The sequence below is a fragment of the Pangasianodon hypophthalmus genome, chromosome 5 (assembly GCF_027358585.1).
Source record: "Pangasianodon hypophthalmus isolate fPanHyp1 chromosome 5, fPanHyp1.pri, whole genome shotgun sequence".
NCBI classification, from domain to species: Eukaryota; Metazoa; Chordata; class Actinopteri; order Siluriformes; family Pangasiidae; genus Pangasianodon; species Pangasianodon hypophthalmus.
Window position 1 is genome coordinate 1,174,895 of NC_069714.1, and position 66,107 is coordinate 1,241,001.

The 66,107-nt window shown below is 39.3% G+C and overlaps 2 protein-coding genes and 1 non-coding gene across 4 annotated transcripts; all 3 read right to left on the reverse strand.

Annotated features, from left to right (window-relative positions):
- Positions 1-21,472: 21,472 nt before the first annotated feature.
- On the reverse strand, positions 21,473-39,319 carry LOC113524338 (PR domain zinc finger protein 15). 2 transcript variants are annotated; one of them, XM_034304281.2, is made up of 10 exons: positions 39,102-39,319; positions 38,473-38,557; positions 37,515-37,626; positions 37,290-37,409; positions 35,818-36,089; positions 33,650-33,717; positions 33,278-33,468; positions 25,968-26,108; positions 25,453-25,689; positions 21,473-23,794 (listed from the first exon to the last, which is right to left on the reverse strand). In XM_034304281.2, exons 2-10 carry the CDS (start codon positions 38,545-38,547, stop codon positions 23,469-23,471), a joined length of 1,542 nt encoding a protein of 513 aa, XP_034160172.2. In that variant the 5' UTR covers positions 38,548-38,557; positions 39,102-39,319; the 3' UTR covers positions 21,473-23,468. The 2 variants fall into 2 exon arrangements, with proteins under 2 accessions (XP_034160172.2, XP_026766349.3); XM_026910548.3 differs by having other exon boundaries at positions 21,475-23,794; positions 37,290-37,412; positions 39,102-39,313.
- Positions 39,320-40,309: 990 nt separating this feature from the next.
- On the reverse strand, positions 40,310-40,501 carry LOC113524372 (U2 spliceosomal RNA). Its single transcript, XR_003402538.3, has one exon. It is a non-coding gene; the product is annotated as a U2 spliceosomal RNA (small nuclear RNA).
- Positions 40,502-46,573: 6,072 nt separating this feature from the next.
- On the reverse strand, positions 46,574-60,000 carry LOC113524324 (histone-lysine N-methyltransferase PRDM9). Its single transcript, XM_026910528.3, has 7 exons — positions 59,799-60,000; positions 59,309-59,390; positions 58,269-58,434; positions 57,336-57,607; positions 55,936-56,003; positions 55,580-55,770; positions 46,574-48,449 (listed from the first exon to the last, which is right to left on the reverse strand). Exons 2-7 carry the CDS (start codon positions 59,381-59,383, stop codon positions 47,365-47,367), a joined length of 1,857 nt encoding a protein of 618 aa, XP_026766329.3. The 5' UTR covers positions 59,384-59,390; positions 59,799-60,000; the 3' UTR covers positions 46,574-47,364.
- Between the last annotated feature and the right edge of the window lie 6,107 nt (positions 60,001-66,107).

Consider the following 66,107-nt stretch of genomic DNA (forward strand, 5'->3'; position numbering starts at 1 on the left):
TTGGATCATGAGCCCTTCCTTTCTTTCTCCATACTTTTCTCTTCCCATCATTCTGGTACAAGTTAATCTTAGTTTCACCTGTCCAAGGAATTTTTTTTCCAGAACTGGGCAGGCTTTTTTTTTTTAGAATTTTTTTTTTAAGATTTAGTTTTTAGCAAAGTCTAACCTAGCCTTTCTGTTCTTGAGTGTTATCAGTGGTTTGCATCTTGAGGTAAACCCTCTGTATTTACATTTATGAAGACATCTCTTGATTGTAGACTTTGGCAATAATACACCTACCTCCTCGAGAGCGCTCTTGACTTGGTTAGATGTTATGAAGGAGTTTTTCTTCACCAAGGAAAGAAAAACTTTAGTTGTCTTCGATGGTCTTCCAGGCCTTTTGGTGTTGCTGAGCTCGCCAGTGCATTCCTTCTTTTTAAGAACGTACCAAATTGTTGATATGGCCACTCCTAAAGATTCTGCTATCTCTCTGATAGGTCTGTTTTGCTTTTTCAGCTTAATGATGGCCTCCTTCACTTCCATCAACACCTCTTTGGACCACATATTAAGAGTTCCCATGAACAGCTACCAAATGCAAATTCAACACTTGCCAGACTTTTTATCTCCCTAATTTGTCAAGAAATAATGAGGAAACAGGCCACACCTGGCCACGAAACTGCTTATCAGTCAATTGTCTAATTACTTTTGAGCCTGTGAAAAAGGAGGTTAATGCAATATTTTTGTTAAACCCCTTGAATTAAAGCTGAAAGTGTACACTTCAATCACATCTTGATTGCTTCATTTCAAATTCATAAAATGATACATAAAGCTTGAGCTTATCAGGAGCCACAACTTGAAAAACACTGTTCCAATCAGTCGACTCTGTAGATCAGAGTTTAAAGGCGGCATGGTGGGTAGAGTTGCCACCACGCAGCTCCAGGGTCTCTGATACATGTGGGTTTCTCTGGGTTCTCCAGTTTCCTCCCACTTTCCAAAAACATACAGGTAGGTGGATTGGCTATGCTAAAATGGTGTGAATGATTGGCTATGCCCTAGGTGTGAATGAGTGTGTGAATGAGTGTGTGAATGTGTGTACATGGTGCCCTGGGATGGACTGGTGTCTGGCTTCCGATCCACCCCGACCAGGATAAAGTGCTTACGGAACATGAATGAATGAAAGAATATAAACATACAAAAAGTGTCATTCTTTAATAAATTAAAAAATTTATTAGTTATCAAGTTGCTGTCATTTAAGAGGAATAAAACACGTAAGGATCTGTTGTTATAGGAAAATAATCAACTTCGGGTGAAAACAGTAATGTTTCATCATACCATCACGTTGCTGATTTTCATTATTTTTATATAATAAATAAATGACCGCAAGTGTTTATTTCTTACTTAGTAACATGCTGTGATATTTTTTCCTAATTTATCTGGACGTATTTTATTTTATTTGGACCCAAAACTATCTAATCCTAATTTATAACCTTTAGCACTTGATCAAAAACCAGTCAGGGTCTTTTCTCACATACATACACACATACACACGTTGCAGCATAATTACATCATCTGTATTCCATGAATGCTAAGTGATATTTGATAAATTATTTTTCTACTGTGGGGGATCAGGAGCTAAAATGCTAATATTAAATAAATAATGGATTTTTGGACGCAGTGTCACACTGAAAATAACAATGTCACAACAACGCACGTATTGATTCAAGTCAGAGGTTATAAAGAATATCAAAAACACATTATTTCTCTGAACCTATTGGCAGTGTGTTTTTTAATGATTATGTATGGTTTTTAATCTTTTTTCACATTTATAATGTGACAACTGTGAAAACTCATTATTCACAGCTTAAAATGTTGCTCATTAGTCACAGCTTAAAATGTTACTTATTATAACTCCAAATTTGAAGGGAAAATGTTTAGCTGCAGGGATTTTAAGCAAAACTGCACTTTCACCTCTTAATTATAGAGAAATAAAGCTCACGTTATTAGCATTTATTCTGCTTCAAAAGCTATTTTTTTTATTCATTGTGAATGACCATTGACCTTTGATCTTTATGCTAATTACCAACACCTTTTTCCACAATAGTTCTTTGCATCCCCCATTTTGTCTGACCTCCAAGAAACCACAGAACAAAACCACAGGAAGTAGCTTATACATATGGCAAAAAAAGATTGTGAAGGTCCCTTGTAATTTTTTCTACTCTCTTTTGCCCCTCTCTTATCCTCCCCATTGTATTGGTTTTCTGTCTTTGTATTTTTTTTTCTTCTTTTCAAATGTTTTTCTCCCTTGCATTCATTCCTGTGCATATCAAAACATACAGTATGTATTGGGTTTAATTAGTTGATATGGACTTGTACATTAGTTACATAAATTAGATATGTATAAATTTATAGATATGTATAAATTATATATATATCGTATTTTTGACAGAGTTTTTGTGATTTTGCCTTTATACACCACCACAATGGATTTGAAATAAAACAATCAAGATGTGATCGAAGTGTAGACTTTCAGCTTTATTTTAAGAGGTTCCACAAAAATATGGCATTTACCATTTAGGAATTACAGCCATAAAGGAGGCCATCATTAGGCTGAAAAAAAACAACATAAATCTATAAGAGAGATAGCAAAAACCTTAGGTGTGGCCAAATCAACAGTTGGGTACATTTTTAAGAAGAAAGAAAGCACTGGTAAGCTCAACAACATCGAAAGGCCTGGAAGACCACGGAAGACAACTAAAGTGGATGATCACAGAATCCTTTCCTTGGTGAAGAAAAACCCCTTCACAACATCAACAGAAGTCGAGAATACTCTGGAGAAGGTAGGCGTATCATTGTCAAAATCTACAATCAAGAGACACCTTCATGAATGTAAATACAGAGGGTTTACAACAAGGTGCAAACCACTGGTAACATTCAAGAACAGGAAAGCCAGATTAGACTTTGCCAGAAAACATCTAAAAAAGCCTCCCATGTTCTGGAATAAGATTCTTTGGACTGATGAAACCAAGATTAACTTGTACCAGAATGATGGGAAGAGAAAAGTATGGCAAAAGAAAGGAACAGCTCATGATCCAAAGTATACCACATCATGTGTCAAAAATGGTGGAGGCAGTGTTATGGCATGGGCATGTATGGCTGCCAATGGAACGGGCTCACTGGTGTTTATTGATGATGTGACTGCTGACAGAAGTAGCAAGATGAATTCTGAGGTGTATAGGGCTATACTCTCTGCTCACATTCAGCCAAATGCTACAAAACTGATAGGAAGCTGCTTCACAGTGCAGGTGGATAATGACAATAAACATACTGCGAAAGCAACTCAAGACTTTTTGAAGGCAAAGAAATGGATTATTCTTCAATGGCCAAGTCAGTTGCCTGATCTCAACCCAATAGAGCTGCTTTTCACTTACTGAAGACAAGACTGAAGGCAGAAAGACCCACAAACAAGCAGCAACTGAAGCTGGCTGCAGTGGAGGCCTGGCAAAGCATCTCCAGGGTGGAAACTCAGAATTTGAGTTTTGAGAACATGGGCTCCAGACTTCAGGCAGTCATTGACTGCAAAGGATTTTCATCCAAGTATTAAAATTATGGTTATATTTACAATTATGTCACTTTGTCCAAATACCTTTGAGCCCCTGAAAACGGAGGCCATTTTTCATTGGTAAATGCCATATTTTTGTGGAACCTCTTAAAATGAACTAAAAAGAGATTATTGAGAGGTGTAAAGCTGAAAATTAAATCTCACTGTATCACAGTGAACCTGATTTAGTGCTGTTTTGGAAACCAGTTTCTCTCCTGGAAATCTGCTTTTCACCCTCAGCTCTGATTACACACACACACACACATGTGTTGTGTAATAATATTCATTCTTTTTAAAGTTTTTAATGAAAATGTTTACATTGTTGTATGTGCAGGAAACACCGTGGTGCAAGTGGTGCACTGATATTCACTACAACAGCACTCTTGCTTGTGCGATATTGCTTAAATATGACATCATCAACTGGCAGCTGGAATTCAAATTGTCCAACATTCAGCCGGTGTGGTCTGATTGTAAAGATTCACACGTACATCTGAAACATTTTAAATGTGTTTTACATTTTGAAAAGCTGAAATACGCACAGTATCCGACTACAGTTGTTTAAACAATGGCAGTAAATTAATCAGCAACATGTGGTAAAATAATAACGTGGGCTTTTGATGCTAATCTCATAATAAAGTCCTCATTCACAACTCCATATATTTTAAATTCCTCTTTTGAGTAAAAATGTTGCTCTTTGACACATATACGCTGATGTTCCATTGATTTTCTCGATGGTGCGGTATGCTTACTGTCCCATTTAGATCCACAGCGTTATTATTGTAGCTATTGATCAAAAATGAGAACTGCGACAAGCACTAATAGAGACCCACTGGGGAAGGAATCATGCTGAGTCATGGTTTTTATGCCAAATCGGCCACCGAGATTTTATTTTATAGCAAATAATCTGAACTATATCTGATAAATTTCCGCAAAAACAAAGGTAAAGGTATAACAGCAGACAGTGTGCGTATGACATACAGAAACATTTATATTGTAAAATATATTGCAAAGATTGAAAGGGGGGTTATGGTTAGGGGTTATGGTTAGCATAAGTCAAGCGGGTTGGCCTCGAATGAATGCATATGATGATGAAAAACACATAATATTCATTCAAGTTTAATAATATTAAAGGTGAATATCTAAAGCTAATGCGAGTGTTAATTCAGATGCAGTGAATGTTATTGTCTGACTTATCCAGGTTCACTTGAGGAGACACTTTTCTTTCTTCGGCTTCTTGTCATTTATTTCACTCCGCTCTGTTTGATCTTCTGTGTGTTTTTATCTTTGAAGAATCAGGGCGCAACGTGGCCTCCACCCAGAACACACACACACACACTCACACACACACACTCACAGCAGGATGAAACATAGGCGATTAAAGTCTTTTGTATATAAACAGTTTAAATAAAGCTTTATCAGTAGCTTTAACTCAATAAGAAAATGCGATGCAAAGCTATCTAGGGAAAGATGACTTTATTTCATAATAAATGATAATGATCGCCACTTTGAGGTTCAAATGAACACAGCAAAATGACGCTAATTACCATATTTGTGCACAAAAGCAAACATGCATACCTTTAAATGTCCCAGTGGAGGTCAGACAAAAAAACAAATAATACTGAGGACAAAGAAAGAAAGTAAATGAGAGCAGAAAGAAATACACTGCACAATTCACACTTGAGAGTAGGCCGGTATGTACAACTCCTCATGTGAGGACGTCATATTTTCTCCTTTTGTGAACTACTTTGTGTATAAATCTTTATGAGGTCCTCATCTTCTTTTGCCAAAATTCTTCCTGTTTGAAGAAGTTGATCAAGTACATAAAATCAGCATGTGGTTCATTTGGGGAAATCCAACAATCATTGTCATAGTACCAGGTAGGCATCAGAGAACAGGCAGACAACAAACTAGAAAAATCCATAATCATCAACACAGGCATGCGTCCAAACATGGAACTGCAATCAACAAAACAGGGAACGCAGGAAACAAAGGGTCAGAAACACACATACTATGGACGAGAGTTTGTGACAAGACAAAGGAGCATGAGGATGATGAGAATGATGGGACACAGCCAGAGACAGAACCAATAGGCACATGGCAATGTACACAAAAGCACAGCAAATCAACTTAAAACAAAACAGTTTAGAGCTTTGCTAAGAGGTGGAATTTGTGACAGAACCCCCTCAGTGCACAAGATCAGAGTCAAAACGGGTGCTGGACCCGTGGGCAGAATGTCCTTAAGCTGTTAGAGGTCTCCAGCAGGGCATGTCTATTAGAGGGCATTGCTTGGGAGGGGCAATGACATTCTCAGCAGAATCAGGAAGAGGCAGAGTCACAACGTCCTCAGGTGAGACAGGAGGAGGCAGAGCGATGAAGATGTCCTCAGCAGAATCAGGGTGAGGCGATGTGACAACATTGACCCCAGTGGAGTCAAGGCAGGGCAGAGCGGCAACGACGATCCAAGCCGAGTCAGAGTGGTGTCCTTGGTGAAGCCATGAGGTGGAGCAACTACTTCCCGACAAGTCCAGAGGAAGTAGATCCACATCCTAAGTGAAGCCAGGGATCAAAGTGACTACCTCGTCAAAGCCAGAAAGTCTGCGGAGTGTCCAGGAGATAGAGTGACATATTTGGCGAAGTCAGGAGGTTGAACAATGTCATTGGTGAGGCCCAGAGGTGGACCCATGTCCTCGGCAAAGCCAGGAGTTGGATCAACATCCTCTGTTAAGTTAGGAGTGATGTCCTCTGAGAAGCCAGTAGGTGGACACAGGTAGGCCAGGCAGGATGGCTCAGGAAACCAGCAAGCCGTCTGGGCAGGATAGGAGTCAGGCAACTCAGAAAACCAGCATGCTGATTGGTCAGGGAAGGCCTCTGGGAAGTCAACAAAAATAATCCACTCTGGCGTGATTCCACCCCGAAGTGGGTTATTTTTGTATAACAGCATGGTCGGTTGTGTGTTATTCTGCTTATACCACAGAAATTTGCCAGTGATTAATTTTTATTTATTTATTAATGAACAACATTAATAAATAAATGCTTTTAACTATTTATAGTTACATTTAATGTTGTGAAACTTCCATGAGACAAATATGTTCTTACCTTATAGCATCACTGTGAATGAGTGGTCAGAGCTGCTGTTATAGAAAATGAATCAACACCTTCTGATTCAGGAATTCAACACGCTGTGATATAAGAACTCAGAGATAAATTTCAAAGGTTTGATTTGTGATTTACGCCACTTTGAGAGCCACTGCACTAGAGGACGGACTGCCATGGAAGGAGCAGGAGGCATCAATCAAAGTTTAGTTCAGCACCTACTTCAGCCTCCATCATGAACTGCACGTGATACCAACTTTTCTTTTTCATTCACATCTTTGCTCAGTTTTTTTTTAAATCTCTGTTTGTTGATGTCAAACGTCTCTTGTGAAGTTTACTTTCTAAATTCTTTGACTATTTCATTTCTGAAATTTGTTTATTTCTCTCCTCACAGTCATGTCATTTCATATGTATGTATGATATTTGTACACACACACACACACACACACACACCATTACTCATTTTCAAATAAGCAGAAAAGCTTCTGTATTTATAATAAGTGTGTGTGTGTGGTGTGTGGTGTGTCTGCTTTTTTTCTTTTCCTTAAAGGAGACAACATTGAATGGCACATAATACTGTGGTAGTGTTGCTTTTTTTTTTTTTTTTTTTTTTTTTTTTTTAAGATAAATAAAGTGCAAGAACATTGTTTAAAGTGGATTTCTTAAGGGGAATGTTGTTATCCTGCATTCTGTTTTTTTTTAATGTATATCTATGAAATATAAATTTCCCTCAGAGGTGTGAGCCTCCAAATTCCCCCCTTTCCTCCGAGTGATAAACCCATTATACTCATGTTGTCCATGAGGTTTCACTTTATTACCTCTGACAACCATTTAAACAAAGACTAAAAGGCGCAAAAGCGGCGATGGGATTTTTTTCCCCCATCCACCTCTAATACATTCAGCAAAACAGAGAGGGGAGTGAATGAGTGACCGAGTGTGGCTCTTACTTCCTGAAAAAGTGAAAAGAGCACTGGATGAAAAGGTGAAAGGGCGACTGAACAAAAGCACTTTGTCCCAATGACGGCGCTTTTTTTTTATTGTGGCTTAAAGAGCTCAGTGTGTGTGTGTTAACAATGCGGCACCATACACCGAATTACAGCTTTTATTGTGACACTCGTTTTTCACCCGTCGCTTCACATCAGTGAATGACAAACTGTAGCGATCTCTCCTCACCCCTCTTTATCCTTACTTATCATTTAATAAAAATATTAGCATGTGGGTCATAGTTCAGTGTATGTGTGTGTGTGTGTGTGTGTGTGTGTGTGTGTGTGAGAGAGAGAGAGAGAGGCTCAAAATAACTATGAAATATCCTATAATGAGTTTGTGTTTGCAAAATGCTGATGTGAGAGGATTTGCATTATTTTAACCATGCCACAATTAAAACATTGAATAAAAGGCTTTTGTACATACGATCTGTGGTGTGTTTGTGTCTTTTGTCAGGAATCACTTTTCTAAAAAACATCGCTAATGTAGTTTATAAAGAAAAGGTCATATTGATGTATCGTTTGAGAATGAATCGACTCTTTGGGTCGGCTCTTTTAGGTGAATGCCTGGAGTCTACTCGTTTTTTTTAAAAAGAGACTTTTTTTTTTTTTTTTTTTAATTTTCATGCTCTACCTTCAAATGTGTCAGTATTCTATATTCATGATTATTCAGCACTTTGAGCGCATTTCCATATGCTATTGTTTTGGTTCTAGTCCTCTCTCCACCCCTGTCCTGTCACTGGTTGTTGTTGCCCTATTGTGTGCACCTGTCTTGTGTTTAGTGCTTGATTAATTTGTCTGTTTAGAAGAAAAAGCTTATGAGGCATGTTTTGTAAATCCAATCCTGGTTCTGAATTTTGTATGTTGTGGTTTTGACCTTCACCTTTTTTTTCCTCCATCGTATGATTATGGATTATTGTGATCTGAATCCCTAGATGGAGATAATTGATAATATTACACTTCAATCTTGGAGTAATGCATAAAGACGGTAGAATCATCTCCTTAAGCGAATTCTCAAGGGGAATACACTTTTTGGCTCATTTCCGCCAAATAATTTACAATGTATTAAGTATAATGTTCCACAACATATTAAGTTGTGAGCTCAAGTTATGCATTTCAAGGCCATAAATTTGATATCTTGTGGCCATAACATAATATATAAATAATAATTCATGGCCATGAGATATTTAGTTCGTAGCCTCATGAGATTCAGTGAGCCATTTGGGAGCCAAACGAGTCGACTCTTATTGGTGAGATGAGCCAATTGATCTGATTCACTGAAAAGAGCTGGAACCTATTCAGTAATATTTCACCTTCCATCCTTGTTGTTTTATTATTCATTCATTCTCGAGTATTAATTTGAGCAAGTTGGTTTTTTTTAAAGAAAACAAACCTATTGATTCAATTAATTGCTTCATTGTTTTCCATCTTTACAGGCTACAGTAATGATACATTGCGATTATACACAATTCACTATTTACTTATTTTGGTTACTTGTGCAATGCTTTTATTATTAGCTCTTAATGTAGCATTCTCTTCATAATGACTGCATTTTAGTTAAATAAGTGTAATAATCCGTGCTAGCTACTAGAAGCTGTGTCCTATCTCATCTAAATTTAGCCTATTAGCTAGCAAGTGTTAATGTACTAGAGAACAAGTGAAAAGTTAAGATATGTTCTCTTCTAGCAGCTCGTCTTTGCGACACTCAAACCATGCGTTCTTTCACTGCAATTTTTTTTTTCTTCTCTCACTTCTGTCTCCACTGCAGGACTTTTCTATCTCTCCGCAGTGGATGTTTCTTCTCTTTCTTCTCGTTTTTTCTTGCTCCGTCCTTCGTTCCACTTGTGCTTAATCTGTTCAGGCTGCGTAATCCGTAATCCGTCAGGAAATTGTTTCCAGATTAAAGAAACTCGGAGCATGACGCAGTTTTATTCAGGCATGAAATTACGTCCCGAAATACGAGAAAATATGAAAAACACACACCTGGACGAGTTTTCATACTCACACGCACCAGAATGGACTGTTAGATATTACTTTTGGAATAATTTAAAAAAATTTTGTACCATTCAGGAAAATTCTACAGATATAAAGTGAAAAAAAAAACAAAACAAAACAAAATAAAAACAGTTCTTCAAAAATTAATCGAGAGATTTAGCACCTGTTTATATTAGGATTTGTCTTCTGTTGACAGTAATTCATAAAAAGTGATAATGAACTTCCACATTAGCTTACTGCCAGTTAAAGCTAGTCATGATTAACACTTCTGAAGAAAAGAAAATCAGTTAAATGCTCGGAAACACACACACACACACACACACACACACACACACACACACACACACACACACACACAGAGTTTTCAGCTTTTGTTCCCACACAGAAAGGTTTTCCTGCTGAAGTCAAGCCAATCTAAATAGTGATTCAGTGTTTAAGTGTAGATACTGCCCACTGTGTGTGTGAGTTATATTTGTTCAGTCATCAATATAAGAGTGTATTGCTTAAATAAAACTGTAGTGGAGATTAAAAGCTGCTGCCTGTTCCTCTGTGCTTTATGAGCTGTGACTTTGTTCAGTGTGATCGTGTTAATATTTGAAGAAAACACGTTCGGTAAGGGTTTAATATGACATATTGTGCATTTGATAAATTTGATAAGGTGAAAGCTAATGTGTGTTCAGCAGGAGCTGTCTCGCAAATATTAGCATTGACAGACATTGTTTCAAAAGGGAAATGATATGAAAAATACATGTAGATACATTTTTCTTCATAATAAAATGAATGTCAGAATGTGGGACATATAAGAATGTGTGTGGCAGCCTGGCAAAACCCTTCATGTGGTGAAATTTTGATATTTTTATTATATATATATTATACCTTTATCTCAATCAGATTACCTCCAAAAGTTAAAAAAAAAAGTCACATGTAAAGAATTCATTCCAATTCCACTTAAAGACAACACACTGACTGTCATAAAGCAAACTATTATACGCAAGGAACGAAACACTAATTTTTTTTATCCATTTATAGTTACGTTTAATGTTGTGGAACGTTCGGTTCTTGTTTACATTACAGCGGCTCTAAACTGTTCCCTCTCCAGCCTTTCTTCAGCCGCGTTAAGGATGCTGAACTAATTAATGACTCTGCAAACGGATGTCGAAGCCGATTGACACTCTTTATATATACATGTCATCTACTGTGTGTTGTGTTTAATATTGTGTTATGATTATGCATCTCTAAATAAATATGTAAACTACCACATGCTATGAGTCTGTACACGGATGTGTGAGCACGGATGAATGTGTAGAGTTGTCTTTGGGTCAAGTCAAGCAGGCTTTTTAGTCGTTCTTCTCATCACATCACATCACATACTGATGTAACGTGAGGAACGAAATATAGCTCTCCAGAACAGTGGTACAGTTAACATGGGACAACATTACACGAGGATAAGTAACACAGTGACAATCAGTAAATACATTAAATACATTAAATACAGATGATGGACTATACAAAAGACTCAAAATTCTACAATAGACAATACGGAAAACATGCTACGCAGTAAACATGAAGCACTACGGAAAACCAAAACTGTACTGCACCAGAGTGGCGATAATGTAAACACTGTCCTGAGCATGTTAAATATTGTCTCTTGTAAGTGACTAAGTGCAGTGATCGTGGAAATGAAATGAGGTGTGGTGTCCATCAGACAGATCCGTTGAGCAGTCGAATGGCCTGTGGGAAATAGCCTGGATGGGAGGAGTGTAAACAGTCCATGGGAGGGGTCAGAGAAATCCTTCCTGATGCTGCAGGTCTCCCTTATACACTGTTCAGTGTAGATGTCTTCGATGGCAGGAAAACATGACTGAGCAGCCTTCGTGCCTGCTGCAGTGCTTTCCTGTGTGAGATGGACCAGCTTCTGTACCAGGCAGTGATGCTGCAGGTCATGAGGTTACACCTGTAGAAACAGTTCACGATGGGTGTGTGCATGCAGGTTCTTTTCAGTCTTCTTAGGAAATAGAGACGCTGTTGTGCATTTTTCACAAGGTGCTGAGGGACAATGTCAAGTTGTCTAGGATGTGCATAGCTCACAGTTTCCACTGCTACACCGCCTGTGTGTAGAGGGGGGTGAGAGACGCTCAGGTCTTCCTGAAGTCCACAATCATCTCTTAAGTTTTGCTGACATTCAGCCTCATTTATCAATTTCTTTAGTAAAGATGTGTGAAAGCAATTCCACTGGATTTAAAAAGTTTCAGAAATGCAGATTTTCTTCGTACTCGCATGCTCACGTTGATGAATGCTAGTCACCCATAAATTATCAGGCACGTGCACGGGACAGCTGATTCCATTTGGTGACGCCCACGAAACTCCATAAAAGGCGAACTCACGCAGCTAAAATGACAAGTAAAAGGCAAAAAAGACTTCTTCAGAAGTCGAAGTGAAAGTTATTTTGAGCCATGTCTATAATAAAAATATATTATTTAACAGCGTAACAGCACCCAAAAGACCAAAATCAGGAGCCAAGTTACAGAAAAGGTGAATTAGAAGTGAATTAAGTGAGGTGAAAAGAAAATGGTTTAACCTGAAAATAGAGAAACAAAAATGATCTACTGTACTGCAAACCTTTGTAAATGTGTTCACCAGCATAACATTTTACTTTGCCATTACTAAATCCATGTAAAGGGTATTAAATCAGGGACGTTATGATGTCACTAAATCAGCTCTTGGGCTTCGGCCCAATCATATCTCAGGTTATAGTGTGACATCAAACTTTTAGCTGCAGAAGTTCTTGATGGAAAAAAAATGAGTAATAATAATTTGCAAATGTAGATGATCCTGAAAGTTCACTGTCACCGTCGACCCGTGACATACGCAAGCTAGTCTCTAGGGGAATGTTTCCTAATTTGCATATTCATGCATATTCATTTCTTATATAGTTAGTTGGATAGTTAGTTAAAAAGGAGTAAAATTAATGAACTAGAGTTAGTTTCCTGTTCATATACTGTAAATAAGGACATTTAAAAGTGCTCATTTAATGGAAAAAATGGAAGACACAGTATGGAATGGAAGTGGTAGGTGTGTGTGTGTGTGTGTGTGTGTGTGTGTGGGGACAGAACTCCAGTGGTGATTTGTGCCATTTTTTCCTGCCATTTGAGGAGCACATGCTAACTGCTGGCACGTTCGTGTGGCGAATCATACTTTCCTGTTCACATCCAGATAAAGAGGACACTTTGTAGAGCTCAGTGTGTGTTTGTGTGTGTGTGTGTTTGTGTGTGTGTGAACTCCAGGTGTGTTTTTTCTTCAGAGTTAGGGGAGCACATGGTAACGCTAGGGTTCGTGTAGCGAATCATACTTTCCTGTTCACATCCTGATAAACTGGGGCTCAGTGTGTGTGTGCTTGTGTGTGTGTAGACGTGTGTGCGCTCAACTGGACGCTAATAAACTCTTAAATCCATTCTCTCCACCCAGGCGTAGCCTTTCACACATTTAAACTGAAGAAATGTGTGTGTAAGGAACGTATTAGCAGCTCACACACACACACACACGCACACACACACCATATCATTGCAATATTCCAATCAGAAAACTGTGATTTTTCTATTACAGATGTCTTTTGATATTCAAGGGTGTTTTCTATTAGAGATGCTTCTTAAAGAGCCAGAGGTCAAAGGTCAAAGGTCAGAGAATGGAAATCGCGACTTTTACGAATTTGTTCACTTGCTGAATGGTGAAGAAAGAAGAGCTCTCATCCTTCTTCTCGTCTTTTTTCCAAAGCGTTTCCAAACCCGTTCTCTCTTTACACACGCTTTGTTCTGCAACAGAACAAAAATAAACAGCCATCAGTCAGAATTAACCCACTGAGATGGTGTGTGTGTGTGTGTGTGTGTGTGTTTGTGTGTGTGTTTCGCCTCAGGTGAACAACTGACATGCCATTTTTATTTCCATTAACGACTTTCTCTTGTTGCGGCTGTGTGTTTGTGAGGCTGATTTAAGGTACTTACGAATAAAATTTATTGAAATAAATGTAATACAATTTAAAACTGAAAAAATAGATCAAATGTTTGATAATAATAATAATAATGCAAATGTTCACTTTCCCGAACAGAGTGTACACTTTTTAGGAACACACACACACACAAACACAGCGTTTGTCTAAATGTCAGATCGGATTAAATCCAGTGTGTAAACATTAAAGCAGTGACAGAAACTTAAAACACAATGCCACATTACACACAGGTAGTGTTTGCTTTCAAACGGCTGTGACACACTCTGACATTAGAACACTCTGTCACACACACACACACACACACCCACACCCACCCATACACACACACACCTCTTTAATCCATATGTGTACCAAGTCAACATTAATCATGTTGGTATTTATTAACACAGAAATCAAATGAATGACGTTTATCAGAAACTTTATGGGAGCCATTGAACAATTCACCAACGGTGTAAAAGTCAACATTTACACACGATGGCAGAAGCAATAGTCAAATCAAAATAAGACACGTTTACCTCTCAGTGTTCCATTGTTCACACACACGACTCATACATAGCCCTTTAACACCCAACCACACAATATAATGAACTCTGTGTGCAATTGACATATCTATGTTAAACACACTTAAGCACACTGTGTACACACTGATTTTAACCCCTGATAACAATAATGATACAGTATAAAATAGTAATGCAACATTTATTATTATTATTATTATTATTATTATTATTATTATTATTATTATTAGAAATAGCAATTACGACTAATAATGGAACAATGTGAAATTTTGTAACACTAGAACCCTGTATCAGTTCTGACCGAAGTTCAGCTGCGAATCACAGGTTTATATTAATGTGTTCGTTCTAATGCCTTATCGCTAACTCACACGAGGACTTATCGCAAGGCGGACATTCCACACGCAAAAATTCTAAATCTGTGTAATCGTTGATATGGTGAAGTTTTCTGCAAAGAGATGTTTATTTCAGATTTATGGAAGGAGTCTCCAGTGTCAGTGCTTTGTACCAGTCAGAAGTAAAACTGTAATTTTAAGTTTTCTAACATCTTCGGAACGACTGTAAGTAACAACAAGAACTACACCATATGGCCAAAAGTATGTGCCCATTCCAAAACCATGGGCATTTACACGGATTTATTCCCCCTGTGTTTGCTGTTATAATAAGCTCCACTCTTCTGCAAAGTCTTTCCACTAGATGTTGGAGCGTGGCTGTGGGGATTTGTGTTCATTCAGCTACAAGAGCATTAGTGAGGTCAGGCGCTGATGTTGGGATGTCGAGGAGGTCTGGGGTTCAGTCGGTGTTCCAGTTCATCCCAAAGGTGTTCAGTGGGGTTGAGTAAGTTCAGGGCTCTGTGCAGGACACTCGAGTTCTTCCACTCCAACCTTCACACACCATGTCTTCATGAAGCTCGCTTTGTGCACAGGGGCATTGTCATGCTGGAACAGGTTTGGGCCTCTTAGTTCCACTGAAGGGAAACTGTAATCCTACAGCATTCAGAGACGTTCTATGCAATTGTTTTCCCCCAAACTTTGTGGTAAGACTTTGGGGAAGAACCACTTATGGGTGTGATGGTCAGGGGTGCACATACTTTTGCCCATATAGTGTAATGTGTTTCATGGAACTTCCACAAAATTAAATGCGACTGTAAATTAGTCTACATGCTTAGTCATGCACATTCACAACTCTATCACTAACGCAGCTTTGCGTGCTCATTCTGGAGTCACCGGCTCATTATTACCATAAGTGTTATTTGCACTGTGTACACCATTGGGTTAAATAAACACATGATAATTCAGAGTGGAAATCACATGATGTATCATGTTAGTAATAAAATGTGTGAATATTTTACTGTTCACACCCAGCTGCAAAAACCTCGATTTCAAGTTTAACACTGATGGTAAAATGAAACGTGTGCATCACTGTGTAACGTGAAAAGTTAATGTTAAAGCAATGTGAATAGCAGGCAGTATATCAAATCTAATATTGAACTGAAACTGTATTAAATTTGATGCTTGTTAGTTTATGAACACACACACACACACACACACACACACTGTCTTTAAAAGTTCACTTATTAAATTAGTGTCCCATTAGCATCTGGGTTAATAAGTTTGTAAATACAAAGATACACAGACAGGTCTTTGGTGGAGCATTTGTGATTATTTTAATAATAATCATTACACTGTAAAAAAAAAAAAAAAAAAAAAAAATTTGTACTTCCAGTCATCTATTTTTTTAAATGCATAATCCAAAACACTGAAACAAAAAGAACAAAGAGTAAATAATATCATCATATTTACCGTACACTGAGACTGTAAATACACACTCAGAGTGACATAGACCCATTTAAATATAAATATGAGTCAATCTCTGAGTACACACACAGACAGGGACACTTGATCTGACACAGGACGAGATACTGCACTCACACACAGACACACACACACGTCTTACTAACCTTGTGAGGACCTTCAATTGATATAATTACTAATGCAACTAATTACTACTATGCTACACCTAAATCTAACTCACTCCTTAACCTCATTTCGGCTCTTTTCTTCACGGAGACGAGCCAGATGTCACCACACGGCAAAAACTGTCAGATATTCCTATCAGAGGTTCATCCAAAGAGGCTAATTATACTGATGAGCTCTAAAAGTATAAAGCTTCACTTCATATTCACATGTTTTAAAAATAAATGAATCGGTACTTGCTTTACTTGCTTGTTGTCTCCCAAATGATCACAGTAATTGTTACACAATAATTGTCGGTTAATAGCATGTAGCGTGGCCTGATAAATACGCAAGCTTTAATCTGCAGGTTTGTTTGGATCAGAAGTTAAGAAGAAGAAGAACTAACTTTTTAAGGCAGTGTGTAATATATAATATGATGCTAACCATAATTAACTCAGAATAGAAGTGAATGCAAACCTAAATTACACCAGTCTATCTAGCACACGCTAACTTAAATTAGCTAGTGAATGCTAGCCTGAATGCTAGCCTAGATTTCCTCAGAACAGCTAGCGAAACTTAACTGACTTATCATTAGCTAGTGAATGCTAAAGGAAATTACCCCAGACTAGAGACCAAGATTACCTCAGAGTAGGCTACATAGCAAATGCTAACCTAAATTACTTTCAACTAGCTTTAAACGCTAAAATAAGGCTAGATTGTGAAGATTAACAAGAATTACGTCAGGTGTAGGTTTGTCTTGATAGGGACACATGAAGAGGAGTTTGTCATTTTGAAGAGGAAAAACCATCACTGAGCGCTCTCTCTCTCTCTCTCTCTCTCTCTCTCACACACACACACACACACACACACACACACACAGAGCAACAGGTATTGTTGCATGAATTGTGTAGAAACATTTTCATATTTGCTCACAGAAACAGGCTGATGTGGTAGCTAGAATAGGTAGCTAGAATAATGCTAATTTATGTTAGCTACTAGCCAGATTCCATGGCTACATCGGTTGAACTTAATTTGATCCATACTTTTCAAGTCAGTGCATAACATTAGTCTAATATAGTAAAGGGAAGAAAACTGATGTGGTCTGACACAAAGTGGAGTTACTGTGGCCAAACCAGCATTGATTATATTCCAATAACAGCACGTCCTGAAGTGTTTTACTCCTTATATATGACATGCTTTTCTGACAACTACACAAGTTTTTTTTTTAAGAACAAGATACTCCTATTCATAACTCATACTTTTTTTTCTCAATTTATAGTTACATTTAATGTTGTGGACCATCCATAAAACAAGTTAGTTCCTGTTCTCACTTATTATAGCAGCTATAAACAATGATTTCCTCACCAGCTCCTCTTTTTACTTTCTCTTTAAGTTAATAATAAAAATGCAGCTTGTCATTTTACTGAGAAACCAAGAAGTGTAAACCACATAGTGTAAAGTGTAAGTGTCTGTCCTGAAGACTTTCCCATGTTGGAAAACCTCTGACTTTTACCTCTGACTGACAAAGCGCTGACACTGGAGACTTCCATCAGAACCAGTAACACACAACATCTGAACTATTTCCCCCCCAACACTGGTCATTCTTCTCATCCATCTACAGCAAATAAGTAGAGCTGCCATTCCCTTTCCACATAGTGTTGAATGTGGAGTTTGTTTTGTATTTACTGCATTTATTCTACTCACTTTTGTAGTTCTGTACATTTACATACTTGCTTGTTTGCACATTATATGTTCTTAGACTGACCTACCAAGTTAAATTCCTTTGTACTTGCATATATGGTAAAATTACGTGAATCTGATTCTAATTAGAAAAGTTGTAGGCTCTTCATGTCAGAGCATTCAGTTTGGTGAGAAAACTTTTTTATTACTTCAGCTTGACCACTGCAGCAGATGGAGTGGGGTTTAGCTGTTAGTCAGTCTACCCAGCAGCGAAGAGTGCCATGCTGGAGCAGGTTGGTTTGACACCCCAAAGTACGCTGTCGCTTCTAGCAGAGGAAAGGGATCTGCCCTTCCCCTTTGTTCCGAGGCTCCTCAACTCCTTCAGGTGGTGGCTGAGGCACGACCCTGAAAAGCCAGAGGATATGCTTGATCGAACGGTGGTGGAGCAATTTGTCTCCTGAATTCAGGCCAGCACAGTGGAGTGGGTCCAGTGCCACCACCCTGATTCTGCGGCTGACGCAATGCATTTGGCCAAGGGCCACGTCTGTGTTCCTAGGCCTAGAAACAAAGAACAATATCATTCCCACACTCAGGACTGTGTCCATGCCGGCTGCAAAGAGAACGAAGCCCCCGTAGCAAGCGAGAAATCGCCCAGCAGATGCTGATGCGAGAAATGGACAAGGGAGAGGGGATGAGACTCAGCATGTCATTGACACAAGCCCCCTGCACCGAGCGGCCCAATTCCTTCCATACCTATACTAAACTCTCTTTACTCTCCTGTCTTTCCCAGGGTGCTTCAGCATCATTCAGAGTGAATGCGCCTAATAACCGTCCATATTCAAGGAGGTATACACCAGGCCTCAGAGGATTCAGGCTACACCCATACCCTTTTTGGATGGTGAAGGTGATGTGTTTTCATGGGGTTGTACACAGTTGTCTCCTGGTGCTGCTCGATATTGAATACAGGGGCCAAAATCATTGAACAAAAAGTTTCCTACTTTTTCCACTGGGTAACTTTTAGAATTAATTGGCCAGAGTTTATTCAGCAGTGGAGCAGTGTCCTGGCTAGTAAAGCAACATGTAACCCTGATGTGAGGTTTGCGCTGCCCAAACAGAGGATACCTCTGAACAGGTGAAACTTATGGGCAAAGTATTCAGGCTGGGATCATGTTGTCCTTTCTCTATTTTGTGCTCTCAAATTTGTTATAAAGGCATTCATGTATTGCCATTTTGTTCACTAGATAAAAATGGCCGTTTTTAACCTAACATTAGTTAGCATTCATGTTAAACATTAGCATGATATTTCCATAATCTTCAGTAGATTGTGTAGAAGTGGATGGTGGATTTTTCAGTTCTTATTTATTATAAACTGAAAATATGTTCATCTGTTCAATTTCCTAACATTCAGCTTGGAATTCCCCATTGGATTATGGCGTGAACTGTTTCTTTCCAGTCCGAAGGTGGCAATTACATCTTCTGACTGGGGAGAAACGTGCACAAACATACACACACACAAACACACACTTAAAAAGCTTAGCCACACATGTTTTTGAGAGAAAATTCAATTATTTGAAAATGATATTTGTTAGAGCTTTCTCCTGCTGTTTAAGCAGAAAATTTGAATCGTTGTCTATGTTTATTTTGTACAATCACCTTCTATAGTAAAGGTCACGCTGAGTCTGTCAGTTGTGTTTCAGACATTCCTATCACTTTCCTTACACACACTCAGTATGATTTTTTGTCCCTCAAATGTGGAACGGATGGGGAGACACCACACACAAACTACTGCCTGAATGGATTACAGATTTTTGGGGGGATTCAACTGATGATTATGTCATGTCCAAAACTGAAATCTCTTGGGTTATCTCTTTTATAGTCATATTCCAATTTTTTTTTTTTACCTGCTCCACTGAGCTGCATGAATGCTAATCAGCTGAGAGGGAAATTCTTTACATAACAGTTTCATTCATTTATCTTCAGTAAACATTTTATCCTGGTTAGAGACATGGTGAATTTGAGCCAGTCTTGTCCTGGGCATTCACCTGGATGGGACATGGTTTATAGGAACGCAAGACTTTACCTAGCAGTTTGAAGTCTATTATATTTGCTAAACCTGTTCTTAAAGGAATAAACGCACATTCTGTAAAATCAGATTTTGGTGTTATTAATGTAGTTATTTAACTCCGCCTGATTCGACTTGGCTTATGTGTGTGGTCTCTGTGCATTAAACTTGATGAACATTATGGAGTTAGAATGTGAATATTTTTCTACTGTGCATCGTGTAAATGATATTTACCATCCTTAGAGTATTTTCAGCCTGTAACTAAATATAATCATATTTTATTGTTTTTAACACTTTTTACACAATTGTATGTGATTCCTCATTAGATATTTGTATTTTAAGATGCTTATTTTTTAATGTGTTAATTTTAGATTAACACAATTAAATGTAGTAAAATAGGGTAAGAAAAAAAAGTAGCCAATCAGATGAAATGACATAATGCATGTAAACACACACACACACACACACACACACACACACACGCACAGTTTTAGCTCCACGCAGTGTTTTCAGTTAAATAACCAGAAATGAATGTAGACCGCCCTCTAGTGTACACGACAGCAAATCGCAGCCTGTGTGGTGTTTTTGTGTTTTATATATTTAGGAATTATGAATATTAGCGATGAAGGAATGGACAGTAACAGAGTTATTGTCTACTACTCACATATCACTATTTTATCATGTCTCAGATCAGTCGAACTGTATTGTTATTCATTGTTATTGTGTCAATTACATTGTACAGTATATGGCAGTGTTTAACTTCTAAATACAAAGATTTGATTAATAGATTAAACTACACACCAACAAATGTTTCGTCAAACAACAAAAATAAACACAAACTTACCAATTTAGCAAATGCACCCAAAGTCTGGTGATATTACATCATCACTATGTAATGAGATGTCATGACACTCATTCTATGGGGCTCCAAAGTTCTGAGAGCATACATAAGGGTTTTCTGATGAAGGTTCCTTACTTTAGAGATGTCATTAATATTTTGTTCATTGCTGCTGAAGTGTCTCATCTTTGGAAACAAGAGATACTTTATTCTGATGGTATGAAAGTGCTTGACAAAACCTTCAGATCTCATCTTGGTTTCTCCAATGTACAACTGATTACATCCCTTTCTGTCCACTTGACCTGTACACCAGGTCAAGAGCTTCAGTTAATGTTCACATCAAACATGAGAATGAAGAAAATTGTGATCGCTGTGACTTTAAATGTGGCATGAATGTTAGTGCCATATGGGCTGGATTGAGTATTTCAGAAAGTGCTGATCTCCTGGTAATTTCACAAACAACCGTCTCTAGATTTTACACAGAATGGTGCGAAAAACAAAAAACACCGAATGAGAGACAGTTCTGTAGGTAGAAATGCCTTGTTGATAAGAGAGGTCAAAGGAAAATGGCCAGATGAGTTTGAACTGCCTGGAAGGATATAGTAACTCAAATAATCACTCTTTACAACCGTATTGAGCAGAAAAGCATCTCAGAACGCACAACACTTCGAACGTTGAGGTGGATGGGCTATAACAGCAGAAGCAAAAAATGACTACATTGAAATCTGTTGTCTTTTTGTTGTCACCTGACATTATTTGGTTGTTTATAGAAGTTGGTGAGGACCACACAATTGTTATTTAGGCCCTGATAAATAAAACATGAAGAATTGAAGAAGGATATACTTTTTGTTTCCGGAAAACAGGGTGTTTAATTGCTTCTGAGACTATAGGAGGTCATGTAGAGGTAGGTCTACACAATGATAACAGGCTTGATTTATCTGTATGCATGCATATACAAGTAGATCACATCTCCGTGTCCATCTGGGGGGAAACAGTGAGATTTGTCCCCTTATGCTGGAGGTATTTGTGAAGAAGCAATTTTGTGCCATATTGGTAAAATAAAAAAACAAACCCAGAAGTATTTTTCTAATTTTTTTTCCTTATACATTCAAAAAACAAATCTGTAAATTTTGTGCATGTTGATTCTGTTTGCAAGATTGTGAGAAAGCATGGCCTGTAATTGCAACACCTCTCATACACAATCTTGCTTCAGAGGCTCTCAGGCTGTTAAGAGTCATGAAAGGTGACAGCATATTACAAAAAATAATTGGAAAAAGTAAAGACAAACAAAAATAAACACTTGTGAAAAAGTGTCTCCTGCGAATTCCCAGCCAAGATTCAGCTCTCAACTATCATATGACAGCTACCAAACAGGGAGGGTGAAGTCTAACGCATTTCCTCCGAGACACATTAAGCCAGCCAAATGAGTCTTTTCGAACTGCTACTCATGCTGCTTCACAAATCAGCGTAACACACAAGGAGTAAAGTGCTATCTACCCTCTTCTACATACAGGAACTCACAGACACCCATGATTGGCTACTGTCTATGTGATTACCAGGGGGAGAAGAGAGCATGGCCTTGACCCCGGCCACAGATAGCTGTGGTACCGTTGAGATTTGAACTCACAAACTTGAGAAGATAGGGCTAATGTTAGCATTTAACTTGATTTTTTTGATTTGCATGTACAGTGACTGCTAATAACTATTCTGACACTTTTGTTTTGGTTATTTAATATACTTCTAGTGCATATAGCAACCTCAAATTTACACACATCCTTTTGAGTTTATTGACAAATACAAATAAAAAAAGCATGTGTTCATAAGTATAAACAAAGATATGTTTTAAAAAAAGAAACTGATAGGAGAAAAGCATTTGGACAATGCAAATTACCAACATAAGTACTTTGTTGCAAAGCAGCTGTTGGCAATTACAGTTTCAATAAATCTACAGTAAGAAGTAATTAGCTTTTTTGCAGCATTGTGGTTCAGTTTTGTTCCATTCCTTTTGGCAAATCATCTTCAGTTCCCAAAGCTTATGAGGGTCCTTCTGATGGACTTGCGATTTCAAAATCTTCCATACATTTTCCCTGGGATTCAAGTCAGGAGAGTGACTCAGCCATGGAAGGCCTTCTTGAGTTATTTTGGCTGTATGTTTGGGGTCGTTGTCTGACCATTTGGAAAGCAATTCCCCTTAAATACCACTGTATCAATCACAAAAAAGCAGTTTCCCTTCAAGATGTCACTAACCAATTTTAAAGCTGTTCCCCCTTAAAATTCCATTGTAAAAAAAAAAGTCACAAAAGGCACTTCCCCCTTAAAATGCCACTGTAACAACCCTTTAATTTGGGCCATCCTTTATTTCTTGGTGGATCCTTTATTTCAGACGTAGAAATCATGTTTCTTAACTGATGTGTTACTGACTTTTCATTATTAATAGTGCTTGTGCCCCCTGTACTAAAGTGGTAATCCACTGTACAGAATTAACATGTAATACATGAAGGATTATTTCAATATAAACAATAATTACTCAGCACTGGGCTCACGAGTTACTACTCGTGTCTAATTCATTCCTAGGAATTTCTTCAGTAAACATTACATACTGTGACAGAAAACTTGACTAGCAAATATAAATCTGAACAAATAACATATACAATTCCAATTTAACATTTGACAGCGTGCTACATATACAATACAAATAAGATGAACTTCAACCAAACAGGCTGGATTTTTACTTAATACTAAAATACTCAAAACTACTCAGATCTGATTATGTTTTATTTTGCTTCCGTTCAAAAATGTCCAGTAGCGATCCCGCTTCCTTTTTTTTAATAATTTCTGTTTTTAGTGGCTCCTCACTACAGAGTTCTTTACACCTGGCCACGAAGTCTGACATTTTGTCTCCTCGTTTAAAAGATGCTCGAAGTCTATTGTAAGCATCCTCATCACATTCTGCCAGTTCGGCAATACATGCTGAATCAGCAACCGTCTTCCTATCTACGCCGACTTTAGCATAGGCCTCAGTCTTTGTAAGACCTGATGCCACTGCCTTTAGGACCCTCTGATACCGGTCCAGTGCATGCTCTGGCAGTAGAACTGTGAGAGAAAACATAAAATTTAGTGTGGTACCAGTAACACTGGTGAGAATCAATTACTCAGTGACGTTTACTGGTGTGTCTGTGAGCAGACATCATGTTACATGACAATATACTTACCAGTAGATCAAAGTACAGCACCAGCTACACTGAACACAGGGTAATAAATATTCAGTTTATTTTTAAGTTTTCTAAACAGATAGAAATAACCGATTTGAACAGGAGGCACATTTTTTTTTTCAGTTTGCTGTTTTTTTGTTTTCTTTTTCTTTTTTAAAGAAAGCTTGCCAGAAAGGTTCACAGGGCATCTAGAGACTGGAGGTGTACGTCAGGACTGGGATCGTGTGGCACACAACAAAAAAACTTTTGCGAATTGAAAGGTTTTTCATTCATGCAGGGGCAAGTAAGCCAAGGTATATATGAATCTGAGCAGAGAGTATAGCTCTATACGCTTCAGAATTTATCCTGCTACTTCTATCATTACCCACATCATCAATAAACACCAGTGAGCCTGTTCCATTGGCAGCTGTACATGCCCATGCCATAACACTGCTCCACCATGTTTGATAGAATGATGTAGTATGCTTTGGATCATGAGCCCTTCCTTTACTTCTCCATACTCTTCTCTTCCCATTGTTCTGGTACTTTCATTACATTCTGTTCTTGAGTGTTATCAGTGGTTTGCATCTTGAGGTAAACCCTCTATATTTACATTCATGAAGGTGTTTCTTGATTGCAGACTTGGACAATGATACACCTACCTCCTCCAGAGTGTTCTTGACTTGGCTAGATGTTGTGAAGGAGTTTTTCTTGACCAAGGAAAGAATTCTGTGATCATCCCCTTTAGTTGTCTTCAGTTGTCTTCCAAACCTTTTGAGCTGAGCTCGCCAGTGCATTCCTTCTTTTTAAGAATGTACCAAATTGTTGATGTGGCCACTCCTAAAGTTTCTGCTACCTCTCTGATAGGTCTGGTTTTTTTTGTTTTTTTTTTTCAGCCTAATGACGACCTCCTTCACTTCCATTCACACCACTTTGGACTGCATATTGAGAGTTCCCATGAACAGCTACAAAACGCAAATTCAACACTTGGAATCAACTCCAGTTAATTGTCCAGTTAGTTTTGAGTCTGAAAATAGAGGGACTCAAACATCTGTACAAAAACATCTGTAATTCCTAAATGGTTAATGCAGGGTTTTTGTTAAACCCTTGAATTAAAGCTGAACGTCTACACCTCAATCACATCTTGATTGATTCATTTCAAATCTATTGTGGTGGTGTACAGAGGCAAAGTTACAAAAATTGTGTCGCTGTCCAAATACTTATGGACCTGACTGTAAGTAAATTCTGGTGTGGCTCATGCGACAGCTCCCCCTAGAGGACATACTCATGTTACGTGCAAGTATGAATACTATAGCCTCACAGAGACACTCATGTAGAAGTATAAATCAGCCTAACATCACTAGTACAGATGCTGCAGAGAAAAGCTGAAGAACACGAAAACTCTTCCATAATAGAGTAGGCAGTCTTACCTGTTGTCAAGTATATTATCATAATGCTAATTAGATATTAATAAATTCATTGCTCTGTCAAACACAGCAATTGAATCTGCACTATATATAACAATAATAATGCAAAATGTAATGAATGTATTGAACATACCTCTTTTCTGCCTTTTTTCACCAGCCCTGTACTTCTTTCTCTTTTCTTTTCCTTTCCCCTTTTTATACTTCTTTTTTTGCAGTGAGGATGAGGAAGATGAGGAGGAGGAAGAGACAGAGGAGGAAGATGAGCTACGTTCCCTCTTTTTAGCCACTTTTTTCTTTGTCCTCATCACAATTGTTTTTCTTTCTTCTTCTGATGCTTCCTCATCCAAACCAGTGACTTTCTTTGCAAGTGCTAAGCCAAAGAAGTGCATAAGAGATATCTTAGGACTTATCATTCAACTGGGGGAGAAATTAGACGATAAACAGATTTGCACAGATTTGTTTTTTTTTTACTTTTTTTTTTTTTTTTTTTAACAATAATGTAACTATACATAAAATGTTATTTCTAATATCTAAGCACTCTTTTAATACAGTGTTACCAAAACTGAAAAACATTTTCAGCTGCTTAGCACCAAAAACAGACCCTACCCCTGACACCCGCCCCTTCCAGTGTGTAAGAATGAAACTCACCTGCTGAAAGACTATTCTGCAAAAACACCTTGTCAGCCTCAAGGGCAGCTACCCGCTCTTGAAGGCTGTCCACTTTTGCCTTTAATCTTAAGTTCTCTTCCCTGACCCTTTTGTATGCTGCTTGAAGGTTTGAAGCAGCTCCTGCAAATAAAGTCAATGTTTTTTAGGTGGTATCTTCCTAAACCATTTTTGTATTGTCAAAATAATCAAGATCCTGCGTTACAAAAACAAATAGATAGGAAGATAGAAGTGAACGTGTACTTATGAAATGTAAATGAACGTATAAGGCAGGAATGCCTCTTACAACTCTTGCCCTCACCAAATTAGGATATACAATGTCTTCGGAAAGCATTTAGACTTTCCACTTTTTGCATACTTCATTGTATGATAGATTTTTTTTTTTTCTGGGAGGGGTTTAATTGACTTTTTTTCTTTTCTGTTAATTGTTAAACGTACATGGATATAAAAGTCTACACACCCCTGTTAAATTTGCAGGTTTTTGTGATGTAAAAAATGAAACCAAGATAAGTCATGTCAGATCTTATTCCACCTTTAATGTAATACAGCAACCAACAACATTCAAGTGAAAAAACAAATAGAAGAGTTTTAAGAAGAAAGAAAAAGGAAAAACTTACAATAACCTGGTTATCTAAGTGAGATAAACATACTACAGGTTTTCCACTGAAAGACAGCCCACCATGATAGCAGTTCGACCAGCTCCTGTGTACGGTTTGCTGCTGGAGTCAGACAGAAGAACTCATGGCAGTCCAAGTGAGGGAGATGGGGCAAACTGGACAGCTTCATTCACTTGCCCAGTCAAATTAGGGTCAATCATCAAGAGACAAAACCTCCCAGGACCCGTGCACCTAAGTGACCAGGGACCACACAAGCCACGGTCAGGTGCCAGCTACCCTGCCCTAGAGGGGGAAAAACACCTCAAGACCATATCCTTCTGGGATGTCATCAAGAGGGCATCTCTAATCAGGAGTACTGGAACCTCTCCCTATGAAAGGACCAATGTTTCCAGTTGCCTGAAAAAGACCTCATTCTGCCCTGTATCATCTGATTGATTTCCCTGGGCTATGCAAGACAGCTGTGCAGGTATTTGCAACAAATGTGCCTGTTCGTGGCTGACCACTGTTCACTCTATAATTCTCAGCAACTGACCTAACAGATCATATAATCTTAAATAAAATCATACAATAAAATAAAATCATCTAGCCTGTCCCTGTCTGGTCTCCACAGGACTTGTCCCACACCACCATGAAAGCGTATCAAGTTAGAGCCACATTTCTGGAGACTGGAAGATCAATACACAGACACCACCATCACTGCCCACAGCAAAATCAAATTTATCCAGCACTATAAAAAAGGACAACTTAATTGTTGAAAAATAATAGAGCTCATGAACCAGTAATAGTATTGAAGCCTTTGAGAACTTCCCAGTTCTGTAACATATTTAGAAAACAAGGTTCAGTGTATGAGACATCTACATGGTGCCCTGAGTAGATAAACTCAAAGTGACTAGCAATTTTACAGTACATATGTACATAGCAATTGCCCCTCCTATAGTTTCAAAAGAATAAAACCTTAAGCATTTTCATTTTGCTGCATCACTATTTTATAGGATATAGTAACTCATATAATCACTCTTTACAAGCGTGGTGAACAGAAAAGCTTCTCAGCATGTACAAAATATCAAACTTTGAGGTGGATGGGCTACAACAGCAGAAGACCACATTGGGTTTCACTCCTGTCAGCCAAGAACAGGAATCTGAGGCTATCATGGGCACAGGCTCACCCAAACTGGACAGTTGAAGAAAAACACCTGGTCTTTTTCCAGTCTTCTGTGTTAGACCATCCACCTCAAGTTTTGATGTGCATTCTGAGATGCTTTTCTGCTCACCAAATCAGCCCATCAGGCACCAACAACATGCTAGCTTTAAAAAGTCACAGAGATCACACTTTTTCCCCATTCTGATGTTTGATGTGAACATTAACCGAAGCTCTTAACCTGTATCTGAATGATTTTATGCATTGTGTTATTGCCACATGATTGAATGATTGGTTAACTGCATAAATGAGCAAGTGTACAGGTGTTCCTATTGAAGCGGTGAGTGTATATTATGTGAGGTTTATACTATGTGATTTAAACTTAATTAAGTCCATGCTTTCTCCTCTGAAAATGTAGCTTCCTTTTTTATATTGAATCACCTTTTTTCCACAAAAAAACACACTAGCATACTAGAGCATGAGCTTCTACATTCAGCAGTATGTAGGAGCTAGAAGATTCTCCCATGTTTTTATGGTTTCTGAGAGCTTCTCTGACAGAACAACTAACCCCTACCTAACCCCTCATTTATAAATTTGAGTGAAGGCATTATGTTCTTGGGTTATCCGTCCATCTGACTGTCTGTCCGTCCTTTTGTCCTAGATTTTTGTATGGAATAATCATTTTCACCTGCACATGAACTGATTAGATTTTGGAATTGATTCAAACAGGGTCAGGATCACATTACAGTCAAAGTCTAGAATAGTTTTTCCTTAATGGCTTGTTCCCTGTCTGAAGTATATTTTAAGGGCATTAGAGGTAAACAAATTAGTAAAAACTAAACTTGTTGATGGCAGAGGCATCACTGTTAATGCTGTTGGATTCGAGTTCTACTTGTTTTGTTGTTCTGTTGAATCTCACAGCCACTGTGTCATTATAAAGTCTCAATTATAGAACTTTTATAATGTTAAATGTTTTAATCAGTTCGAAATGGAAACCTAAGGCACATATTCAGGCAGTGCTTATTTTTGTTGTAGAGAAAACGTATCGTATCTTGAGGTCATAATAATTATTTAATTTCAACTCCTATATAATGTGGTAGACAGCAAAAATAATAACTTTGTCAAAATATATGCCAAATATTTATGTACCTGACTGTAATTGCTGAAGCACAGAACAGAATTGCCAAAGCCAGTTCCATGTTTGGTCGTCTTCAGGCTAAAAGTGTGGGAAAGATGAGTCATTGCCCTTTCCATGAACAAAAAATCTACCGTGCTGCAGTGATCATCAGTGCCATCTTGTTATATGCACATATGACATGGACAGTCTACAGTTGCCATGCCAATCAACTCAACCACTTCTCAGCTGCCTTTGGCTCCTAATGAAAATAAAGTGGCAAGATAACATACCCAACAGTGAGGTCCTTGCTGGTGCAAATCTGCCACATATCCACAATATGCTACAAAAGGCTCAAGTAAGGTGAGCTGGACATAGGCAGGACCAAAGCAAATCCTGTGTGGGGAACTTGTGTCCAGGAACAGGAATGTTGATGGCCAAAAGAAAAGATTTAAAGACACACGGAAACAGTCCCTTCAACGGACTGTTTTACATACGTATTGAGACATGGAACATCAAGCACTAGATCATCCCTCCTGGTGGAACACCATCACAATGGGAGCTGAACATGCTGAGCTCCAGCGGACTCTTGAGGCTCAGAAGAAACATAGCATTCACTGAGCAAATGTAACCAGCAACAATATTCCAACCTATCAATGTAATATCTGTGGTAAACGCTTCTTAGCCAGGATTGGCCTCAACAGGGACTCAAGACATAAAACATGAAGTCATGGTCATTATCATCTTCGATGGACGAACAAGGTTGATTTACATAGATGCTACCGCTGCTAAGTTTCCTGTGGCTGGAAACGTGATGGTAGCCCTGAAGCAAAAATTGCCATCAAAGATTCCCAGCAGCTGTGGAGGAACACTAAACATAGTATGTGTATAGGAATGCAAGAGTTACAGTCATGAAGAACAGGGCCACTTACTGTGGGTAGGCATCTCTTGGTGGTCCATGAAGGGTGTGACAGGGGAAAGTAAAGCTGTAAAGCCTGGAGCTACAAGCTAAAGAAGTCCATCACAGCCCAGAAAATAGGTGACTACTAGGTTTTACTTTTATTAAAACCAATTTAAAAGTGAGGCAGAGTCCAATGAAGGCATATAGTTGTGCATTTAAGGGTTAAAAGGTATTGCTCAAGGACCCCACACTGGCTCTCAGAAAGACTGGAATTTGAAATTAAATGCTGCCCACTACTAGCATAAAGTTAGTAATAAATCCCTGAGCCATCATGACCCTGCTAATCTACTGATGCTGATTAACATATTTTGTACAGACAGAAGGGAATCTAGACAAAGCAGTGGTATGAATGCTACTTGGATAACAAGAAGCAGGACAATCCAAACTGGTATTTTGGTGTTTGCAAGAGGCTAGTGAGAAGGCTGGCAGTCTACGCAGTGAGTCATCTCTTTATCAGTCTATAGAGCTTAAGAGTGAGCACTTACCTTTTCAGCTGTCTTGGGTCTAAAAGTAAATTTCTGATTCATTTTCTCCATAAAGACCTTCTGGCTCTCACTTTTAGTAATTATGTCATAGCTCGTCTCACTGGAGTCCCTGCTTTCACTCTGCACACAAAGTATGTTGTCCTTAACCATTACAGGACAATAAACGTACCTAATAATCTCTCCCTCTCTCTCTCTGTCGAGCTACACATGCTACTCCTGAGATTACCAGTGATCCTGACCCCTTCTGCTCTCCAGACCTGTCTGATGCATCCTGATGCCCTACAAAACCATGAAGATGGCTTTGGAACACAATTCATATGAACAGTTATGCTATTATGGCTTAGGATTGCAATTGCTATGATAGCTTTAGGACTGCAATTGCAACAACAGTCTTCCACTCAAGTCTCCATCAGTGAACAATGGATAAGTTCAACAAAACAGACTTCATGTCACAACTGTAATGAATTTCCTGGTTACACAACTGCACTATTTGACCATGTAGTGCACAGTTATAGAAGGGATTTATTTATAATTGCACTATCTGTAGTCACCCAGATGAGGATGTGTTCCCTTTTGAGTCTGGTCCTTCTCAAGGTTTCCTTCCTCATATCATCTCAGGGAGTTTTTCCTTGCCACCGTCTCCGCTGGCTTGCTCAGTAGGGATAAATTCATACATTTAAAATTTATATCCTGAATGTATTTATTATGTAAATGTATTTAATGTGTTAAGTGCTATACAAATAAAATCGAACTGAATTGAATCTCTGTACTTCTTTGTGAAATACTAACCTGGCTTTCTGATTCTTACTGCTGAGGATATCTTGTGATATGGCCTCTATATTTCTATTCTCAAAGTCTTCTTGAACAGTGGACTGTGTTACCCCTGCCCTATGGAGGTTGTTGGTGATGTCACTGACTGTTGCTTCTGGGTTTTTCTTCACAGCTTGCACAATGTTTCTGTCATCAACTGCTGTTGTTTTCCTTGGCCGACCTGTTCCATGTTTGGTTGTTGATACACCAGTGGTTTCTTTCTTTTTCAGGACATTCCAAGTTGTTGTACTGGCTATGACCAATGCTTATGCAATGGCTCTGATCAATTTTCCCTCTTTTCTCAAAATGGCTTGCTTTTTTTGCTTAGACAGCTTTCTGGTCTTCCCAGTGGTTTATCCATTTAACAACAAATGCAGTCTTCACAGGCAAAATCCAGGGCTCAAACCAAGAGTAGACAATCAGAGCTATTAATTGTTTAAACAATAAATCTAACAGGGCAACACCTGGGCAAAGGAACACCTGTCAGCTACATGTTCCAATATTTTGAGTCACTTGAAAAATGGGCTGGCTCAAACAAAAGGTGTCATGTTTCATGTGTCATATGTCATCAGGAAACAAAAGCTGAAATTCTGATTCTGTCATCTCATATTCATTTTTCGATCTCCAACAAAATGTCTTCCAAAACCTTTAGCCATTAATATGTCCATTTATAGCCCCTTTTGCAGCTATAACAGCCTTCTAATTCATCCCAAAGTTGTTCAGTGGGGTTTGAGGTCAGGGCTCTGTGCAGGCCACTGGAGTTCCTCCATACCAAACTCATCTAACCATGGCCTTTCCTGACCAGGGCCATACTCAACCTGTTGCCACAAAGGTGGAAGCATATAAATGTCTAAAATGCCTTTGTATGCTGTAGCATTAACATTACCCTTCACTGGAACTAAGGAGCCAAAACAATGAAAAACAGCCCCAGGACATTATCCCTCCCTCCACCAAACTGTTGGCACTATGCATTCCAGTAGGTAGCGTGCCCCTGGCATTCACCAAACCTAAATTTGTCCATCAGACTGCCAGATAGTGAAGTTTGATTCATCACTTCCACTGCTGCAGAGTCCACTGGTGGTGTGCTTTACATCACTCCAGCTGAGGCTGGGCATTGCACATAGTGATCTTAGGCTTGTGTACAGCTGCCGTGGAACCCCATTTCATGAAGCCCCAAATCCACATGTTGCTTCCAGAGGCAGTTTGGAACTCTGCAGTGAGTGATGCAACAGAGGATAGGCGATTTCTACATGCTACATGCTACATGCTGCAGCACTTGGTGGCCTCACTCTGTCAGTTTGCATGGTCTACTGCTTTGTGGCTGAGCTGTTGTTGCTCCTAGATGCTTCCATTTCACAATAATAGCACTTACTTGACCAGGGCAAAAATTTCAAGATCAAAGTGACAACGGTGGCATGCTATGACGGTGCCACATTTAAAGTCAATGAGATCTTCAGTGCAGCCCATTCCTACTGCCACCACTTGACTTTGGAGACTGCATGGCTATATGCTTAACTTTATGCACCTGTTAGCAATGGGTGTGGAAACACCTGAACTCAATAATTAGGAAGAGTGTTGACATACCTTTGACCATACAATGCAAGATGGTGTGACATCAATTCTTATGCCACATACTTCCATGATTAAAGTGATGTCACTGACTGCTGGGTTTTGCTTTGGGATTCTGGGTAATGTAGTACTGAAAGTTAAGTCAGTCTTATCAGGTTTAAGATTATCACAAAAAAATTATCTACAGCAAAAATGAATTGCATTTTTTATATCTGGAACCTCACTGTTGATCTGTATGGAAGACAGGGCAGGTTTCCAAAGCTCTGACATGTCTCCAGACTGTACAAGATATATTTATATTACTTTACAGGTCATTCATTTCAATACAGTCTAAGGTTCTAACCTGTTTACAGGTGTAGAAGCATCCGGTTTGCTTCATATTGCTTGTTTCAGTCAGTAGAAATGAAAACGGAACCGAGTTCTAGCTCAGTGGTTCTGTTTTCTTGTTCAGGAAACCCTTGAAGTACAAAGCTTCTTTGATCTCATCCATAACTCAGTTCAGGAAGACAGATACCTGACACAACACTTAGGTTTTAAATCCTAAAATTTGTTTTTAAAACCAAATATTTATCATAAAATCCCTATCTTTAGACTTTACCATTTGTGGAGCACTTTTTGTTCCATAGGTAGTCAAACGTAGTGCCGAGATCTTTGGCATAATTTGCTTCATACCACACCAAGAGCTCCTGTCCTGGATTAATGGGTCGACAGCATCGGTACAGAATTCCTCCTTGATACTGAAATGCCATAAGATTCTGCTCGCCATCATTATGGGCACAATTCACATACCTGAGAGAATGATGCACGGTGTAAGAAAGGTTAAAAAAAAGAAAAAGAAAAAATATCAGAAATCAATTATACAAAGTGAGAGTAATCATGGAGAAGATATGAGTGACGAGAATGTTCCAAAAAATGAGGAACCATAAAATCAACTACTAAACAAAGACCCAACACCCAGTGTATTCCTCACCTCATCCAGTTAGCATACATCTCTCTCTTGGCATCTATGTATTCCTCACGCTGTCCACTCCTGGATATCTGCACAAAAAAAATTATATTTTTTTTCCTCTGACCTCTCTTATCGACAAGGTGTTTCCACCCACAGAACTGTCGCTCACTGAATGTTCTTTGTCTTTTTTGCAACATTCCGTGTAAAGTCTAGAGACTGTTTCTGTGAAAATCCCAGGAGATAAGCAGTTTATGAAATACTCAAACCAGCCCATCTGGCACCAACAACCATGCCATGATCAAAGTTAGAGAGATCACACTTTTCCCCATTCTGATGTTTGATGAGAACATTAACTGAAGCTCTTGACCTGTATCTGTATGACTTTATGCATTGTGCTGCTGCCATATGATTGGCTGATTAGATAACTGCATAAATGAGCAGTGTGCAGGTGTTCCTCTTAAAGTGGAAGGTTACCGTATCCCCCACACTGTTCTACAAAAATTAGTAAGGCAAAATGAAGACAGCTGGAGACAGCAAAAGTAATGTGAAAATTTTTATTTAAAAAATACAGACATGGAAATTAGAAGAAGCGCACTGTAATATTCCCTGTAGTTGGCACATTCGTTTCACCTGTATTTCACAGTAAGGGACTTCTAATTGGGTATTCATAACTCTTGGGATATTCAGAATGATGATATGTTCATTTAGCAAAATCAAGAGGATATTTAGCTATCAGGTTTCTCCTTCTTTTACATGCAGCACTGGACAAGCGTTGGAGATGTGATTGCCTAGGTTTAGATTCTGGCTTTAGTTGAAATGCTGTGTAGTCTAATATTCAATATTCATCACACAACACTGATCAACAAGAAAAAAAAATTCACTTTAATAATATGCATAGAACTTGCTTATCTCCTCTTAAACTCCACGGTATGCATGTCATAAGTGATCCCTTACGCAATCTGTCTCAAACAGAAGTACTACGATCCTGTCGCTCAATTTTGGAAAAAGGCTGTGTCCAAATGATCTGATGTGTTTTCTAATACAACACCTGAAATCTTACCTGTTTTGATTTTGAACCATCACTCAGTGCTCAGCATTTCTAAACTCAAAAAGCAAGTTACTCACTGGTCTCACAGCAGCCTCTCTCTCTCTTTCCACTAGAAAATGGATTCTCACCTTTTTGGATGTCATCTATAACAAACACTCGATAGTTCAAATTAATTGTGCCAAAGAAACTACCTTGAATATTTGGATTAGTGCTCTTGATAAGCTAAGGAGTCTTTTGTAATGATTCAGATTTGTACCTTTCTCAGCACCAACATTTGATATTACGCATTTTGAGCCCTGCTGTTGTGTGTGTCCTCATGTTTCTGTTTATCTGTGTGTATAGGTTTTGTGTAAAAAGAGTAAGACTGTTTTAGTATATAACTAGAGATTTCATACTGTGATTTGCATACACACAGTCTTTATTTAAGTTCCTTTTGTTTGTTATTTTAAATACATAATCCAAGGATATCTTTGGCACATAATGGCTGCTCATTTTCAATAAATATTTGATCACAAAAGAAGAAATCACATCACAATGATTATTAGTACATGTATGCAATTAAATGCATACGTGTTGATGAGAATGGAAGCAGCAGAATTGTTAATAATTATGATTTGCTGTTCTGTGATTCTGTTCTCTAGAGTATTTTCTGTGCTTTCTCCACAGAGGGTTAAATTTCACCTAGTTGGAGAGCTTGAAGCAAATTTAATTATTACCAGAGGCGACTCTCTTTTTTGGCATCCCACATCCTTTCCCATTTAACCAAAATGTTTTTTACCAGGCATTTTTTTTTGTATTTAGTCTAACCACCCCTGCGTTATAGCTGAAGAGTATGGTCAGTTTCTACTGTTCATTAAAGCTAAATGACAGTCCCAACATCTTTTGGAAATACAATTCCATGCTACAGGATATTCATAAGTTATGCCAGCAGATAAACCTTTCAGAACTTTAAACATTATAAGCAAGACTAGTTTTACAGAAATCAAATGATAACCCAGCCTTTCCTGGTGCATCAATGTTCCTGACTGTATTCTTATCAAACAGCCATCAAGCTTCACGGCAAAATCGGCAACCTTTCTGTAAGCACGCTTAGTACCCCAATTCCCGCTTTTATAATTATAATATATTTATAATAACTCACCACCCAGGAGTAGCCACTGTTCATAGCTTCCTCTCTGTCTACCAGCTCTCCCTGGTAGGGTCCGAAGTGTGCGCCAACTGGAACAGTCTCCCCCTTATTAAACACTCCCAAGCCTGCGTCAGGAATACCGGACTTCCGAATCTCTAATCCAGGAGGAAGAGTTTGTCTGGCTCGGTCAGGGACTCCCATGGGAACAGGAGTATCAGGGACGAAGAGTGCTGGACCGTGAACATCACACTTTTTGAAGAAAAAGGATTTGCAAACTTCACAGTCTGAAAGAAGACAAAACATAACAGGAAGAAATCATTTTTGAAAACTGGAATTAAACACAATTTAAAAAGAAAGAGGAGTTGCAAACGTCACAGTAGAGCCATAGCCCACTTCTGAGTTCTCCAAGCATGCGGTCATACATGCAGGAGGAACATGAGAAACACCACACAGACAGAAACCCGGGTTCAGGACTGAACCCAGGACCCCGGAGCTATAAGGCACCAATACTGTGCCGTCTTATACTATATACAGCTTTTGTAGAATTAACATAACTGCATGTCCAGTCTGCAATCCAGCCCATGTCCATATAATAATAAACTGCCTACAGCTGTAGTGAAAGGTATTTACATTCATCAACTTACTTATTTCTTTGTAGTTCTTAAATTTAGTATAATGTAAAAAGTGTTCTATATATTTTTTATTACTGATATGAAAGGAAAATATAAAATGAAACCAAATTTTTTGCCTAAATAGGGAAAAAAAAAAAAAAGTAGCAAAGAAAAACATACATTTTCTTTGTTTATATTTTCCCTGAAGTGCACTTACAACATTTGTGTGTCTTAATAAAACCTGCCAACCCTTAAGAGGAAATATACCTGGAAGTAGTGATTAAGGGGGGCCAAGCACTTTGTCAACACCCTTAGCGACAGAGGAAGACCAAAAGCCATTGGGACCATCACCGCTTGCTCCAACGGAGACATTCTAAATTTGAAGGTAAAGTAAAATGTCAAGCCATTGCTGAGGTATGACCTCACTTCCTGTTATCAGTAGCCCTCCCAAGTTGTAAATGAAGTCATATCGTGTTTCTTAATTTTAGGTCATGCGCTGCTCTTTTGCTGTATTTTAAGTGATAACTCATATCAGTGTACTCTGATGTTAAAAGGTTGGCAGGTCTGAAAATGACTAACCAGCTGTAAAATGACTGGGCGGGGCTAAGCTGCAGTAAAGTTAATCTGGAAAATTTTCTTTGTGTGCAGTTCTTATCTAGAAGTAGCTGTTCGTTGTTAAACAGTAGATTTGTGTTTAGTTTCTCTCACTCTTGGATATGAGATGACACTCACACCAATAACTAAACTAAATAATCAGAGACAGAGGCTCAGACCTAAATGACTCTCTAGGGCACACTTAGTGCACTACATAGTGCGCAGGATAGAGTAATTAGTGAGAGTGTTACTGAGCTCCAGAGTAGCCTGATGTCTTACAGAGGTAGTCTTTATCGTCGGTTTCTTCCTCTTTAATGGAGGAAACTTCAGGAATGTTGTTCAGGTCATTTCCACTGTTGCAGACATTCAGCTCCAGCATCTCCTCTTTCTTCACACAGCCTTCTAATGCGCATGTGCGCACACACACACAAACACACAGATTCTTATACACACCGACAGAAATGAGACATTTACAGAGTTTGTATCAGTAGAAACTGGACTGACGAGGTGTAAGCTTCATATGGACTGCTCCACTCTGATGGTCCACAGGTGGGGTGTGTCCCACAGAGGCTGATGTCCCTACACCTGAAGTTTCTATTTTCACATCCTCAGATAGCTAAAGACAAAACAACAGTAACACTTATTCGACAAAGTACATCAACCCAGTTTACAAATCTATTCATTTACATCAATCAAGCATGATGTAGTTTTAAACCTATAACTATCTCTTAATAAGTATGAAATGTTGAACTAAAAAAAATGTTATCTTTACACACATATTTATATTCTTTTTCTTATTTCTGATTAATCATATTTTTCTCTTCAATAGCTATTACCTCAGAATAAAATGCTAATGATTAAAAATTAACACAGACTAGCTGCTGAAAGCTAATTTACTACATTAAACAATAACCTTATTGATTTGCTAACAAACACTAACTGAAATCATCTCCCATAGCTAGCAAAAGCTCATTTAAATTAGACCAGACTAGTGAGCAACTGCTAAACTAAATTACTTTAAAAACAAGCTACTGGATGATAATTGACTTTACTGATTAGTTAACAAACACTAACAGAAATTATTTCCCATAGATAACAAACACTACTCTCTAAAGTTCAGTGATTTAACACACAGCAACCTTAAACACACCGACGAGCTGTTAAAACTTTGTCGTCATCGTGATTGTTGTCATGAGCTCAAATCAAAAACTATGACATTCAAAAGTATTTACTAATCTAGAAAATCTAGTCGACTGGTATCCAAAACAGACCTATTGGCATGTTTGAAGGCAAAATGAGAGTTTTTTTTTTTTTTTTTTTTTTTTTTAAATTCAAACACTAATCCAGCCCTTAGGGGTTAGGTTCAGACTTATAGGAGGAGTTGAATCAGACAAACTTTATCATCATGTTATTGATCTATCACACGAATTCTGAGACTGTTGGAGATATCCTTAAGCTTTACCTGTGAGGAAGCTGGATCAGGATCAGGAGCCCGAGACTCTCTGGAGGAGCGCTGTCTGTCTCCTGCTGAACTCATTATAGCAGGTCTAAAATAAAAAAAATAAAAAAATTTATTTATAAAAATAAATAAAAGCAATAATAATAATAATAATAATAATAATAATAATAATAATAATAATATCTTAAATATTTAAAGGAAATCAGAGAAATATTTAAAGCTGTTCTTTCACTTTAAACTCTATAGTCCAGGTTTGTTAATAAATAAGTTTGTATATCAAATATAATATAATATAATATAATATAATATAATATAATATATGAAGTAATTTTATATGCTAGCTATGTCAGTTAGCTCAGTTAAGTTCATACTAATTGTTTTTATCTTGATTGCTTTATCTTGATAGTAGGTGACTTAGAACAAGTTAAGATTATTTAAATACTTTAAACATACAAACAAATAGGTTAGCCACACATACAAAAACACCTCGCTAAGGCCGAACTACAAATCTCTCCTCGTTAGATAAATAGTGCACTACATAGGGTGTACATTATTTCATGCCTTATGTAGTGCACTTAAACAGTGAAGTGGAGATCCATTTGGGATTCGGCCACAGCTTCTGTTTACCTTACCTCAGGGTTTTAAAGACACAATAACGCCCTTATATTTCTAACTGGATCCAATGTAACTGTAAAACTTTGCAAATTTCTGTCAGAAAAAAATAATGTGGAGATGATTAGCTCAAGCAGAATAATTCAGCTGCTCAGGCGAGAAACCTGCAGCCTCTTTTTGTTCTTCAGAGTTTTCTGGAGGTTGGAGAAGCAGCTACTGGGCGCGTTACTGCCTCCACCTGGATTAGAGAGGAGCTCCAGGTTGAAGGAAGCCTAACAAACTTCCACTGCTATGATTTATTAGATCATTATTTATTAGATCTTTATCAGACTAGAGTGTTTCTCGACTTGCTTGTGACTAAGGAATGCATTTTTAGCAAAAATTAAATAATATATGATATGCCTATAATATAAATAATAAAATGAATAAATGCAGCAATAAATAACAAGACAAGAACAAGATGAAACAATGGGATAGGCAGGATTATTTTACTTTTGTATATTGTGTATTATATATATATACATACACATACACACATATACACATACATTATATATAATGTATGTACATCTCATCAGATCTACATTAGATGTGTCACACAGCACTAACAGGCTCCAAAGTGCTGAATCCCTGCTCCGACATCCTCTGAAGGTACACAGGCCTCACCAGAGCTGCTAGCATATATATACATAGCAGGTCTTAGCAATGCCATACAGCCCACCAATGAACAGCTGGAACTGTTGACGGAATTGTTCAGCCCACTGTAGCCCACTATAGACATGCTGATCACTTATGACTCCATAAAGATTTGTCCACCATACAGATCCCTCAGAAGACTCTCCAGTCACTCTTCAGTCACTCCGCACTCCACTAACACTCCGCACACTGCATTTTGCACTTTGTATTGTTACTACACGTAAGATATCAGGGTGCAGGCGGGGCGCTCAAGGCACCTTACACTGAGCCAGATTACTAGTTCCCAATCACTTATAGAGATAGCCATTATTTCCCACTCACTCACTCACTGTTTAAGCCCTGTTGGAACTGTCTGTGGGTCTGGAGTTACATCCCTTACTTCTTTCTAGCCACTCCTACGGTTCTGGTCTTTGTGGTTTCCCCAGAGAAAGGGCCAATGTAGACAATGGGTGATGGCAGAAGAATTGCTAGCCAGGGATGTGGCTCCAAGAAAGAAAAAAAGCAAGGTTTGTTTGTTTGTTTTTACATTTTGAAAGGGTGCACCTTTCATGTACATACTGCAATACCAGGTCGATGCGTGGAGCAGATGGAGCAAGCCCCTCTTCCAGCTCCCTGCTCTAAAAATCTATTTAATATAAAGTCCTCAAATGGAGGACGTATCAGTTATTAAACTGATAAGAACAATTTTTTTAAATTAAACCAACACACCCTTACAAACAAATATTTCACACATTCCACTTAATCCCTTAATTCCACTTAATTAACTCAAGGCTTCCTAAAACAGGCAAACAAACAAACAAAACAAACACTACAGAAACTCCTTAATGAAAATAGCAGCCTCTTTTTCCACCATTCCTTCCAGCTACCTCTGCCCCATACCCCAATCACATCATTCCTTACAAACCCATAAACATTTATACTTCATAAACAGATATAACTATTTACGTTCCCCAACCCCTTCCCAAACTCTATAAATTTTTTGAAAAACCAAAGGAAAAACAATAAATCAACACAAAAAGCTCAGACAAACAAGCAGGAAAGGAAAGAAAAAAAACAACTCCCACCACCGTGGTCCCTGAGAATCAAAACCCTTGCCCAGCCCAGATGCACTCGCACCCCGCAAAACACACTTCGCCACCAAGACAGCTTGCCACAGCCCCTGCTATACAGCAGATCGCAGTGTATGACCGCTCCGAGACATGTCTCCAGAACCAAGCTGCGATGGGACATGACCACAACACATGCTCAACTGTCTCCTCAACTCCACATCCAATTGTACACAGAGGTGTGCAGCTGGAGCCAAAGGTGTTTTCTTACCAGGAGACATCCCAGAGCCCCCAGCCAGTGCAGATCTTTATTGGCCCCGTCCAGCCACATGGGTTGTAAAGCTGCCCACTTGACTCCTGGCACTCGGGGAAGGGTCCCACTTGTTTGCACTATGCAGCAGTTCCTCCATCTCCTACAGAGCTTCCTGTGATCCAGCACGAGGCCATCCAAAACACACCACGGCCGGTTGCGAACAAAATGGGCGATCAGTTGACCACATCGACATCCCCCTCCAGGGGATCACTGCTCGCAAAGTGAACCCTCCGATCCCCTAACCAACTTTGCAAGGAAGGCCACATACACTGCCATGGTCTTGAGGGGAGCACAAGCCACTCCCCTTCCACCTTTTTCCTGCTTCATGTACATCCTAAGGCGGGTGACCTGCTCACTCCCCCCACCCCCAAATGAATGTAAATATGCTACGCTCCAGGTGCCTTCCCATTACAAACGGTATGGGAAAGATGAAGGCCAGGAGATTTAGGCCAGCCAACAGGTCGGAATTCGCCGCAACAACTCTTCCCATAAGGGAGAGGTCCCTTCTGCCCCAAGCTCTCAGCCCTGGCTCGCAACTTCCTGAGGGCAATGTCCCAGTTCTTTTGGGCACCGCCTTCCCTCCAGAAGACAACCCACAAAATCTTGAGTCCATCCAGGCACAGACAGAACCCCCCCGGGACCTCGGTCCTTCCTGCCCACGACCCCACATACAGGACCGAGGACTTGCCGTGGTTGACACGCTCTCCTGTGGCCTCCAAAAAGGCCTCCAGAACAAACAATACAAGCACTGATATTTAATTGTATTTATTTATTTGTAAATTATAATTAAAATATTTTTTTTGTCAATTGTTTTGTAAAAGGTGTCATTATGTTTGGACTGAGTTCTCATAGCTTTTTCAACATTTTCACCAGCAGGTGGCGCCAGCATGTGGTGTTTCGAGTGCTTCAAAACAGTGAATCATTTTGTGAAGCAATTGGTTCAATTGATTCAGAGTTTTGAAAAGCTTAGTTTCCTCCATCACTAGCTCAGGCTAGTAACCTGCAGTGTCTTTTCCTTCTTCAGTATTTTCTGGAGGTTGGAGAAGCAGCTACTGGGCACGTTACTGCCTCCACCTGAACTGGAGGGTAGTTCCAGGTTGGAGGAAATCTAAAAAACTTCCACTAATCACTTCCACTACCAATTTTATTAGATCCTTATTAGACCAGAGTGATGCTGGACTTGCTGGTGGCGTATTAAAACTTATAAATAGATATAAATAAAATAAGCTTATTTGTCTATCTACAACTGTATTTTAATGACATTAAATTAGATTTTATTTCTCTCTCACTTGTGCGCCCACACACCACACACACACACACCTTCTAATTACTTATTAATGTTCATAATTTTTTTCTCTTTTCTCACTCAGTTTAGTGAAAGACTGATAATGATAAAATTAGACTGATGTGTCAGATAGGGGGCTGGGGGCTGTTCCATTTCACTCTTCCTAATAGAGCACTCAAAGTCTTTGGACAAGCAAAAGCAGTGGAGCAGAAACATGGCTCATTCTGACGAAGGGCCAGCAGCCTGCACCCATAAACCAGCAAGCACTCCTCACTCTACTGCCACTATGGTGCTGAAAGGACAGCGCCACTTCAGCACCACCAGTGCTGTGGAGAGCACAGGAGCGTGTGGCTGCCAGGGGCGGAGTACTCAGGCAGGGCTGGCAGCCAGTGAGGGCTGCGGCAGCTCCCTACCCTCCTTGAGAAGATGGGAGAGTATAAAAAAGGGCCTGCGGTAATGGTAAGGTGAACCATCTGGGGCTTATGCCCCACACTAATGCCGTCTTCTCTCTCCCTTGCAGACGACGAGGAAGACAGCTCACCCGGCACCCTCAGCAGCACCAACCTGCCCGCCTGCCAACCACAGAGCCCCTTGGGTCCCGCCGCTGCACTGCAACCTCTCCTGCGCTGTGCCCCTTCCAGGAACGACCGGGACCGCTTCACCCAGCACCAAGCCTGCCCTACCACTTTGCACCCCACTTACCCGTCCCGCACCTTGTGCACTTTACCTTCCTCTCCTGTGGTTCATGCTCAGCTCTCCATGTATGCTAAGTACTACACTCCTCTAAGTCACTGCATCCTAGTTCAATGCCAGGTCATGAGAGTGAAGAGCTTTGTTAGTGATTGAGAAATGGCAGAAGCTGTAACACTATGCAGAGCGAATGCTTCAGAAAACTAGGTAGCTGCACACATAATGGTAAACAAACACTGGTTTCCAGATATAGTATGAGGAATAGGCCAAACACAGTCAAACAGAATGTAGACAAATGGTTCCCCAATAACAGGGATAGGATGGAGTGGTGCTACAGAGATCTGGTTAGGTTTAACCTGACCTGAATGACAATATTGTGCATAAAATCAAAATAAACCATGTCACACTTCTCAACCAAATTTGTAAAGATGACACAGTGATTTTATTTAGTATATTTCCTCATGCTCCATATTTTTTGGGCTGTGTTTGCCCCCGGGGCTTGAATTTGACAATCTCTGAAGATAAAACAACAACAACTTCACCAGAAAACAGCTCTGACAGTAAAGGCATAGAGAAAATCTCTTCACCAAACTGGTTAACAAGAGCTTCATTCAGCAAATGGCAGTACATCACTAAGAACGAGAGACTGAAAAGCTACAGTATCTCTCTGGATCTTAACAGGTCACCTCAGGATCAAAAGGCAAAGAACGATCCATTAGAAAAGACGAAGAACCCACTAGCTAAGTTTGCTGGCTAGAAACCATATCTGGAGATGAAAGAACTTCAAAAGTTAAAAAAAAAAAGTCTACAGGCTTGGGAGATTTCTGTTTCTTTTTACAGGCAGCACAATCAGCAAAAAGTTGATCAAGTTTCTTAGAATAAAAACAAACTTTCTTAGAAACCACACCTTCATTAACAGACCTTTTAGATGAAGGCATGGAGGAGATATTGGGCCCCAGTTATCATTTTTTGGTAAAATTTCATGTAAATGTTTGCATAAGCCAAACTGAACTAAGGAACTCTGCCAGATTTACAAAAGTTTTTGGAAATGCTGATTTTCTTTGTATTTCATGTGTGCATGTTGATGAATACGAATCACCATAAATTACCAATGTGCAATGGCGCAGCTGATGTGCATTTGGTGACTCCCACAACACTCCATAAAAGGCAAAGTTCACACAGCTGAAAGGCAAAAATGGACTTTCTCAGAGGGAAAGGTGAAAGTTATTTTGACTCATGCCAATAAAAAATATTATTTAACAGTCAGGTCAACTGAAAGTTTTTGCTACACTATATGGCCAAATGTATGTTGAAGTCAGGTAGAGAAGATGTGCAGTCAGTGTTCCAGTTCATCTCAAAGGTGTTCGGTACGGTTGAAGCCTTGCCAGAGTCACTGCTTGCATGCTGCACACAATGCACATCAACTTACACAATTACAGTACTAGAGCAAATGTTACTCCTGAGATACCTGTGGGTGAATGGACAAATCCCCACAGCCTTGCTCCAAAATCTAGTGGAAAGCCTTCCCAGAAGATCAAGGATATGATAACAGCAAAGGGGGGACTAAATATGGAATGGGATGTTCTAAAAGCCCATATGAGTTGATGGTCAGGTGTCCACGCCAACTTTTGGCCATATAGTGCATGTTTAGCCTAGGTGTACATAAACCTTTGACCTGGAATGCAGGCACTGTAGGAACTGCTTATTCTACATACTTTTTTCTTCTTGTCATTTATGTACAAGTTGATATTTGTCTCATATGTCCATAAGATGTTAATCTAGATCTGTATGTCCTGTTTTTGAAGTTCACCAATGGTTTACATCTTGTGGTAGACCTGTATTGTAGATCTGTATTTACTCTGGTGAAGCCTTCTCTTGAATGTTGTCTTTGACACAGATACACCTACCTCCTGGAGGGCGATCTTCATCTGGCAAACTGTTGTGAAGTGTTTTTTCTTCACCAGGGAAAGAATTCTTCTGTCATCCACCACAGTTTTTTTCTGTGGTCGTCTGGGCCTTTTGGTGTTTCTGGGCTCATTAGTGCATTCTTTCTTTTCAAGAATGTACAAATTGAATGTACAAATTGCTCCACTGGCAGTGACAGCTCTTTGGACTTCATATTGAGAGTTAACAGCTTACATATGTAAAGGCTACACTTGAAAGTATTAGAACGGCAAGGCCAGGTCTTTTGTTTTTGCTATACACTGACATTTGGGTTTGAGATCAAAAGATGAATACGAGATGATAAATCAGAATTTCTGCTTTCATTTCTTGATATTTTCTTGATAGATGTGTTACACGACTTAGAACATGGTACCTTTAATGGCAGATCACTCAATTTTTGGGTGAGCAAAAGTATTGGAACAGATAGTCTTAAAGTAAATAATATTTGGTTGCATATTTCTTGCTTGCAATAACTGCATCAAGTCGGTGACCCACTGACATCACCAAACTGTTGCATTATTCTTTTGTGAAGCTTTTGCAGGCTCATACCGCAGCTTCTTTCATTTATTTTGGGGGATTTCTCCTATCAGTCTCCTTCTTCAAGAGGTGAAATGCTGCTCAATTGGGTTAAGGTCTGGTGATTGACTTAGCCAGGCTAAAACCTTCCACTTTTTTTCCCTTGGTTCCAGAACTTTTGTGGCTCTTGTCTGTATTTCTTTGTAAATTCCAATTTGGCCTTCTGATTATTACTGCTGTTGAGTGGTTTGCATTTTGTGGCCTCTACATTTCTGCTCTTAAAGTTTTCCTCAAATGGTGGATTGCTGAACCTTCACCCCTGCCCTATGGAGGCTGTTGCTGACATCACTGACTTTTTTTTTTTTTCTCCCCCACAGCTCTCACAATATTTCTGTCATCAACTTCTGTAGTTTTCCTTGGCTGACCTGTTTGACGTCTGGCTGTTAGTACACCAGTGGTTTCTATCTTTTTCAGGACATTCAAATTACTGTACTGGCTATGCCCAATGCTTGTGCAATGGCTCTGATTGATTTCCCCTCTTGTCTCAGCTTCAAAGTGGCCTGCTAGACAGCTCTTTGGTCTTCATTGTGGTTTACCCAACAAAGGTTTATTTAACAATAAATGCAGTCTCCATGGATGAAACCCAGGGCTCATTCAAGAGTAGACATTCAGAGCTTTTAACTGTTTAAACAATGAATCGAACAGGGCACAACTGGGCAGCAAGAAACACCTATCAGTCACTTGTTCCAATATTTTTGATCACTTGAAAAATGGGTGGGTTCAAACAAAAAGTGCCATATTCCAGGTTGTTTAACACATCCAGAAATATATCAGGAAATATCAGGAAATGAAAGCTGAAATTCTGATCTATTGTCTCATAATCATCTTTTGATTGAACAGTTCCTGCCATTTCAAGCCAAAAAGCTGCAAGCTGAAGACAGTAGTGACAGTAAGCTAGCTAGACTTGTTTCAGCAACATGTTTCAGAAATGAATAGAATTAATCAATCAAAACTTTATACTTCATTTATTTACAATATTTACAACTTACAAAGAGAAAATAATAAGATATACCAATGTGGAAAATGGATTTGTATTAGGCTACTCAGGTAACCAGCATTGCAACTCCAAGCAACTCCAAGAGTTGGTTACATGGTTTTACCCCTTTTATCTCCCAATTATCACATGCAGATGCTGTGCATTTGAGACAGGCGAAGAGTGCACTGTTCAATAAATGTTGAGATATTTTCTATGCAAAACCCTGTTTATATGCATACAGTTGAGTGTACAGTTAGTAGAGCTAGTGTAATCTTACAATGTAAATCCAGCACAGTATTGACTTCAACTGTTGCACAGTGGGCACACAGTTATATCCATTTACAAGGTTAGCAAGCTACATTCACCATCCACTTTATTAAGAACATCTCTACAACTGTACATCCACGCAGTTATCTACTCAGCCAATCATGTGGTAGCAGCACAATGCAAAAAAATTATAAAGATACAGGTCATGAGCATCATCATCATGGTTGTTGGTCCCAGATTGGTTGGTTTGAGTATTTCAGAAACTGCTGATCTCCTGGGAATTTCCCACAGAACAGTCTCTAGAGTTTACACAGAATTTATGAATCTTTTGTTAAGGCTATTTAAAGTCAAAAGCAAACATTAAAATAAGAATATGAATCACTGGAATAACATGATATACTTTGCCTTCCACAGAAAGTCAAGATAAATAAAATGCAAAAATACAGTTAACACAGATCATTTTAAGTCAAAAAAGTAGAGATAGTCATATTTAATTTGATACATAATTCAAATAATGCAATGGCTCTGTGTTAGTGCACTTATGGGTCTTAAATGTAAGTGAATAAGTAAACCTCTTTCCACACTGTAAGCAGTGATATGGCTTCTCTCCTGTGTGAATGCGCTGGTGTAGTTGAAGAGTACTTTGTTGAGAGAAACTCTTCCCACACTGTGAGCAGTGATACGGCTTCTCTCCTGTGTGAGTGCGCTGATGTCGTTGGAGATGACTCTGATGATTAAAACTCTTCCCACACTGTGAGCAGTGATACGGCTTCTCTCCTGTGTGAGTGCGCTGATGTCGCTGGAGATGACTCTGATGAGTAAAGCTCTTCCCACACTGTGAGCAGTGATACGGCTTCTCTCCTGTGTGAATGCGCTGATGGACATGGAGGTGACTCTGTAGAGTAAAACTCTTTCCACACTGTAAGCAGTGATACGGCTTCTCCCCTGTGTGAATGCGCTGATGGACATGGAGGTTACTCTTTTGATTGAAACGCTTTCCACACTCTGAGCAGTGATACGGCTTCTCCCCTGTGTGAATGCGCTGATGTAGTTGGAGATGACTCTGATGAGTAAAACTCTTCCCACACTGTGAGCAGTGATACGGCTTCTCTCCTGTGTGAATGCGCTGGTGTTGCCGGAGATCACTTTTTTGAATAAAACTCTTTTCACATTGTGAGCAATGATACGGCTTCTCTCCTGTGTGAATGCGCTGGTGTTTTCGGAGATTACTCTTTTTATTAAAACTCTTGCCACACTGTAAGCAGTGATACAGCATCTCTCCTGTTTGACTGCACTGATATGTTTTGAGGGCACTCTGATGAGTAAAACTGTTTCCACTTTCTGAGCAAATATGAATTTTCTTCTCTATTTCTTTCTGAGAGGTGTTGGAACTAAAGGTACCAGATGTCTGCTGATTACTGGAGCTGTTTGTTGGCAGCTGACTCTCTCCTGATTTCTGCTGTCTCACATCTTCACAGTGGTAGCGCTGGATGTGTTTGTTGAGGTAAATTTGGGACTTATAATAAAGTGGACACAATGAGCAGGAGAAAAGTTGAAACGGAGCTTTGTTCACTTCTAGAGCAGTGAAAGAAAAAAAAATAGAAAAAACATTAGAAACATATAAAAATATATCTATCCCTGTGTAAATGAGTGCTAAAATGATAAGTAAAAAGATATATTATTACTGTTGTTATCTAAATCAATAATAAGCCCAAGAATCACTTAGAGTTAAGGTAAAGTAGGGTCAGGTAGAGTACCAAATATACTCAATGGCCAGACTTAATTGGGAGAACTGTAATAATGAGCAGACTGATGATCAAACACTTCTAAACAGACTTCATATCCCCACATAGTGAGAAAACCAGTTTCAGAAAAGGAGCAACATTATTGCTGTAATTAAGCTAAATGTAGGCCTATAATTGGTCTGAGGAATGTGAGGAACATTAGTAGTCAAATTCACTGAAAGCCTGACATTCCGTACAAGGAATAAGTGAAGTGAAGTGACGTGTAGCCAAGTATGGTGACCCATACTCGGAATTTGTGCTCTGCATTTAACCCATCCAAGTGCACACACACAGTAGTGAACACGCACACCGTGAACACACACCCGGAGCAGTGGGCAGCCTTTTTTGCTGCGGCGCCCGGGGAGCAGTTGGGGGTTCGGTGCCTTGCTCAAGGGTCTCACCTCAGTCGTGGAATTGAGGGTGGGAGAGAGCGCTGATCATTCAACTCCCCCCACCTACAATCCCTGCTGGGCCTGAGACTCGAACCCACGACCTTCAGGTTCACCTTCGGGTTACAAGTCCGAGACTCTAACCATTAGGCATGACTGAATAAGAGGGAGCATCCAAGAGCACAGATAAATGCGTTTAGCTGATTAGCTGCCCATCAGCCAGAAAACTTGCCAATGGCAAGTGTACATACTATGCATTGACAGGGCTCTGTCAAGTCAATTTATGGCTTAACAGTCACTAGCATAGATAAAGGTGAGCTGGATGTGGACAGCACACTTAACTTGCCATCTGAGACAGGGTATCCTTCCTGAGTGAGATCTGTCACAAGAAGTACCTGAGAAGGCTCTGGTTACTGTTCTGAATTTTGTGTAGCATTTCTGAAATGAGGTGAAACAGACAGCAGCATGAATCATGCTCTATCTGATTATATGCAAATGCACAAGGCTCAAGGTAACCAGCATTATTGTGACAGGAAAGAATGAAGGGGACAGTGGATGGTGTCTTTGCTGATGAACAGATCTACTGAATTTGTGCAGTTTGTGAAGCTGTCCCCACTACCCTGAACTCCTGCCTTGAGAATGAATCTGCCACTGATCAGCCCAGGATAAGTAGTATGGAAACAAGTGAAGCAGTGAATCACCTATGTCAGTAGCTACCAGACTAGATTAAAGATGCCCACAGACACTGCTCCCCAAGCATGTTTCCATACTTTATCAGTAAAATGCAGCGCTTCAGTCTGCTACACTATGACCAAAAGTTTGTGGACATCTGAGCACCACTCATCACACATGTTCAGCCACAAGCGCATTCATTATATCAGGAAAAGATAATGTGCCTTTAGCATTCCAATTCATCCCAAAAGTGATCAGTGGGGTTGTGATCAAGGCTCTGTGCTGCCCACTCGAGTTCTTCCACTCCAACCTTGGTAAACCATGTCTTCATGGACCTGGCATTGTCTACCAGGTCCCTATACTCCTCTTCCTGTACATCACAGAAGCACCTAATCACTGCACATTCATCCAAGAATTTCTGCAGGTGACAGAGATCTGACTTGAACTGTAAGTCTGTAGTGTACAAGGGGAAGAGGAAGGGGGATAGCACAGGTCCCTGTAAACAAACTGCAGGGGGTCCAAAAATTAGCTCACTTGAGGTCTGAGGTGGGCCAAGACCAGTCTTTCCAGGACCTTCATTACATTCAGTTTGAAGGCAACTGATCTGTAGTCATTTAGGAATGATAAAGCCATCTTTGGGACAAGGACCAGACATGATGTTTTCCACAGCACCGGCACCCTCTCCTGATGAAGTCTTTGGTTGAAGAGATGCTGAAGGATCCCACATAGCTGGTTTTCACAAACCTTCAGTGCCGTGGGGCTGATTCCATTAGAGCCTGCAGCTTTGCTGTGTTTTAGCTTCTCTAGCTGTCTCTTCATTTGGCCGGTGGTAATAAACAGGTTGAGGGTTGGTGGTGTGAGTTCTCTGTAGGGTTGGGTGTGGGGTGGGGTAGGTTGAGTGGTTGTGGGGTGAGTGGTGGAGGTAAGAGAGTGAGGGAGGGTGTGTAGTGGTGGTCATGGTGGGAGGGGGAGGTCAGTAGTGGTGGTGGTAGAGGAGATGAGGGAGTGTGTGGCTGCTGCAGGTGGGCGAGGCGGGCATCATGCTGAACCTGTTAAAATACACATTCAGGTGGTTGGCTCTGTTCAAGCTTCTGCCAACTGGCTGTTGCTTCACCTTCAAGCCAGTAATATGCTTCATGCCAGCCCACACCTCCACTGCGTTGTTCTGTTGAAGCCTACGCTCCAGCTTACTTCTGTAGGCTTCCTTGTTCTCCTGCAGCCATATCTTCAACTCCTTCTGCACCCTTCTCAGCTGTTCTTTGTCTCAGTGCCTGAAAGCTTGGTAATCCTGGGTTTATTGTTGGGAAAACCATGTGCCCTCCTGACTGGAATAATGGTGTCTGTGCAGAAACTAATATAGTCTGTAATGCAGTCTGTCATGCTGTTAATGTGTGAGCCAGCTGGGGAACACAACACTTCCCAGTCTGTGGTCTCATAGCAGACGTGAAGATCTTCCACTTCTTACCATGACCACCTCTTAATAGTCTTCTTTATCATGAGAAACAGGATGCTGAGTCATGTTTAAGATCAGTATACAGTCTCCTGTGAAAATACTGGAATGGCAAGGCCAATACTTTTGTTTTTGCTACACACCGAAACCATTTGATCAAAAGATAAACATAAGAAGATATATCAGAATTTCAGCTTTCATTTCCTGATATTTACATCTAGATTTGTTAAACAAGTTAAAACATGGCATCGTTGGTGGCAGACCACTCAATCTTTTGGTGAGCAAAAGTATTGTAAGATAGTCTTAAATTAAATAATACTTATTGTTTGGTTGCATATCCCTTGCAATATCCCTTGCTTTCAGTAACTGCATCAAGCTAGTGAACCACTGACATCACCAAATTGTTGCATTCTTCTTTTGTAATTCTTTGCCAGGCTTGCACTGCAGCTTTTCACTTGTTTGTTTTGGTGGGTTTCTCACATCAGTCTTCTCTTCAGGAGGTGAAATGCATGCTTAATTGATTTAAAGTTTGGTGATTGACTTGGCCAGGACAAAACCTTCCACTTTCCACCCGATGACGTCCTTTGTTGTGTTTTTGGGTCATTGTCTTGCTGCATGATGAAGTTCCTCCTAATTAGATTGGATGCATTTCTCTGTAGATTGGCAGACAGAATGATACTATAGAAGTCTGAATTCATTCTGCTGCTACCATCATGAGTTCTATCATCAATAAAGATTAGTGAGCGCGTTCCAGAAGCAGCCATGCAAGCCCAAGCCATGACACTACCTCCACCGTGCTTGCCCGATGAGCTTGTATGTTTTGGATCATGAGGATATCCTTTCTTACTCCACACTTTGGCCTTTCCATCAATTTGGCAGAGATTAATCTTGGTTCATACACACAAAGAGAGAGAGAGAGAGAGTTAGAGATAGAGAGAGAGAGAGAGAGAGAGAGAGGGAGGGAGGGAGATCAGCCATAACATTAAACCTACCTGCTTAATATTGTGTAGGTCCCACTTGTGCCACCAAAACAGCTCTGACCCATTGAAGCATGGACTCCACAAGACCTCTGAAGGTGTGCTGTGGTATCTGGCACCAAGACGTTAGCAACAGATCCTTTAAGTTTAAGTCCTGTAAGTTGGGAGGTGGGGCCTCCATGGATCTGACTTGTTTGTTCAACACATCCCACAGATGCTTGATAGGATTGAGATCTGGGCAATTTGGAGGCAAAGTCAAAAGCTTGAATTCTTTTTCATATTCGTCAAACCATTCCCGACCAATTTTTGCAGCGTGGCAGGGCGAATTATCCAGGCCACTTTCTTCCATTGCTCCATAGTCCACTTCTGATGCTTATGTGCCCACTGTAGGCACTTATGGTGATGGACAGGGGTCAGCATGGATGGCTATGCAGCCCCATATGCAGCAAGCTGTGATGCACTGTGTTCTGACACCTTTCTATCATAGTCAGCATTAACTTTTTCAGCAATTTATGCTACAGTAGCTCTTCTACTTTGGTGCCCATGATCCTGTCGCTGGTTCGCCAGTTGTTCTTCCTTGGACCACTTTTGGTGGGTACTAACCACTGCATACCAGGAACACCCCTCCAGACCTGCCATTCTGGAGATGCTCTGACCCAGTCGTCTAGCCATCACAATTTGGCCAGTGTCAAAGTCGCTCAGATCCTTAAGCTTGCCCAGTTTTCCTGCTTCCAACACATCAACTACTGACTGTTCACTTGGTACCTAATATATCCCACCCCTTGACAGGTATGAGATAATCAATGTTATGCACACTGTTTTTAATGTTATGGCTGACTGGTTTAAAATATATAAGATATAAAAACTCTACACACCTTGTTAAAGTGGCAAGTTTTTGTGATGAAAAAAAATGAAAGCAAGATAAATCACGTCAGAACCTTTCCCACCCTCAGTGCGAAATTACAACATATAAAACTTGGAAAAGTGGAAAAACAATCAAACATTTTAGGAAAAAATAGGAAAAATAAAAAAGTTACCATATCCTTGTTGCATAAGTGTGCACACACTTTTATAACTGGGGATGTGGCTGTGTTCAGAAAGAACCAATCACATTCGATCTCATGTTCAAAAGTACATAATCAATGAAATTATTCTGATTAACACCAAATAAAGACCAGCTTTTCTGTAGGATTGTCTTGCCATCTTCTTGGTTTCATATGACTTCTGAAGCCATGGTCTGCAAAGAGCTGACAAAGGCTGTATAGGGTCCTACTGTCAAAATTAATCACTAAAGAGAGAGGTACAAAAAAATTTTCCAAAACATTAAATGTACCATGGAACACCGTGAAGGCCATCAACAACAAATGGAGAAAATGGAACACCACAGTGACATTAACAAGAACAGGATGTCTCTCCAAAATTTACAAAAAGACAAGACAAAAACTTACTCCTGGCTGCCAAGAGACCTATGGGAACATTAAAGGATCTGCAGGAATATCTGGTAGGTACTGATTACTCTCTGTATGTGACAACAATCTCTCATATTCTTCACGTCCAGCTATGAGGTAGGGTGGCTAGATGGAAGCACAAAAAAACAGCCAAGCTCAACTAAATCGCCTCAAACTATGTGGCAAAATGTGTTATGGTCTGATGAGAACAATTCCAAATGGTATAATAATTCCATAATTCCAAAAGGTATATTTGGTGCAAAAAAAAAAAACACATCACCAAAAGAACAACATCCCCACAATTAAGCATGGAGGCAACAGCATCATGCTTTAGGGCTGACTTTCTTCAGCTGGAACTGGGGCTTCTGTTTTTTTTTTTTTATCAGGGTAGAGGGAATAAAGAATAGCTCCAAATACCAGTCCAAACCTTAAGGCTTCTATTAAAACACTTAAGATGAAGAGGAATTTCACCTTTCGGCACGACAACAACGTGAAGCACAGCTCCAAATCAACAGCGGAATGGCTTCACTTTGGAATGGCCCAGTCAGAGTCCAGATCTAAATTCAATCGAATATCTGTGCGGGTGACCTGAAGAGGGCCATGTACAGGAGATGCCCAGCCAATCTGACAGAGTTAGAATGCTATTGCAAGGAAGAATGGCAAAACAAGTCAAGATGTGCCAAACTGATTGACTCTTGCCCAAAAAGTTTGAATGCCACGATAAAATCTAAAGGTGCTTCAACTAAGCATTAGTTTGCAAGTGTGAACACTTATGCAACCAGGTTATTGTAAATTTTTTTTCCCCAAAATGATTCTTACTATTTTTCACTTTCATGTATAGGTTGCAATTTCACAATAAAGGAAGAAAAGGTTCTGACATGATTTATGTTGGTTTCATTTTTTTTTTTACATCACAAAAACCTGCCACATTAACAGGGGTGTGTAGACTTTTTATATCCATTGTACGTGTATATACAGCTATGTATAGTATATCTCTATAAATAGATGTATCTCTCTCTCATATATATATATATATATATATATATATATATATATATATATATATATATATATATATATATATATATATATATTCCATTGCTAGGCATCAAGTTATGTCTTGGCCTTGAATCTGATTATGCTGAATAAATTTCCCCTTGGGGATCAAGAACTTACATCCATTTATCTAACTAGTCAAGCCCTTACAGGGTCTTATTCATGGTAAACAGCTATTCATGTCCATTACTAACATTGTGACATGGACCCCTGAATTACTCCCATCTCCCGACAGAAAACAGTTCTTATATCAGCCCGTTGTTTTGGCCTCCCTGATCACAACAAATCTAGTTGTTCGTTTGTGTTCATTTGTGAATGCGTTTGATGTTTATATGTCTCCAGTTATTACCCAAGTGCCTGGCCAAAAGCAGCACCCAGTCAGTTATTATTTTGAGCTTGTCTGTTCTGTTGCCTGTGGCTTTGTTCCTTGTTTGTGCGCTGTGGGTGGTACCACAGATGCAGTTTTGGCATGTGCTGATATTGTTGCTATGCCACTGACTGTTTTTGTTCCTCATTCTGTGCACTCTCATTTCACAGGCTTGCACTGCACACCTTACTCCCTTGTGTTTATTCCACTGTGCCACTCAGATTTTTAGCTTAGCCATATCTGTAGTCAATGTTTACACACTCTCAGAGTTTCAAGGTGTATCTTGGGCTTTTTTTTCTCTGTGTGTTGGCCAGCACTGAACTAGATCATCATGGTAAAAGTCTGGACATATGTGAACATACACAAGAGAATACCCAGGTGTTAATCACTGCCCCTGGCAGTTAGGAGAGGTGAAATAAAACCTTGACGTACACAGTTATCTTAATCTCATCCACAACTCAGTTCAAGAAGACAATGACCTGACAATACCTTGAGATATTAAATCATAAAGTTTGTTTAAATCCCAAGTATTTATCATAAAATCACTACAGTTAGACTTTACCATTTGCAGAGCACTTTTTGTTCCAGAGGCAGTCAAACGTATGGCCAAGATCTTTGGCATACTCCTCTTCATACCACACCAAGAGCTCCTGTCCTGGGTTGATGGGTCGACAGCAACGGTACAGAATCCCCCCTCGAAAATTAAAGGCCACGAGATTCTGTTCTTCTTCATTACGGGCACAATTCACATACCTGTGAGAATGATGCAAATAGGAAGAAAGTGTTTAAAAAAAAGATATCCTTAGAAGTCAGAGATGCAGAGTGAGAGAAGGCATGAGGGAGATAACAGTGACATGTGAAAGACAAATTTCCAACAAATAAAGAACTGTAAAAACAAAGTCCCAACAACCAGCTCACCGCATCCAGTTAGCATGCATCTCTCTCTTGGCATCTATGTATTCTTCACACTGCCCACTTCTGTATATCTGCAAAAAAAAAAAAAAATTACACATTTACATTTTATCTGTTAATTCAAAATTTTTTTTCTTTGCTCTGTCTAAGCAATCCTGTGGTTTAAATCAATAGATCTGTTTCTTCTGTTCATTAAAAATGGCACTTCCAACTTCTGTACCACAATTCTAAAGTTTAGGGATGATAAAGGTAAACATTAACCACCAGTTGGGGTGCAAGTGGCCCTTAGGATAAACAGTAGACCTGCCTCACCTGAGATATACAACATAAAACAATGAAAATTCAAGAAAACAATGAAAATTAAATATAGGAGCACAACAGCGACCCAAAGGACAAACCCAAGTCAACCAAAAAAATGGCTTCTGAAGATCAAAGTTTTTGAAATAGCTCTGTCAGAACCTGTGGAATGACCTGAAGGCTGTTCTGGAGCAATTTGATAGATCTGGAGCATTTTTGCAAGACAGAGTGGAATAAAATTGTCAAATCAAGATGTGCTAATTTGGTAGACTCTTACACAAAAACACTGATTGCTGTATTAGTCTTAGTTAAGGGGTGTGAACACTTATGCAACTAGATTTTTGTAATTTTCTTTTCTTTTTTTTCTTAAAACATTTCTATTTGTTTTTCCACTTGAAATTTGTTTGGTTGCTAGATCACATTAAATGTGGGAAAAGATCTGACATGAATTATCTTGGGTTCAATTTTTTTATATCACAAAAACATGCAAGTTTAACAGGGGTGTGCAGACTTTTTTATATCCACTGTAACTCACACTTGCATACTCTGATGTTAAATTGCAGCGGTCCCACGCAAAATGCGTAAAAGGTTGGCAGATCTGGTAATACAATATTATCAGAATAAACAGCACTGGATGGCAACTTAATATAAGTTGTAGGATTGTTGACAGTATAATTGTTCTATTGCATAAGCCTAATCTAGATCAATATTTTCAGCGCCTTCCTCCGGATAGAGTTTAGAGTGAGCTGCGAGAGAACTATTTCAAGTGTCAGGAAGTTATTTGCAGTTTGAGGCATCTGAAAGAGTGTATAAGTGCCTCCACATATCACTGAAACTAAGAAATTAATATCATATATCAATATATAAATTATGTTCATCTAGTGGAAACATTCTGCTGCTTAGAAAATGCATTTTGTGGCTCCACTGAAACGGATTATATCACTAAATAATAAAATTGGGAGCATGACACATTATGCACTCACTAAAAGCAGACTGGTGAGAGATAACAGTAGGTAGCAACAATGCCCAGAACGTTTTCAGTAATTTACTGCGCTCTACACAAAACAACTAACCTTTTTAATTTTTATAATAAGTTTATAAAAACTCACCACCCAGGAGTAGCCACTGTTCATGGCTTCCTCTCTGTCTACCAGCTCTCCCTGGTAGGGTCCGAAGTGTGCGCCTACAGGAACAGTCTCCCCCTTATTAAACACTCCCAGGCCTGCGTCAGGAATACCGGACTTCCGAATCTCTAATCCAGGAGGAACAGTTTGTCTGGCTCGGTCAGCGATCCCCATGGGAACAGGAGTATCAGGGATGAAGAGTGCCGGACCATGAACCTCACACTTGTTGAAGAAGTAAGATTTGCAAACCTCACAGTCTGGAAAGAGAGAATATATAACAGGAAGAATGAAGCTCAAAATGATTTTTAATAAACTGCACCAAATACAATATTTGAGTGTTTTAAATGTAATCATACATGTCGAATGATGGCATCCAAATGATGTCAAGTGATAAGAAATATTACTTGGTAAAATAGCTGTTTATAGCAAATATTATAATAATATATTATTATTTAGACACTGGCTTTTATCGCCTTGTTTTTGTGGCCAGTATATAAAAGCAATGAGCCACTTGAGGGTACGTGTTATAAGACTTTTATCATAGGTGAGTGAGTTTTACTCCACTTTGTGCTGTGACTAAGGACCTGTGATCTCATCCACTGTAAATGCATTCCCTTTCATGACTCATTACTTTATTTTACAATTGTTTTACAAAATGAGGATTTCAGGTCTGCAGTTCAGTCCACATGCTAATAAACTGTCTAATTGTATTGAAAGGTATTTACTGTTGATCAGCTGACTTATTTGTAGATCTTAGCATCAGTACAGTATAAAAACTGGTCTTTACACTTTTAAACACCATTTACAGAGGCTACATCCCAAATGACTCCCTACTGGACATTTAGAACAACAGATAGCGTGTAGGGCAGAATAACCAGTGAGAGTGTTCCTGAGCTCCAGAGTGGCCTGATGTCTTACAGAGGTAGTCTTCACTGTCAGCTTCTTCCTCTTTAATGGAGATAACTTCAGGCGTGTTGTCGAAATCTTCTCCATGGCTGTATATGTTCGGCTCCAGCGTCTCCTCCTTCTTCACACAGACCTCTGTCCCTCTACCCGAAGTCTCCGTTTTCACGTCCTCACACAGCTAAGGATGAAACGGCAATAACATTTATTTGTATACTCTGACTGAAAACAGCTTTATAGTTTTTTTTTTTTTTTTTACTCCTCATTAAAAAGAATCAGGTTATGAGTGATTAAGGAGGACAGGTTGCAGAGTAGCAGTGATGCAAAGCAGAAAACCACAAGACAAACTTTGATTTCTCACAAATCCTGAGACCGTTAGACACATCAAGTTCAAAGTGTGCTTTATTGGCATGACTGTTTTAGCAATGGCTACGTTTACATGCAAGTCAATATTCTGATATTAATCGGAATCTGGCGATACTGTAATTGAGTCACGTAAACGCCGCAATCCGATTGCCCGATTCAGATTAAGACAATATTCTGATTCCCCAAATTCCGATTCCCACCCTGGAATATGCCTGATTTAATAAGATATTTGTTGCATGTAAACCCCTTATTCAGAAAATCCACTGAAAGGAGACATACTGTATGCGCGTGCTCATTTCGCAAGGAATTGTGGGTGCTAACAGATGCTGAGCTGTACGTATTTAGGAACGGCAACTCACTAACGGCATACTTACAGCAACCATGTATACAGGAATATCCCGACTCCTGTACACATATAAACATCGTATTCGGAATATGGCTGCAGCACGTATATAGACCTTAAACCGAATCTGATGTGCATGTAAACGTAGCCACTGTTGCCCAAGCAAATGAATATAAAAGTTATATATACAAACAACAACAAATAAAGGAAAAGAAAAACGATGATGAATGAAACAAACAATACACATGAATAGACATTAATGAAATTAGCAGATGTATTACAGAAAGATATGCAGTAATGGCAGAGATTATTGAATTAAATCACTGACACATTATTGAAGCTTTACCTGTGAGGGAGCAGGAGCAGGATCAGGAGCCTGAGACTCTCTGGAGGAGCGCTGTCTGTCTCCTGCTGAACTCATAGCAGGTCTGAAAAGACATCAATAATAATAATAATCATAATAATAGCAACTATACAATTAGAAACATCATCTTGAGAAAATAAGAGAAATAAAACAAAAAAATATGCAGAAATATTGCAAATATTGCTGCAAAGTCAGTAAGTTAAGTTTATACTATCTGCTTTATCTTCATCAGAGTGACCCAAGGTTAAGCAGAACAAGTTATGGTTATTTAAATGCTTTAAACATACATATAAACAGATTAGCACTAAAACAATAAAACACCTCGCTAAGGCCGAACTACAAATCTCTCGTCATTAGATAAATAGTGCACTACATAGGGTGTACAGGTCATTATTTCATGCCTTATGTAGTGCACTTAAACAGTGAAGTGCAGAACCATTTGGGATTCGGCCACAGCTTCTGTTTACCTTACCTCAGGGTTTTAAATCCTCAAACACACACACAATGACGAGCTTTTATTTCGAGCTGGATCAAACCTAAACCTCTGTCAGAAACGATTTAATGTAGAAATGATCAGCTCGGCCGCATAAACTCAGCTGCTCAAGCGAAAAACCTGCAGCGTCTTTTCCTTCTTCTGAGTTTTCTGGAGGTTGGAGAAGCAGCTACTGGGCGCGTTACTGCCACCACCTGGACTGGAGTGGAGCTCCAGGTTGAAGGAAGCTTAACAAACTTCCACTAATCACTTCCACTACTATGAATTATTACATCATTATTTATTAGATCATTATTTATTAGACCAGTGTGATGCTGGAGCTGCTGATGACCAGAATGTGTATAACCCATAGGTTGAAGGAAGCCTAACAAATTTCCACTAATCACTTCCACTACTAGGAGTTATTACATCATTATTTATTAGATCATTATTTATTACAGCATTATTAGACAGTGTGATGCTGGACTTGCTGGTGACCAGAATGTTTATAACTCATAGGTTGGAGGTAGCCTATTAGTTCAGATCAAGCCCATTGCTGGGCGAAGCCTTGTGCTTGGGAGAAGAGGCCCTCGCTGGGCGGAGGTATGGCACTCTTCAAAATAAAACATTACAGAGGAAGCGCCAATATAATCTCTTCTGTTTTATGTACTTTAATAATTACGAAGGTTAATAATTAAGGGAGGTTACATAAATACTGTACATAATTAAATAAAAATGTGATAAAATTAACAGTTTGCCTCAAGAGGAGAAATATTAGATTATTATTATTATTATTATTGTATATCTTTACTAAATTCCTAAAACATTTAAATCAAAATAATTGCACAGAATTAGGGATTACAGACAATACTGCATCAACACAAACAAAACCTTTATTTATAATGAAATACAGCTATGAAAATTTAGAAATATAAGCAAGCCTTTTTTTAAATGACCACAAAATACATTAATAAAGGTTTCTGGGTCATAACACAAAGTACACTTTGGGGAAACACCTAGTTTAAATTTCTCAAGACAGATATTACAAGACTAGAAAATACCTACAGTTTTAAATTGAATGTTGTACCTTGTTTGGGTGGGGAAAAAAATATTGGTCCAGAAATAGTCTACCTAAAATAGCACACATCAAATTTCTACATTTGTTTCAAGAAAACACCACTGATCCATTGTAAGACATATTTGAATACAAAATTTTTTTTACATATTTTAGTCAACAAAACAAATAGTAATTTCTTTAAATAGTCTGTTAGAAGAACGTTATACAGTGAACTACTAGAAGTTGAAGTAATTTGTGGGAAATTTTGGGAAACTGTAACATTCATGTATTCTGTGTAAGAAATACCTAAAGGAAAGAAGTATTTGGACAGTGAAAATTTTTGTAATTTTGCTTCTGTACACCACCACAATGGATTTGAATTGAAGCAATCAAGATGTGTTTGAAATGTAGACTTTCAGCTTTAATTCTGCTTAAGATGAAAAGAAATAAAAGCCTTGATAGATTAATAGGCAGAACTCACAATACACATGCAGGAGGTATGTGTGTCAAATATCGATTAGGAGGGAAGTTGACACATCCCTGAGGTCAGCCTGATCTGGTGCAGTCTCAGCGACCTTGGTCTCTTCAGATAACATACAAGGCAAATAGGTGATCTAAAGAGATGGGGAGACATCTAGTGATGGTAAAAAGAGGTAGAGTGAGCAAGATAAATCAGAATTAGCCAATTAGTGGCGGCAAAAAAATTTTATTAAACATGTTTATGCACTATGGTCAGCTCTTCAGTGTACGCTCTCGAGACCGACCTCCTTTAGTGCTAAGGTTTACCTTTATTACAAAGTTTCTGATTCTGAGAAATTGTGGTTTCTTTGCTTACATTCCTATATACAATGTAGAAAAGTTCCTATTTCCCTCTGACATTTCCAACACAAATTATTTTTCATTAATTTCATGTTGTGGAGTCTTGGTCTGTGGTAATATCTGTGCATTATTTTGTATTGTGTAAACTGCCCCCTTGCCTGTTTCACATATTTTCCAGATCCAGACAAAAATCTTAGACCACTTTTCAGGGTCAAATTCCTCACCAAGGTCCCTCTGCCATATCAGTCTAATGTTTCCAGTGTCAACACTAATAAGAAAATTAGCAACTCTAAAATCGTGAGGCTTTATGTAACTCCAGTGGTTGTTTCATATATTCCACAGTAAAGTTACTCACATTACTATATTTGGACATTATACAGCTTCATATCTGCAAGTATTACCAGAAGTTTTCTTATCCTTCAAGGTTGTACCACTTTGTTAGACTCTTATATGATCAACACCTCAGACTCATACAAATCACCAACCATGCTTATGCCTTGACTATGCCACTTCTTAAAATAAACAGACTTCTTCCCAATAAGGATTGCTGGATCGTGCCACAGTGAGGAATATTTTTGTAAATTACATTTTGTGAATTCTGGTCCAAAACTCCTTGAATGTAATGTAACTGGGTTTGTAATATTACCAGCTATCTGAGAATACTTCACCGGGAGTAAAAGGTAAACTCTAACTTTATTCAGTGTCTGTCCAATCTGTTTTATCGTCTATACTATCCCAGTATCTTCCTTTAGCCACAGCAAAAGATAGGTGACATCTGAAATTAGGAAGACCCTTCCCTCCTTTCTCGCTAGGGGCACATACCTTACGTAATATAATCTTTGGTCTTTTCCCATCCCACAGAAAGTGTTTTATTAGACCAGTTATTTGAATATTATGGCTGGTATTTTAATTGGCAGCATGATGGCAATGTAATTGAACTGGGGAGCTACTACCATATTTAGAATAATTTGCGGAAACTGCAATACTACAAATAAACTAAACTAAACATAGACTAAATCAAAGATACTTAACATGATATTCAGGCTCGGGTAAATATGACAACACACGAACACAGTAACAACAACAGAAGTTTGACAAACAGAGGAAAAACTTGAACTTAAATAGTGGTGCTAATATTGGCAAAACTGGCAATAGGTGTGAGTGAACATGTGACACAGACATGTGACACTCAATGGCTTATGGTCTATGTAGTCAAGCATCCTTTTTGGCATTATCATGACTGCCCATGAGCTGGTCCAGTAGGGCCTCGAGTCAATCAACCTTTGGTTATCCCGGATCTGCTCCTTTTGGGCCCACAAGCACTGCAGAGGGTCTGCTGCATCCATTATGGGAGTCAAGTTTTCTGTCAGGTAATTAGTAGAAGAGGCGGCGGATGCAAGTGCAGACATTTATTGCGGAAAATGCAATAGTACAATTAAACTGTTAAACAGACTGAGTGAGTGAATATGACACGGTCATGTGACATGCAATGGCTGATGGGCGATGTAGTCAGACGCTCCTTTGGCGCAATCATGACACTCCAGGTAAGTTTTAGTCTTCTGTAGCAATATAGTAAAATTTAGTATTGGAATGTCCCTTATATCCTGAGAGAGTTTGATTCCAAGATACTTCATTGTTGAAGGGAGCCACTTAAATTTAATCTTTCCTACAAAAATTTTCTAGCAAAATTTAGAAAGAAGCATGGATTCAGACTTATTCCAAATTATAGTATAAACTGGTAGTTTCAAAAATGATTGTATAGTGTCCATGAAATGTAGTAATGAGGTCAAGGGTTCAGTCACCACTGCCAAGATGTCATCTGCATAAAGTGATAATTCATGTTCTTTATCCCCTCCCTCAACACCCCTAATACCTGAATGTGCTCAAATGATGATTGCCAAAATCTCCAAAAAAGTCACAAATAATAGTGGGCTTAAGAAATACCCCTGTCATGTCCCTCTAGAAAGACTGAAAAGGGGTGATACCACTCCATTAGTAACACTGCAGCCTTTGGCTCTTTGTATAGCCTTGTAACCTATGAAATGAATTTTGATCCATAGCAATAGTGTGACAAGTTGGGGAACAGAAACTGCCCCTCCATCTTATCAAACTCCTTCTCCACATCCAGAGAAATAGTGGCTACTGGAGTGTTTTGGGATTCACACATCCACATCAGGTGAAACAACAATCTCATTATCAGATGAGGAGCTTTTTCATGAATCCTACTTGATTAGGGTGGATATTAGCATATTAGGGTGGATATAACCCTTTGCAGATGAGTGGCTAAAATTTTTATCAGCATTTTACAGTCAGTCAATGTTAAGCAAACTAATGGGGCGAAAATTATAGGAGTCCATTGTATCTCTATCAGACTTTGGAATGACTGTAATTAAAGCTTCGTTAAAGGTTGGGGGTACATGTCCCTTACTGAGCATCTCCTGATAATCTCCTAGATGTATTGGTGCCAGAAGGAGGTGTCTCCGTCTCCGTGAGCCATCGGGCTAAAGAGTGGCCCCTACTGGTCGAGCCTCATTCTGGAGCTCCCCATGCCTCTGCTTTTGGGCCGAGACTAGCCGGGCTTCTCTGCCGCCCGACTATCACGTGCCCCCAAGAAGAGGAGGACCAAGACAAGGCAAGCAAGGGTCCGGCCGGCGTGCCTCGTCCAAGATGAAGTTATGCGCCTGGCCCATGCGCACCCACTGGGGGGCACCTGGGACCCCAGAACACACCTCAAAAAGCTGAAGGACTGGTTCACCTGGCCCGGGATGGACGCCGAAGTTCGGGCCTGCCAGAGGATGACCCCCTACAAGCCTGCTCCCGCGCCACTTATCCCTCTCCCCATTATCGGCGTCCCCTTCGAGAGGATCGGCATGAATCTGGTAGGGCTGCTACCGAAGTCGGCTCGGGGCAACAAGTACATCTTGGTCATCGTGGATTATGCCACTTGAGAAAAATCCCATAATAAAATCTAGGTACTCTGCTGTTACATAAGCTCACCTTAGTGTCACGTCATTCAACTTCTTCTCCCCGCGACACTGTTCATTAACAAATCTCTCTGCCGCTGCTGCAATGGTCTGGGAGGATGGCTTGGGTTTGGCATTGCTGCAAATTGCCAGTACGCCCTTTCAATCTCAAACTCGCCACTGTCCATTTCCCTCAATTCCCTCTTTCAGGATTTTATGAATGAATCTAGTAGTGTCCCACTAGTGCCATAAGTCTCTTTCAAACCCATCAATCTTACATTATTTCACTTGCTGGGGTTTTCAAGGGCCTGCACTCTATTCCACAGTTCATCCATTTGTTTGTTCCCATCTTTTACTACTCGATGACTCCTCCAGGCAGACAATGAGTGCCTCAGCTTCCTCCAGTCTCTCCTGCATAACGTCACTATTGCTTTCAGCTCAGAGGTCATTTGTTTAATAGCGGAGACATCTATTGCAACACTCGACCGTGTGGAACTCATTTTAGACTTATCAGCAAACAGTTTGTCAAAGTTAGCCCAAGATTCTGTAGAGTTAGGGGACACCTCTAAACTTGCCTTTTTTTTTTTTTTTTTTACATAATTGTACATTCAATGAAAAGTAAAGATCAACAGCAGATTGTGTCAATTTGAACCCTCCCACACCCCCCACTCAAAATTCCAAATAATTACTGAACCAATCACCTATCTTCAAGGTAGGTGAAGGAGGTGAAAAAAGGGGAGTCATTCCTCTCTCCAATAGATATCATCCCTCTTTCCGTTAATTATCATTAGGAGTCAATTATAGCTCATCACCACTAGTATAAGGAGATGAAGTCTAAGAAAGGCCTGCACGTCTTATGAAAAGATTTGAGGGATCCTGAGAATGAGCATCTTAACTTCAAGTCTTATACAGCAACAGATTTCCCAGATCCAGCTATTGTGTGATGGGGAGGGAGACATTTCCATTTAAGAAGAACAGCTCTCCTAGCTAATATGGTAAAAGCATTAACCTGGCAAGTTGAGGCTGTTAAGTAAGGTCTCATGGAGTTGCCAAAGAGGGCCATTAAGGGGTCAGGGTCCAAGTCTACTTTATGTTAAGAGCATTTTTAAGTTTATCAATAACATATGACCAAAAATCTGTACACAGACACTGATAGTATCATCTTTTAAAGTAAGAAAGGTGCTGCATCCTCTGAGCAGTTACCGGAGGGGGGGTGGGGGGTGGGGTCCTCACAGGAGAACTTGATGCTGGAGATCATATTATTTGTCAGTTGTCTGTTGAATTTGTTAGTTCAGGGTTGCAATCCTACAGGTATAGAACTTTAAAAGGCAAAACCACTATGAAAGCTAAAGGCAGTACATTAAATTACACCAACTCTGAAATTGTCCATTTAAAATCAGAGAGACCTGGTGCATTTTGTGAAAAATCCAAATCAAACCAGTGAAATAACAACTTTGCACAACCAAGTCA

Coding starts and splice junctions, on each gene's coding strand:
- LOC113524338 (XM_026910548.3), bottom strand. CDS start 38,547: ATGAGTTCAGCAGGAGACAGACAGCGCTCCTCCAGAGAGTCTCGGGCT. Junction 36,090..37,289: donor CGACGATAAAGACTACCTCT/GTAAGACATCAG, acceptor GTCTTCTTTCAG/ACTGTGAAGTTTGCAAATCC. Junction 23,795..25,452: donor TGAAAAAAGGCAGAAAAGAG/GTATGTTCAATA, acceptor TTTCTCTCACAG/TTCTACTGCCAGAGCATGCA.
- LOC113524324 (XM_026910528.3), bottom strand. CDS start 59,383: ATGAGTTCAGCAGGAGACAGACAGCGCTCCTCCAGAGAGTCTCAGGCT. Junction 56,004..57,335: donor ACAGTGGCTACTCCTGGGTG/GTGAGTTTTTAT, acceptor TTTTTTTTGCAG/ATATACAGAAGTGGGCAGTG. Junction 48,450..55,579: donor CAAAAAGTGCTCTGCAAATG/GTAAAGTCTAAC, acceptor TCACTGCTCTAG/AAGTGAACAAAGCTCCGTTT.